Below are 72089 nucleotides of genomic sequence, written 5' to 3' on the forward strand. Positions count from 1 at the left end.
AAGAACAATTACGAGATCATCTTGGGAAGACCATTCATGAGACAATTAAAGATGGTCCAGGATTGGGGTTACGACCACATATACCTCAGACATGGTGAGACTACAACCAAAATACACCTAAAAAACCATAGTTAGAAAGATGTTAACCAGACACCACTGGAAGAGTTTGATTCAGCTACATTGGCATGGTCCGAACTGCCAGCATGGTTAGGGCAAAAAAAGAGCTATGGATGTGCGGAGCTTCACATTGTGGGAGCTTAAAAAGAGAGGAATGCGTCTTAGAAAGAGCTATTGAGGACAAGGATTACATTCCGGAACCTTTTCCCGAAGATGCCTTAGAACCTTTGGAATGGGAACACATACTAGCAACATTGGATGTCTGTGCCATTACAGATAGCCCAACGACAAAATTTTGCGATAAGGACGGCTATGATGTGCTACCCTTTTACATGGTAAGCCTTATACCAGCAGGGGATGAGAATGTAGAACCACCAGAACAAGAATAATTTTATAACTCCTTTGAGCATCTGGAGGTAAATAACGATGCAGATAACGAGTGTTCAGATAGCTCAAGCGAACGTGGGGAGAAAACAACGAATATCAAGTTTTATGATTTTGCTAATCAACACCCCAGACGCCAGGAACGCTATAGGAAAAAACGAGCAGAAAACAAAATGAGAGAGAATTTGATGCCCTCTCAAAAGTTCGAAGTGAAATACAACAAGTACAGAAGCTAAAACAGAAACAAAATCAACAAAATCTCAAAAATCAAAACAAGAAAAAACAAAACAACCAGAGTGGACCAAAGTGGAGCGTAAAAAGAAATACCAAGAACTAAAACGGTTGTTACAAGAGGTATAGACTACGGAGGGAGAAAGTGATGGGAAGGAGGAGTCAGAAAAAGGAAACATGAATGTACCATCCCACTATCAAAAATTTACCATCGAGGACAGAAAAATCATAATGACACCACCAATCAAGGAAAGAATAAACCAGGAATCTTACGATGGGCCGGAAAATGCAAAACGGATAGACCTCGCTGAACCAGGCGAAAAGCCTCATCCTATCTATATCGCAACTGATTTAGAGCCTAAAGAAGAAGAACTGCTAACACAACTTCTCAAGAAGTATACAGATGTGTTTGCATGGTCCTATAAATACCTCAAAGGAGTTGATCCATCGATATGCCAACATACAATACCATTGAATCAGATGCCAAACCTAGCAAACAACGTCCTTATACATATAATGACACATTTTCTAAACGAATCAAAGAGAAAATTGACAAGCTGATGGATGTTGAATTCATCTATGAAATCAAACATACATATTGGGTATCACCCATTGTGGTTGTCCCCAAAAAGAATGGAAAGTTGCGTGTGTGTGTGTGTGTGTGTGTGTGTGTGTGTGTGTGTGTGTGTGTGTGTGTGTGTGTGTGTGTGTGTGTGTGTGTGTGTGAACCTCAAAAAGGTAAATGCAGCCACCATAAGGGATAATTATCCCTTGATAATCACAGAACATGTACTTGAGAAGGTGGCTGGGAAACGGACTTATTCCTTTCTGGATGGGTTTTCAGGGTATAACCAATTGGAAATTGCAATAGAGGATTAACACAAAACAGCATTTGCCACAGAATGGGGAATATATGCGTATAGAGTTATGCCTTTTGGCTTAACCAATGCCCCAACTACCTTTCAAAGGTTAATGACTCATGCATTCAAAGAATACCTGAGAATATTCTTAGAAATATATATAGATGATCTTTGTGTACACTTTCTTTTACGAGAGGAACATATTGACCATTTACAAAAGGTATTCGAGAAGTGCAGAACATATCGAATATGTCTTAACCAGGAAAAGTGCATTTTTATGGTTAGGCAAGGCCGCATCTTAGGACATATTGTCTCAAGAAATGGCATAACTAGTGACCTAGACAAAATCAAAGTCATAGTAGACTTACCCAGGCCTACTAATGCGAAACAAGTGCAGTCCTTCATGGGACACTGCGGATATTATCGAAGATTCATATATATGTATGCAGTCATTGCACAACCTCTGTATCGCTTATTAGTCAGTTTCGACTGGACTGAGTGTGAAACTTCATTCCAAAAGCTTAAGGAAAACCTTGTATCAGCACCTGTACTTAAAGCACTAGATTGGGAAAAGATATTCCATGTTCACATTGATGCATGTGCATATGCAATTGGGAGTATTCTGGCTCAACCTAGAGACGGAACAATGGATTTCCCAGTTTGTTATGCAAGCCGACAGCTAAATAGCGCAGAAAAGAACTACACAACCACTGAAAGAGAGGGGTTAGGAATGATTTATGCTGTAAAAAAATTGCGACACTATTTGCTCGCAAACAAATTTGTGTTCTTCACAGATCATCAAGCTCTTTTGTATCTGGTAAATAAACCATGCAATACTGGGAGAATTGTATGCTGGTTTATTATATTGCTAGAGTTTGACTTCACAGTGGTGGTCAAAAAGGGTAAAACTCATCTACGGGCGGATCATCTTTCAAGGCTGCACAACGGGGAAGCTCCTGAAGGAGTAGACGATGACATACCTGATGCTTATCTTTTCAATATTGAAATGATACCCAAATGGTCTTAGGAAATTGTTAGCATTATTTCCTTTGGAAGTAGATTTGATAACAGGAAAAACATACCCAAACAACAAACAATTCGACAAACAAAAAACTTCCAGTTGATTGCAGGACGACTGTATCATCTAGGCTCAGACCAGATTCTACGATTATGTATAAATCCAAAGGAATTTGAGTGTTATCTTGAAGAAGCACACATCCAGGATTGTGCATTTCATTGTTCAACAATGAAAACACACCAGAGACTGAAACAATTAGGGTTCTAACCGCTCTAATCTATCCTTTGTGTGTTTTAACTCCTCGGATAGAGCCATTTGCTCTCGTTCTCTCTTGGCTCTCATACGCGCCTTTCTAGCTTTCAAGTGCTTCTCTGACTTTTCATTTCTAAACTTGGGGCATCGGTTTTTGGCTCTTCAATTATGGATTCATTCATCATTCTTTGAGCTTGGGCTCGTGTCACTGTCTGAATAGGTATTACTGTCTCGTTTCCTGACCCTCCACTGGAAGGCACTGCTTCTAGCATGTTCAAGGTAGTTTTTGCCCCTTTGCTCGGGTTCTTAGGGCAATCAGGAATCAAATGAGTAATTCCACACTCGGCGCAATATGCGTTGACTCTAATGATTTCATCATGAGGACAGTCTCTTAGCCAATGGTCTCCACCACACTTGTAGCAGGGTCCCTTAGGCTGTTGAGGTGCTCCTTGAGCTCCTCTTTGTTGGTATGCATGTCTCTACCCGCCCATGCCTCCATTGGCTATGAACAACGATGTTCATTCATCCAAGCTATATCTTCCTTCTCATGCTGCCTGTGTAGTTGTTGGTGGTCCTGCACTTCCTATCATGCTCCAAGGTTCTGGCGTTGGAGGTTCTTCCGGTGGATAATAGACAGGATTTGCAGCGTATTCATGGGGATCTTTGTAATATGCATGCATAGGCACCAAAGCCTTCTCTTCTGGTTCGGTTACTATTGGTGTGTATCTTATGCCAACTGGTTGTAATCCTGGTAGGGGTGGTTGCTGCCCCAACACTAGTTGTGGTCTTTCTACACCTACCGGTCCTGGTAGGTTGCCTGCTTGATACCTAGGCATCGGTGGAAGTTGAGGAGATGCTACCTGAGCCTAGGGAGCATAAGGTCTCTCTCTCACATATCCCTTGTTATAATAACATTCCTCCGTCACATGGTTTGTCCATTTTTGTTCAATAGCACACCACTTTGGCTGTTTAGCCTGAGGTTTGGCGTACAGGTTAATATTTTTTAGCACTTCCTCTACAAGCTGCTCTTGGCTTACAGCTACTTCTCATTTCGGTGCTATCTTAGCGGACCGCCATTGCCTTTGCATTTTCTACGCTCTTCCCCTTGGCCACCTCTCGTGATCCTGCGTTGAGAGTCAGACGCCGATCGCCCTTGCAGTCGCATCTCCGTGTCCAAGTAGAACAAACAGATCGCCATTGCCTTTGCATTTTCTGCGCTCTTCCCCTTGGCCACCTCTCGTGATTCTGCCTTGAGCGACCTCCACTGGGTCGAGTCCTTTGCTGCCGCATCGCCATCGCCATCGCCATCACCTTGTGGTTCTTTCTGTCGGCGGCCTGCGACATTACCATCCAACTCTGCGCCATTGGATATTGTAGAGACAGGTTCTTTCTCCCTGCCTCTCTCCCCTTCCTGTGTGATGTTAATTGTGTGAACACCGAAGCCACTGCGTTAGGGTAAAATTAAAAGTCTCAAACCGCATGGTTGGAATAATTACTCCTTATGTGATCGTGCCTGAGTTTGGGCATAGTGAGTGAGTAGGCCTATAAATCTATCGTTGATAACATTAAATGCTATGTTCTTATCCACCTGTTTCGAATGCTTGGGTCACAAAACAGAACCAAGCGAATAGGGCCCTTCGGAGATTCTTGGGCCCCTATTAGCTTGGTTCTGACTCAAGTGAAGTCACCTTTTATGACATTAGCACACGGGATAGAACCAAGCGAATAGGGGCCTTCAGAGATTCTTGGGCCCTTATTCGCTTGGTTCTAACTCAAGAGACCTCACCTTTTATGACATTAGCGCACGGGACAGAACCAAGCGAATAGGGGCCTTCAAAGATTCTTGGGGCCCTATTCGCTTGGTTCTGACTCAAGTGACGTAACCTTTTATGACATTAGCGCATGGGACAGAACCAAGCGAATAGGGCCCTTCGGAGATTCTTGGGGCCCCTACTCACTTGGTTCTGACTCAATTGACATCACCTCTTATGACATTAGCGCATAGGACAGAACCAAGCGATAGAGACCTTGAGGGGTACTCAAGGCTCAATATTCGCTTGGTTATGACAATAAATATTTTTGGCTTGCTTTTTCTTTCAGTCATGGGGATCATAGTCCTGGAGACAGACGTGAGCAAGGATACATGTGAAGAAAAACTATTCACGTTCTTATACAACGTCCGTGCTCATCACCGTGCACCAAAACTATCAGGAATGTTTAATGTAGAGTTTTCTATACAGAGGATTATAGATTGCTCATTTGAGTACCTACAAACCCATTTGCAACAGTATGAGGCAGTCACTTGTGACAATTCCATGACAGTTGATGGCATGAGATATGTGCACTCAGCCGACCTTGACCCTGACAAGAGTGCTTCAAGGAGACTGAATCGCTGTCTAGAAAAGTGTCCCTCCAATGCACTGCTTGTACAAGACAGGTGTATGAAGCCACTTCAAAAAGTGTCGCTTAGTGGAATTCTACCACGGGTTTGTCTGTTACTTATACTTGTAGACGGATGGTGAGTCAGAGACTTCCCAGTCAACAACTTTCGGTAGTTGTCCATTGGTGCCGGAGGAAGAGGTAGAGGATGTGGAGGTGCAGTTCGACCCACAAGAGGAGCGGGTAGAGGTACTAAAGGAAACATTTGATGTGGGCTTAACTCTTGTTTCTCTTGCGGATGCAGCAATAGGGTGCAAGCAAGAAATTCCAAGTAAGGAAGTGACTTTGCCTCTGAATTGTGCTCCCAGCTTTGCTATGACGGGCGACACTCACTATGTTCTGCTCACAGATATCATGCATGAGCTCAATATATGGGAGGACTACTGCCTAGCTGCAATTGCAGTTTTTTGTGAGGCAGACATGGGGTTTGTGGATGGTAATGGAGTGGACCAACATCTTATTGCTGACACAGTTGTCCACGACTCACAGTTCACTTCAGGGTGGCAACTGATCAAAGATACATTCAATGAAGCAAAGTCCGGAGAGGCCAATTTGCCAACAGATGAGCAGTTTGAATCGACAACAAAACAACTTGGCTTGGAAAACATGGGTAGGCCCGTGGCACCCAGAGATCAGGTAATGAATAGTCAGTCTATTCACTTGTGGGGGAGGTCGATGCTATAAATGGACGAGAATCAGATGATAACTTTTGTCAGGCATTCAGATGGTATTGGAGATGGCCCAGTGATAAAATATCATGATCATTTTTTTTGTTGATGGGTGCTAGTGTATGACGATAGTTTCCTTAGAAGAGCGGGAGGCTCATAGCAAGGGCTTGTCACTGGAGTCCAAGGCAAGGATGCGGCGTTGTCTCACTACATCGGGCATTTCAACCATAAAAAGGTTTTTAGAAACAATTCAAGTACTTGGAAATTGTACTCATCCCACTTACGGCCCATAAATTTATTACAATTTTTATGTAGATCATAATATACCACAAGGAATACTCCGATGACAATGCAAAGTTCCCACTGTTTGCAATGAAAGTTATTACAAGATTGTGTGGTGGGCACCCCCTCCCACTAAACGCAGAAAGACTAATTCTGATTGAGAAACAGTTTGTTCTACGTGTATTTGGCATTGGGTATGGGTGCCAAGCACTCAGAGCCCCCTATTTCATGTCCTACACAGCTCAGGCTCTGGCTGCAGGGGTTGAAGACCCGAAAAGCTTAGATCCATACAACAAGCGGTTGTTTCTGAGGGAAAGAAGATGCCTGATGCCCGTGGGGATGCTGCCATCAACAGAGGAACGAGCTCGTCTACAGAGCTTGCACATCGAAGAGGTACAAAGTGAGGAAGAAGGAGGTGCATCGAAGAGGATAAAAACGACGGGCTCAAGTCCATCTTCTCCCGCTCCTGACTCGTGGCAATCGCCACCTCGCATGGCGCTCCGCCGCATTTAAAGCTCCCCAAGCCATCTGTTTCTTCTCTTTGCAGATGTGTTGTAAAGACCGTGTAATTTATGAACTCTTAAGAAGTTCCTTCTGCCTTGCTCTATGAATTAGTCGTCTATAAGTCCATTGGTGTAACTCTAATAGGCTATTGGCCTTATCTTTTCCTCCCCCATGTCTAGTGTGCTTAAAATAACCTGTTCTTGCCATGTAGTGGGTTTTTTCCATGCCTTGTGTGGACCATATTGATAGTGAGTCATATGTCTTGGCAAAATATGGACCATGGTTGAACAGTATGTGCTGCATTGAAATAAAACAAAATGGTCAATAGAGTACAATTTGAAATTTTGTTTTGTATACATAGAATGCCAACCCACCATGTAATGTGTGATATGTTCCCACCCCACCCTATAAGGTAAGCCTTTTTCCAATCCAGTAAGGCTGCTTGAAATGATGTGAGCTTACAGTGGTCCCAAGAATGCTGCTCAACGTAGTGGAAAATTTTATCTAGTGATTTCCACACGTTCGCCTTGTGATTCTGGATTGCCCCACCACCAGCATTGTCTTTAACCACTTTATGTAACTGTTTCCATTTTTTGAACAGGTTTCTCCTTTCTTCTCTATCTGAATCTTTGAGGCTAAACCCAAGAAACCTTCTTGCCTTCACTCCGCCTATTGATGCTTTCCTCGGTACCTTGTACCGACTTTGAGACATCTTAGGGTCCTCTTCGATTTTGACATTGCCTCCATGCAAACCAATGTGTGAGAGCACTCCCTCTAATGCTTTGATCACTCTTTTCGACTCACTCTCTGGCTTTAATGTCCATGCAAAACATATGTACAAATGAACCACCTTTTCAATTATTCGACAGAGTGCATGAAGTGTACAGACATGAACTCTACTCAGAGGAATATCAAGCATTGGTTTAAAAGTCTTATCTTGAAGATGTATGTTGGGAGCTCTATTCCATTGCACACTCTCAAGAGATTGTGCATCAGCCATGCAATATAAGCATGGTGGAATTGGAGCTGATCTCTTGAGACAACTAATTCCAGTGTTAGAAGATTTCAGCTACTAGTGTTAGAAGATTTCAGACAGTAGACTGGACAGAAATCAGAAACAGGACTGGAATTTGGATACTAGAATAAGAATCAGACTATGTACTGAATAATATTCAGATTCAGAATACTGGACACAAAGTAAGTGTAACTGGAATATCTGCCATGATTGGGATTACAGATAAAAGATTACAGTGAGTATGATATGATTTACAAAGAGAGAGTACAGCCAACAACAATTGCCAATGATTCTCAAGTACAAGTGTAGCCAAAGTGCTAACCCAAATGATAAAAATTGCCAACTGCCAACCCGATTACAATGTAATGGGCCCTATTTATACACTTTGGGTTTATTGTAGTAATTACCATAGTAATTACTAAGTAATTCGGTGCCCATTTCATAAGAGAATGTTCCCACTTAGTGAAACTATCCAGCCGTCTACATCCTTCCCTTCTTTCTTGAATTTTGGCAAGATTTCAAAATTTTTGAAAAATTCCCCTGTTGGATTCTGATGTGAGACTGAAAAATCCACCGTCTGGTTCTGATGTTGGGGATCGGACTTGACCACTGATAGAGTGGCCATACAAAGATTGCGAGAGGCATCTGAAAAGGCCAAGGTATTGCAAGAGGCAGCTGAAAAGGCCAAGGTAGAGCTCTCATCGTCTACCTTCCAGTTGAGGAAGAAAAGTCGCCACTGAATTCTGAGATGGAACTACCCAGTATCCTTCCATTGAACCGTCTTCCGTTTGCCCTTTGACCTGGATGGTGCCTGAGAAGTCCCAGTACCAGCATTCTCCTTCTGAAAATCAGTCGGTAAATGGCCTCCTGTTCTAGCTGATCCCGCCTTTCTGTGGTCATCTCTACTTCATAAGGCGTGAGGGAATGATAGGTGTTGGTGTCAGGATCATAGAGTGTACACCTGTCCTTGGTGATCCTGTTTTTGGCCAGTTTATGACAATGCGAAGCAGTATGGATCCATCCTTCTGGAAGAGGCTGATTAGTTTTGACCTGAGCTTCGAAAAGAATCTCAGCCATCTCCCTATACTGTGGTGCCAGGCCCGCCTTAGCTGCAATATCCTTTTCAGGCAATTTAGAAGATTCGACAGTAAGTTGCAGCAGCTGATTAGTAATCTTGGTCAGGCCTCTGATCTGAATCTTCCACTGACCCATACACATCCGGATCCTATGCATCTCCTATTTCAGTGCCTGAATATCATTGAGTTGGAGAGCATCATTGAACAGAGTTTGTCAAGTCTTCCATTCTACAGTCGATTGCTCATACCAATCCTGAAGCTCATCAATAATCTTGAAGTATGTAAGGCGATCAACTGGTTCTGGATGTTGAGGATAAAATGCTGGAAAGAATCTTGGCAGCTCCGTCTCTCTTTCTGGAAAGGCATACAAGAGAACTGGAGAATCAAGCACGAATTCTAAAAAGTTGAGAACAGCCTGGTTCTCTTGCTGCATCATCTTTTTGGTGATTCTCACTAGCTGGAATAATTCGCGGAGAGCAGTTGCCTGTGCTCTGACTGACATTCTAGTCTGAGGTCCTTTACTAGTGGCTGTCTGATCCTCGAGAATGGCCCTTACTCTCTGATCCAAGACTCCTCTGGTAGTTTGCATCTACACCAGAACCTGCTTTAATTGTTCCCTAACATCCTTCATGCATTTGTAAGTTGGTTTGTTTCCCAGTAGAAGTTCTAATTCAAGGACAAGAGAGCGACAATCTGCAGTAGACTGTCTTTGCAAGTGTGGGTTGGTCACTCTCTCTTCAGCAATGATTATCCATTCAGGAACCCTTTCCAGCAAGGACTATGTTGGGATGCGCAGGCAAACGGCAGGTTTCTTGATCATGAAAAGCCGCTAATTTCCAATGCTCCACCATTTCCTTGGCACCAACATACAGCCTCTGAAACCGTTCCAAGTCAGACAGGAGATCATCATCCTCCAGATATTGTCTGGTTATGGAGGCCTGCTGATGTCTCAATTGCCTGTTCAGGATAATAAGCTGCAAGGAATGCTAATGATCAGCAGTTGATCCCTCATCCTGCACTTTGCTTTTCCCTTTAGCCTCCCTACTGAGCTGGGACTGATCAGCTGGCTGATTCCCAATGTGACTGGGCTACTGTTCTTCAGACTGCTGATTACCCAACTGGTGTCCTTCATTCTTGCCTTACTGTTGGCCCTCATTCTAGCCTGGCTGGTCTGGCTGTGACTGGCCTCCTTCAGTTGGCCCTGTACCACTAGTACCAGATCCTGGAGGTGGAGATGGCGGTGGGGCACCATCATCATCATTTGTATGCCCTGCCTCTTGGTCATCCTTCTCCTTATCAGCTCCTTCGTCCTTATCTTCTTCTTCCTTGTCATCTTCTACTTCATCCGGGGGATTCTGTTGCTCATATAATCCAGTATTGCTTGATTCATCAGAGCATTATTATACTCAGTGACTTTGTCCTACAAATCACTCTGCATACTTTCCATCAAAGACTTCAAATTTTCTAAATCAAGAACAGCATTGCCTGCTGGATTTAAAATTTCAGCCAGGTTGTTATAAATGTATCTGTCAGTGAGGGAAGCCTTGAGAGCCGTATGGCGAATAAGAAAGGATTTCAATTCAACTCTCTTCATTTTTAGCATTGTTTCAGCCCGTTCTGCAGCTCTCGGTGCTTCATTCCTTTGATTCTTGATGATCATTATTTCTGATTTAGCCTTAGCAATCTTCTTGTTTAATAGCTCAATAACCCTCTCGGAATGAGCTTCAAGTACCCTATGTTGTATATTCTGCTCGTCTCGTGCTTTCTTGAGCTTCTGAATCTAGTCTTCAGCTTCCTTCAAGTCATCTTTAGCCTTTTTCACTTCATCTTCTGACCCTGCAGCATCCATCATTTGTCCCATACAGTTGACAATAGTATTCCAAGAAGACTGTATGAGGACTGAACATTTGTCCTTTACTGTAGCTGGGTCAGAATCAGTAGGCTCATATACTGTCACTGGAGCCATGTAAGGTAGAGCTGCATAATCAGCTTTTCGTAGAAGAAGATGCCCTTTCAGTGGATGGGTCTGCATTTGCTGTAACCTGTCCTGTTTTACCAGGTGCAAAATTTGTTCCGTGTTTGGAATAGAGACACCACCCGGCAGAGTTGAAGAAGCTGGGCCTTTGCCTTTGTCCACTTGGCCTTTGCCTTTGTGTGCCGACTGCTCTACTACCTTCTCAGAAGTTGCTGCCTTGGCCTGATCTTTGCCAGAACCAGTAGCGACTGCACTATGTCCTACTGGTTGGTCAGTATTCTAAGCAGGTTGCTTCTCGGTTTGGCTCACTATAGCTTTTTCAGTATTCACAGTCTTGACTTGGCTCTCTATTTGTCTCAAAAACGCATTGTTCTTCGTCAGTGTAGTCTTTGGCTTCTTCGAACTGCCAGCCTGTTCTTCAGTGGCTTTCCTTTTCAGATCCGTTGAAGTAGTTTGATTGTCCGTTGCTTCGTCGTCTGAGGATAGATCAATGTTCTTGGGCTCCGAAACCGGCTTCTGACTCCAAGCCTTTTTTACCTTCTCATGAGCATCTGCAGCAGTGGCCCAATACAAAAATTGCCAAACATACCAAGCTTTAAAAACATTCTGGGATTTTAACTTGGCAGTTTGCTGGAGCACATTGTGTGACAGGATTTGACAAAGGTTAATAGAAACCTTTGGATCCAATGTCTTGGCCAACAGCATAGCAAAGAGTTTCTCAGATACATACATTGGATTGTTCTTAAGGATTACTGCTTCAGCCACAAACCTATAAGCAGTAGAAGCTTCCAGTCCTGCTACTAGAACACCTTGACCACTTGCCTTGCACTTACGCTTAGCCACTTCATCCTCCTTCAGGGCTATACTTATCTATTGTGGAGTTGCCACATATGGTTTGGGCTCATTGGGCATCTGGAATGCAAAAGCTATGGTCTCTGATGTAACCGACACCTTTTTACCATTCACCATGGCACTGCCATCTTCAGCGTCGAAGGAATCAAGAACCTACTTTATGATGTCTGCGTCAAAAGCAATTCTTGTGGCTTGCAGAACAACTCGGAGATCCCATAGTTGCAGCAAAGCCATTGCTTGATCGGTGAATACATAGCATTGAATTTTACTGTACGGTATGATGGGAAGGCTTGCCTTTGCAACAGTAACTATGGCTTGGGTTTCCTCAAGAGACTCCTGCATCTTGTCTGAACGTTTCCTTCTACCCATACACTGTGAAGACGATGAAACAGGCGAAGGAGAAGAAGACTTACTTGATGCGTCAAAGCCAGACCCTGGTGTTGCTGGCAAAGCTAGCTGACGGTCAAATGTCTCTTCAGAGGATGAGGTCCGCGGCTGGCAAAGAAACCTCGCAGCTTGGATGGCGAATGAATAACAGGAGGAAAACGTCGCGCAGGGGATTTGTGAGGAAAAATGCCGACTCTCCTGACTGTTATACGTGTTCGTGCCATAAAAGCTCCACCACTCGCCGCTCCTAGACTTGTGTGCGTCGCTGCTATCGTGGCAAACATGCATTGGACAAGACTGCTACCCATCCTTGAAATGATTACTACTGGTGTGCCATCTTACCATTGGGCGCTTAAAAATTGAAAGTGTGTTCCCACTGATAGTGGACTGGTTTCCAGTCTGGTTTGATCATACTGGTACTGATTCTAAGATCAGTCTGGTCTGGTTCTACTGGTACTGGTTCTGAAATTGGAATTGGTTGCATATGAAAAAGCCCAAAAATATCCGATTCTAGTATCTCTTGATCTGCAGTTCCCAATTCCCTAGTACCTTGTTCTTGCCCATTCTCTCTAGCTTCTGAAAGTAAAGCTTGATCTTTGCACCATTGTATACTCATGGAAACAATAATCCAGATAAATCTTTCAGTCTGATTTACCATTGGAGAAGACCCAATCTACCTCAAATGGTCCTGCCCAGGCAATCTTCACGTTTGGCTTCTTCGGACCCAGTTTAGACTGATAGAGAAGCACCAAATCTCCTTTCTGAAATTCCCGAACCTTAATTCGGCGATCATGCCAGTGCTTCTTTCGTTGTTAAACAATTTCTTGTTCCAGCATAGCCCGTTGCCTGAGTTCATCTAAGTGCATCAGTTCATCTAGGCGTTTTTTCATATTGCGGTTGAAGTATAAGCCATACTTCACAGCCATTCTCAGACTTGGGATAACAAACTCCATAGGAACCACAGCTTCAGTGCCATACACCATTCTAAATGGTGTCATCTCAGTAGTGACCTTGTAAGCTGTCCTATATGCCCATAGAGCAGTCTGGAGTTTCAAATCCCACTGGTCTGGTTTCTTTTGCACCACCTTAGTGAGAATAGTCTTGATTGTCTTGTTGCTACTTTCAGTCTGTCCATTGCATCTGGGATAGTAAGGAGTAGATTTCCGATCGGCAGACAATATTCTCAAATAGAAACCTTGCAGTGGACTTGGCTGTGTTGTCAGGAAGAGCCTTAGCTTCAACCCACTTAGTTACCTAACAAGTAGCCATTACTATGTACTTGTTCTTCCTGGGGGTAATCTTCTTAAAAGGTCCCATAAAATCTAATCCCATTTCATGAACACGCCCAGTGGTTGTACTGGCGTCAAAGGAGTCATATCTGCAGCTGTTGGTCGACCGATTCTTTGGCATATGTCACAAGTTTTACAAAAACTTCTGACATCAGCAATCAGCGTTTGCCACCACAGACTAGCTTGTAGAATCTTCTTGTAGGTTACTTCGTTGGAAAAGTGTCCACCAGATTCACCATTATGTGCTTCTGAAATCACTTGCGTTCTTCCTTCCATAGGCACACAACATCGAAGTATACCATCAACACCCAGTCAATAGAGTAATCCTCCGATGATAGTAAATTTCAAGCTTTTTATGATCAAAGCTTTCTTCTGATTCTGCTTCCAATCCTCTGGAAAAGCACCTTGGGAAAGAAACTGATAAACATCGTACCATTCAGGATCAATAGATTCTCTTGCCTCTAGCTGAAATAAGTCAGTGTCCACTGGCTCATCCCTCAAGGGTGATTATGAATAACCTTCCGTACTTCTTGAGAGAAAATCAGCTCCACAATGATTCTTGCCAGGCTTATGAAAAATTCTGAATTCAAACTCCATTAAGAATATCATCCATCTTATCAGCCTGCCTTGAATAATGACTTTATTAATCAAAAACAGAAGAGCCTGATGGTCCACATAAAAATGGAACAACTTTCCCAACAGGTAATGCCTGAACTTTGTAGCGTTGAAAACCATTCCAAGGGCTTCTCTCTCAGTAATTGTATATCTTTATTCAGCCTGACTGAATATGCGATTGGCAAAATAAACCGGAGAGTCAGTCCTTCCGTCTGGCTGAGCCAATATCACCCCCATTGCCAATCCCGAAGCATCTACATGTACATGGAAAATAATATCCCAGTTTGGCTGCCTAAGGACTGGTTTACTGATAATGGCCTTTTTCAGATTTTGGAAGCTCTCCTCACATTCAGCAGTCCAGTTGAACTTACTGGTCTTCTTTGTAAGCTCATATAATGGTACTGCTTGAGAAGCAAACTTATGTACAAACCTTCTATAGAAATTAACATAACCCAGGAAAGAGCTCAACTCTGAAGAATTTCTGGGTGCTTTAGCTTGCTGAACACACTGAATTTTGTCGTTGGCCATCTCTATTCCGTTTCGGGAAACCACATGTCCCAGTAGCTGTCCCTTCCAGACTAGGAAAACAGATTTGAATGGATTCAAACAAATCCGCTTCTCCTGACAGCGTTTGAAAACCATTTCTAGGAATAGTAGGTGTTGTTCCTCATCTGAATAGACAGTAAATTCATCCATAAAAATGGTGAGGAACCGATGAAGGAATTCATTAAACATCTCCATCATACACCATTGAAAGGTAGCTGGTGCATTGCACAGGCCGAAAGCATCACTAGATACATGAAAGTTCCCCACTCGGTGACGAAAGTGGTCTTCGCTCTATCTTCAGGAGCGATCTGTAACTGGTTATAGCCACTGTAACCATCCATAAAGCTATACATTTCATATCCTGCGATCTCATCAAGCAACATGTCAGTAAAAGGCAATGGAAATGGATCTTTGATAGTTTGGGCGTTGAGTTTCCTATAGTCGACACAAACTCTCAATTTCCCATTCTTCTTGGGAACGACGACTATGGGAAATAGCCAATCACTACTAGCCACCTTTGTGATGAACCCGGCCTTGAGAAGATTATCAATCTCCTCTTTGACCTTCTTTGCATAGTTGGGGTTCATTCGGTATCTTTGCAGTCGTACTGGCCTAGCATCTCGCTTTAACGGTATTCGGTGCTGACATACTTCAGGATCCACTCCCTTCAGGTCTGTGTGTCCCCAGGCAAATACATCTTTGTAGTTCTGGAACATCCTGCATGCCTTTTCCTTCATTGCCGAGTTGAGATGCTTGTTGACCTTGATCATCCTAGGACTATCCTCTGATCCTAGGTTCCATTCTTCCACTTCTTGGTCGTCTGGAAGCAACCAATTAGGTCCGCCTCCTTTTCGTTTGGTCGACTCTTCAGCATAATCCCAGGATGGTCCATTCAGTCCTGAATCAGCATTCTGATCCACTGTGTGTTCTTCAAAACGTACTGGCCCCTCTACCATACCAGTATCAGTTGATTCCACCAACCTTCCAGTTAGCTGACCTGTTCTTTTCCCTGTGTTGATATCAATAAACTGATCGGGGAATTGCCTTTTCTGCTTGTCAGCCTGCTCTTTATTTAGTAAGACTGCATTCAAGTCGATCTCTGCTAAAGGGAATATGTTCATGGACGCTAATATTCGCTCGATCTTCTTGGATGTGTACTTCTGACATAACTCCTTCGGCCTCAGTTCTTTTCTCCATCTCCTAGTATTGTTTGTCTGGATTTGAATTCTGCCGCCGCTGGCCCCTTCTATGGTTAATGTTTGGTTTGCATAGTCATCAACAGCATGTGTTGTTCTCAACCATGGGCGCCCTAGCAGCATCCCATATGCCCCTTGCACATCCAGAACTGAGAAACTGGTTTTAAATTTTTCCCTCCAAACTCTTATCTCATATTTTCAATCATACACGTCGCTTGTACCACTCTGTGATCTGCCATTCGCACTTTAAAGGGTGCTGGCTTGAGATTCGTGATACCCATTCTCTGTTGGAGATGAACTCCCATTATGTTGACTCCTGCTCCTCCATCCAAGATAACACTTGAGAGAGGTTCCCACTGCTTCCTAACCTTGTAGTCCACTTGAATGAGTGGAACTTAATCATATCGGACGGCCGTCAGGTCCACTGTTCTGGCCTCCGCCTCAGCTTTCCTGCGCTGTCTGATAAAGTTAGCCACTTCAGGCAAGGTTTTTATGATATCCTCCAGCTCTACAATCAACTTCTGAATTCTAACACAAATTTTCACATGAATTTCTCTCTCTCTTGGTCAGACTGATTGTCAGAGCTCGAAGAACTGGTATCTTCACACTGCCACTCCTCTTTTGTAGTGCTTCCAATCCTCTCAGTTCATCAGCCATTCCTTGTACCGCTGCCAGCATAGTCTCAGGTATGGCCGGTATTGACTTATCCTTATCAGTTGATTGGGCTGGTATCCTTTGAATGACTCGAGCTTCAGAACTTTCTGGCTGCTCTAGCAACTTCTTGGCCAAATCCTCCGTGATTTTAGCCGCTAGTTCCCTCTGCTCTTGCCATTCATCTACCACCTTCTCTTTACCTTTGTCCTTCCAAATTTCTCTTTGTTGAGCCCACTTGTTGCTCGTAGTATTGACAGGTGTTTCTGAAGTATCTGGAATTTCTTCAATCACTACACCCTTGCTTCTTTTGACTACCCGTACTGGGACTGGCTCTGGTGCCTTAGCCTCAGTAGTAGTAGTTGCAGGTGCGTCTGGGCATTGGGCTGCAAAATGGCCATACTTCCCACAAGTGTAGCAATTCATGCTCCTATTCTGGAAGTTGCCACGTCCTCTACCTCGGCCCATACCCGTTTGGAATCGGCCACGTCCCTGACTAGTACCACTGGTACCTGGTCTCTCCTCTTGAGCTGCTTTGGCGGGTTCTACCTTCACTAGTTCAGTATAGGCGACCACTGATAGATCTTTGCCCTTCTTAAAGTGATGAATCCTGATGCCACAATTGTTCCATAGATGACCAAAATCCTTACAGTAGGTACATTGTGGACATTCGTTGGAGATATAGTCCTTGGATTTGCATTTCGAACACCAAGTCTCCATCTTCCGAACTGGCTGTCTTGTGTGGCTAATTTTGGCAATCTGTCTAGCCATTCTTCAATTTTCTTGGTCCAAGATGCCTTCTTTGACTTCTCCTTGGATCGTTCATTAGAGCTGCTTTCAGAGCTGCTGGACACCTCACTGGAATCAGAACTCTCAGTAGCATAGCTACTGCTACTGGACCTTCTCTTTTTGTGACTCTTTTCCTTCTTGGCCTGTTGTTCAGTTCCCTTTGGACCAGATCATTGAATTTCTTGGTAGGAGCTGGTACCTCCTACTCCCTAAGCTTTTTGCTTCTGAAACCATTCAGAAACCATGCCCTCAACCTCTTCTCAGATGGCGGTTCCTGTAACTGCCTGGTTAGCTCCTTGATCTTTTCCACATAACTTCGGACTAAGAGATTCCATTGTTTGATCTTATCTAGTTCACACAGGATATCTTCATCCCCTCGGTTGTCAGAATATTCCAACCTGAAGGCTTTAAGCAATTTGTTGTATGATCTGAGCTGGCAGGCGAGGTAATGGTAATACCATTTCCTCGCTGCCTCCTCAAGGTTTGCGGGAAATATTCCCCCCAATCATCTTCATCAATATTTTTCAGTTTAGCATACTGCTCAAAAGCCTGTATGTGAACGTCTGGATCATCCTTCTTACCTCCCTTGAATATTGGAAAAGAAATTTTTAGGGAAGCTGTGTAATCATTCCGATTACCACTGATCTTTCCACTTCTCTTTTTGGATTCAGAATGACGCTTGGAAGGCTTCTTGCAATTGTTAGTGTCAGCATCCCAATCAATCTCTGTCTCTGTCTCGGTGTCAGTGTCTTCTTTGGTCTGTCTGCTAGAAGTGCGGTGACTGCCTTTACTTCCCTTGGTACCTTCATCCCCCTGCCGGGATCGAGAACTCTTGGCTTTCCGTGCTTCCTGTTTTGCCTGTCGGCGTTGAGAATGATTGGATTGCTGTGAGTCTTGCGCCTCATCAGCCTGGCTACACTCTTCCTGAGCCTCAGTGTCAGTCATCTTCTCTTGCTTAGGATCAGACTCTCTTCCTGACTCCTCGGGAATAGGATCAACACGAATGGTGGATTTCCGGCCACGACTGGATTTAGGTGCCATTACTGAAAACTTTCAACTGGGAGAAGAGTCTTTCAGTCAACAAGCTTGAGCTTCAGCTCGAGCCACCATGATCGCCAAAATGGAATTGGAGTTGATCTCTTGAGACAGCTAACTCCAGTGTTAGAAGATTTCAGCTACTAGTGTTAGAAGATTTCAGACAGTAGACTGGACAGAAATCAGAAACAGGACTGGAATTTGGATACTAAAATAAGAATTAGACTATGTACTGAATGATATTCAGATTCAGAGTACTGGACACAAAGTAAGTGTAACTGGAATATCTGCCATGATTGGGATTACAGATAAAAAATTACAGTGAGTATGATATGATTTACGAAGAGAGAGTACAGCCAATAACAACTGCCAATGATTCTCAAGTACAAGTGTAGCCAAAGTGCTAACCCAAATGATAACAATTGCCAACTGCCAACCCGATTACAATGTAATGGGTCCTATTTATACACTTTGGGTTCACTATAGGAATTACCATAGTAATTACTAAGTAATTCGCTGCCCGTCTCATAAGAGAACGTTCCCACTTAGTGAAACTATCCAGCCGTCTACACATGGATTTGCCACAACTGCTCTGTGTGTTATGTTGTACATACACTTAAGAGTCCTTTAGTGTATGTTGTACATACACTTAAGAGTCTTTAAGTCACCTGCCATGTGCCATTCCACTGTGTAGTCACCAAATCCTTCCACTGAAAGAACGGCTCCGTTTCTTTGTTCACTGATGATAGAAGGAATTTGGGTTTGACTTAAAATCCAATCGAAGATTTCAAAATTTTCCTTATCAACCTGCAGTGAAAAACGAAAACACAAAATCAACAACCAAATAATCAATATTTTTGTTATCATAGAGTGAACGAAGTATACCTGAAATGATCCTAGAGTTAGAATGTTGTTTTCAGATTGCACGCTGAAGTATCTGGATCCTCTTTCGTTATTGATGGATCCAGAGCTTTGTTCATGAGGGTAATGGTGACTCTCTCCAGCTTCTTGTTCTTCAGGACCTCGCACTCATCGAGCTTCAAAACAAACTTGAGAACCTCACCGCACTTCTCTCGACTGATGTCAAAGAAGTGAATTGCATACCTTTGCAATGCTTCAAGATCAACGAAGAGGTTGTTGTGCTCGTTAAACTGTACCTCTCTGCCGCCCTTGCCTAAAAACGTTTCTTCAATATGGAATGGTGACCCAAGTTTCTCAAACACCTCATTGTTTACGTGCCGGCGAGCAGTCTTTACATGTGATGGATTTGGTAGCAATGATCCTCTCTGTAGTTTATTTTGAGACTTTTTAGCTAATGTTTTGAAGAGTGCCATGTATCCCATCTGCTAGATGCCACTCTCATCAAGTATTGCTTGCACTTCCATTGGTTCCAGTTGATTCTCGTTCATGAATGAAATAAGTAGCCTCCCTTTCAACTTAAGAAATTTTTTCTGAGTTATCATCTCTTCAACTACTTCTTTTGGAACTAGACGGCTGTAGTGCACTCCGGCATTGAAGCCTGCACTGTTCGAGTAAAGACCTGCCAAAAAAGCACCATGCGTTATGATCATGTATAGGAAAGTGTATCCATTTCTTAATGAAGCACATTGAAGAAACAAACTTCGAGTTACCTTAAAGCTCGTATTTGTTTTTTCAAGCCACCACTACCAACTTGCATGTTCTCAATGCTGCACAGATCTCATTTTCTGTTCCGACTACCAAGCATGGTGTCTTTCTCTCACAAACTTGTGATGTTCTTCTCAAGGCCTTGGATTGTCTCTCTGTTTGATGAAATCTTTTGAGAGCATGCTTCATTCAGTTTCTTCAGCTGCATGTTCTCCATCGCTAGGAATTTTCTTCGCCTTTCCGCATTCAATCCTCTCATTTCCAAATGTTCGGTGTATCCCAATAGCCCATCCTTGCCATCGCCTGTGAAATGTAAGAGGTTAGTGATATTAGCAAAGGGAGGTGGCGCATTTTTCGTAGGATCCTTTGGATAAATAGACCCATCGGTCCACAAATCCAAATGATGTTCCTTGTTTGTCCTTCTAAGTTCTTTCTCCCGTTGAGATAAGAAAGATTCCCTCCGACATTTCTGCAACGGTGCGTACTCTTGCAATACATCAACATGAAGATGATGTGTGTTCTTTCTTTGGGTAAGTGTTAAAGATGAAGGGGCTGAGGATTTTCATCAGAAAAAGAAGCGTTCTCCATTCCTAGAGTTGATAGAGAAGAAGACGGAGACTCGAAACTCATGAAATATCTCAGGTTTTGGGAGGGAAGGCCATATTGTCAAGTTTAGAGTTGATAGAGTTCGTATGGCTTATGTTTCTGGAGGGAATGCTTGTAAGTTGGCATTTTAGATCATTAGTCATATGGTTAGTTGGATTCCTGACAAGAGAACGAAGGATAAGAATGATAAAGACGGGGGCTACCTACCTACCAAAGAATGTCATTTTGGCTTTTTGTTGCGCAGAAAAGTATCACATAAAATGCACAATTTAACATTTTCATTTTCTCTCTCTAAGCCGACGTGGCACTTCTTACAGGGCCCAAAAGTGAGTCCAACTTTCTTCTAATGTATGTGTTTTTTATTTCAAATATATTGTTTTTCCCTGTTTTGCGGGATCTCTCGTGAAAACTCGCTTGGGGTTTGGGATCCTTGGACAAGAGGCAACAAGGTATCAAGAATGTCTTTTGAGCTTACACTTGTCTCTTTAGTATATGAAAAAAGGGATCAACTACATCTTCCACAAAAATAACATCTCGAGAAGCCAAGATATGTTTTGAATGTAGATGATATAACATGTAACTCTTGCTTCTAGCAATTTAGCAAACAAAGATTCATTTAACAGCCTAATCATCAGATTTCTTGTGTTGTTGCAACACTAGAGCGCAATCCAAGCAGCCAAAAACACGCAAACGACCAATAGCTAGCTTCTTATCATGCCATGCCTCATATGGAGTTATAGACTGCAAAGCTTTGGTGAGAAACTTGTTAAGTATGTAGACAACACACATGATAGCCTCTAGTTAAAAATCATGTGCCAAAGCTTGGCTTTTGACCATACATCATGTCATCTTTGTAAATGACATGTTCTTTCTCTTAGCAACACCATGTTTTGGAGGTGTATAAAGCATTGTACATTGGTGTTTTATCCCATGACAAGCTAGAAATTCATGAAATTCTTTTGACATATACTCTCCTACATTTTTTATTAAAAACAAAAACTATTTTAAGAAGATAAACACTAACATGTTTGAAGTCAAGTCTACATGATGTTGGAGATCCTGTAAATGTTACTCTCTACCAAACAATTGTTGGTTGCCTCATTCATGTATAGATTACAAGGCCAGATATTTAGTTTACAGTCTCACAAGTGAGAAGATTTATACATAGCCCACGGTCTAAGCATTGAAGGGTAGTTAAGAGGAACTTTTGCTACTTGAGTAGCACTCTATATCGAGTTGTTTTATCCCAAGGAAGGCGCATTGCCACCACATTTACATGCTTTTTTTTTTTACTCGATTGGGTTGGTTTCTATGACACATGAGTGTCCACGAGTAGTTTTTGTTGTGTGCTCGGCAAATCATGCATGTTGAGTAAGGAGCAACCGACTATGTCCACCTCTAGTTGTGAGGCTATGTACAGGGAAACTTCCACAACTACGGTTGAGTGTGTATGTCTCAGATGCCTTATGGATGATTTGGAAGTTGAGGGCACTCTCATCTACACTGACAATCACTGCGCATTGGTAGTTGTGAGGAACCCAATCTTTCATGCTCGCACAAAGCATATTGACATGAATTATTGTAAAGACTCTTAGGTAGAGATATCATCTTAGCTTATGTGCTGACACAAGGCAACCTTACAGATCTATTCACAAAGGCATTGCGTCATGAAATGTTTAAATCTTTTCACAAAGTTTCGGGCTTGCTTCCCTTTGTGCATTTATCATGTCCATAGGATATCGCACTTCCCTATGTGCTCGAATGCGAGAGAGAGAGAGAGAGAGAGAGAGAGAGAGAGAGAGAGAGAGAGAGAGAGAGAGAGAGAACCCTTAGAATTTCTTATTTGATAGTTGTTGTAGTAGGACTACTCCCTTTGTCGAGGTACTTGTCGAAGTTCTTCTCTCTTGCTAGGAGAAATTGCTTGGTGCTTGAAGGGGCTTGGAAAATAAGCATGGGAAACCCATCTATCAGACCTAATTGAGAAAGGTAAATTTTAGATTCCCTCGCATCTGAATGAGAGTGCCTGTCCAAAATTTTGTTCTATGTATGAACATGTGTTTATGAGCCTTCCATCCCAATAAGCCTAAATGAATTCCATCTTTGGATCCACCCATGGTGCCCACTAAGAATAGTAAATTTCACTTGAGCACACAACATAGCCTCGCAAAGCTTAGGATATTCACCGTAGACCATGTTGATGAGCGAAACAATAGGCACATTGCAAAACATGGAAGGGTAATGATGAATGAGACAAAAACTTTTCATTGTTATTGGTTTGAGATAGTCCCCATAGAGCTGTCCACATTATGAACATGATTCCCACTATTGATGTGCATAAAGGCTGAGAAGTTTACGTACAAAAAGCATGATTTTTCACACCTCAAAGTATTTGGATGTATCGCTTATGTGGATGTGCTAGATGAGCTATGAACTAAGTTGGCTGCAAAAGCTTTAAGATGTGTGTGGATTGGTTATTCCCTTGAGAAAAAACTAGATAAATATTACAAATCATATCACGTGTCGAATGAGGGTGAGCAAGGATGTGGTGCTTGATCAAATGAGAAGTTGGAATGATGATGAAAAACATGATCTTGGGGCTGATGTAAAAAAGAATGCAAGAAAATGTAGGTGCTCAAATACAGGTTTTGAGTGGACCACAAGGATCACTTAATTCAATTCATGCCATAAATTCATGGCGTGGCAAGTTGTGTGATAAAGTTAATCCTCCTAATTCAACAAATGTATCGAGGAAAGAGAAAGAAAAGGTTGATGATGCCTCAAGGATGCCAAACTTGACTGTAGGTATGAGGATGGTGAGTCGAGTGGCCAAGAAAAGCCTTCATGAGGAGTTTGGTATACTCTTTGTGAAGACTCTAGGTACAAGAAGGATGCGAGAAAAAATATAGGGTGCTTGATAATGATTTTGGACCACGTACATCTGTGAGAGTAAGAAATCATGTATAGCATTTGACAATGATAGTTATGTAGTTCTCTTTGTAATATATGGTGAAAATTTTACAAGATGTAGAACCTGCTTGTTTTGACAATACTAATGGAAATACAATGTGGGAGCAAGCTATAGATGAGGAGACCGTTGCCCTTGGTGCAAATGAGATATGGGACTTAGTTTCATTGCCACAAGGCAAAGATGTGATTGGCTCCAAGTGGATCTGTAAGGTGAACCAAAATGTAGATGACACAAGAAGCCGATGCAAGGCTAGATTGGCAACAAAATTCTATGCACATACTTGCTACATTGATTATGAGAAAACATTCATTCCCATGACGAAGATGCCTACCATTAGAGCTATTATTGCAATCGCGGTGTCATAGGGTTGAATTTTGCATCACTCGATATGAAAAATCTGCTTGACCAAGCACTTAGAGCTTGGTATGAAAGGATCACAGCCTACTTGATTCTATTAATTTTTTTATGGCTAAATCGGGTCACTCTTTGTATGTGTGGGAAAATGAGTAGGTATTGTGATTGTGTGCATCTATGTAGATTATTTCATTGTTTGAGTCAATCATGAGGTTAAAGTTGAGGATGTAAAGAGCCTCTTAAAGTAGCAGATTGCCAGGAAAGATTAGGTGAGTTGAGATGCTTTTTGGACATTAGGAATATATGCACGAAAGAGTGCATTGTCACAAAGACAATATACAGTGGATATGCTATCAAAGTATAATATGGCTGATCGTATTGCTATGTGATTGATTAGATAAGAATTTGAAAAATAGAGCTAATGCGGGTGAAGTTCCTAAGAATGCCTCCATGACAAGATGATTGTGGGTAGTTTGATCTACTTGAAAATCTCACAATCAAATTTGAGTTACGCAGTTGGAGTGGAGAGTGATTTATGTAGCTTACCGATTGATGCATGCATTGACTTGGGAGTGCGTCTATCACATATAGCATCAAGAAGCATCCCATAGTTTCATTGTCCAATGAAAAGGCCAACTATAGGATAACTGCGGCGGCGGCATGTGAAGGAACATTCATATGCTATTTGAAGAGGTGGGCATACATGTACAGAGGCCAGTTTTCAGCTACTATGACACCTTCATAGCATATAATTGATGCAGAAACCAATGTTCCATGCGAGGATGAAGCACATTGAAGTGCACTACCACTGCATCAAAGGTAGGGTCTTAGCTAGTGACATCAACCTTAAGTACATGAGGAGAGATGAGAAGATTGTGCATATCTTTAGGAAAGTGGGGGGGATGCAGAGAAGCTGCGAGGATTTAAAGTGATGCAAGCTTGGAGTATGAGAGATGGCATTCAGCTTGACAAGGAGTGTTAATATACCAATCTCAACACGAGCTTCCCCTAGATGACTTCTCGCCTATAGTTATCACTAGCACCAGGAAGCAGCACAAGGATCTTTGCAAGTGGTGTTACAACTAGATTTCACTAACATGGTCCACCTATCGAGAGCAAGTGATTACCCTTCTCTTGCCAGGTCGCTCATTAGTGATTTCACATTGACCATTGTCCTTGGTCATTTCATCATGTCGTGTTTTCCTACTTTTTTTTTATAACCTTTGAAGAAGAAGAAGAATCTTTCAACTTCCATCTCCTTTGTGTGCTCACTTGGTTGTGTGTGCATGCTTACAAGAGCTCAGCTCAAGCTCTTGTCTTCTGTATCTCTCTACTAATGCACACAATTTGTAAGATGATGTGTTCTTAAGGGTTGAGTACGAGCTAAGGCATACATGCTTGGGGTTCGCGACATCTATAAGAGTAAAGTCGTACGGGATAAAAACTCATTAAGGAGTGTGAGAGGAGGGCATACATGCTTAGAGTTCATGACGCTTGTAAAACCCTAAGGATAAAAACCCTTACTCTTATTAAGGAGGTGTACATGAGAGGTCTACGGAAGTAAGGTTGGGTGATGCCGTGAATTCCCAACCAAAACCTAGGGTGGCTATTGGCAAGCATAGCTAACAGCCAAGTCCCCCAGGAAGCAGTGCCAAGGGAAGAATCATGCTCTAGCTTCTTAGTTGAAGGCAAACAAGAGCTGCAAGTCCCAACTACTCTAGAAAAATTGAGTGTGCATTTAATTAAGTTAGTCGAAGCACATTTTATATCGGGAAGAAAGATATTCAATTGCAGCACAAGCTCTCCCCTCTTTCAAGAACAATTTATGAATGTTGCTCTCTATATGGGTGTTCAGATCCAAAAGCTTTGAATCTTAGTGTATTTGCAATTGGTCGTGATACGACTAGTGGGAGTATGTATGCACATTGTGCTCATGGATTTTAGTACTAGCATATGGACAACTTTGATAGGGCTAGCATGCAAGGAGACCTTATAATTGAGAAGAAACCCGTTTAACCACATCAGAACTATTGCATAATATGATCGCTCTAAGCAACCAAGTCGACTCCAAGTGAAGTGAAAATTATTCAGCCAAATTTTTGGGTCACTAAATTGTTACTTTCAAAACAGTGTCTTGAGCTCAAGGACTCTAACCTTTCTCAAACACAAGGCAGGTAAAACTGTCAGGTCTACTCTGTGAAAGAAGACAAATGCTTTTATGACTCGCATACAAAGTTGATAAAAAAGGGTGGTTGTCATTTTGCTAAAAGAAAAGATCAAACCATACCACAGGAGATGTTTGATGTTCTCTACCAGAATCAGCAACTTTGCAGCCTCACCAAAACAATACGATAACACTGCCGTAGGAGACAACAGTCTGTCACCCTAATGCCAAGCCCACTGCTAGCCTACCAATGTCCCTTAACTCAAAAAATGTTAATAAGACAGAAATACAGTACACAGAAAACCCACCTCCAGGGGGTACAATTGCTGCGCCGACAGGGGCCGGTGTGAAAGCGGGGCGAGGTGGAACATAAGGAAGAGTGGTAGAAGTAGGGAGGGCTAGCCCAGGCCTTGCTGCTGGTACCGCTCCAGGAGAGACTGCAGGTATTTGAATCTGCCCTTGTAACCCTGTGATCGAAGGGGTAACAGCCTGGGCAACTGGCCTTGCCTGTGTCCCAGCAACTTGTAAACTGCTGGGCAGGGTTGCAGACAGGGCTTCTGCTGTTCCTGTCGGCAATGATGACGACTGCGTTGAAGTTTCCTCAGGTGTGGCAGTGGATCCTGGTAAACCTGCTTGAGATCCTAGCGGATTCGCAACCTGTAAGGGAGGAGGAACAACAGCTTGGGTGGGTAGGGATACAGAAACCGGCATTCCTGCAGGAGGGAAAGGTCTCACACCAACTGCTGGACTACCAGCTTGCGGAGTAGCCATACCCACCACGTTTCCTGCTGCACCTTGGAAAGTAAAGCCCGGCTGCACCGAGAACGGGGGCGCTGGGGATGCTGATGGAGGCACAGCAGATGGTGGAACCGGAGCCGGTGCATTTGGATATGTAAATCGAGGAGGAGCACCTGCGTAAGAAAAGCCACCTGGAGTGGAGGGCGGCCGCGATGGAGGCAATACGTTCCCAGAGGGTCCCTGGAATGTGAAGCTTGCAGAAAAGGGAGCAGCAACCGGTGGCAAAGGTGTGGATGCAATGCTTGGGGTTGACGACGCAGGAGGCGGGTCTACCCCGCCCACATCTCCTGTCGCTGGAGGTGCTGCTTGCACTCCGAATGACATATTCATCGCCCAAAACCAAGATTTTGCGATGACGCAGCACCCAACCCGAAATCTGCTCTCTACAGAAAGAAATCGCAGTGAGCAAGATACCTAAAGCCGACGCAATAAATCCTTGACGCCACTGCACATAGACCCTAATCCCCTGTGGCCACAAGAAAACACTGCGATCAGGCAATATCTGTGTCTAGAATTAGGGTACTCCATTAAGAATTTCCTTCGGGAGTCGGGTGACCTTAGCTTTATTGGCCATGGGGTCAAGGCATGGGATCCAATGATCCCAATGCAAAGGCGGCCTCATCGCTTAATCGGGATCATTGATCTTATTCTAATGAGGATGAATGGTGAGTCAAGAGAGCGTCGACCATCTTGAGATTAGTGTTGGGTTTCCAAGCCCTGGTTCAGTAAGTGTCAACCCGTGGGAACATATCCATGTAGCATGCAGCTCTACAGCCTCACGAGGAGTTTCTTGCATGACAAGTTTTCCCATTATATATTGTAAAGGCTTTGAATAATTATAATACAAGTGTGTTATTGTCTTTCTATCAGATCCTCTCTCTCTCTCTCTCTCTCTCTCTCTCTCTCTCTCTACTTTGCACGCCATCACCTCGCCATGGATCCTCTTCGTTACTATCCCCCGTAGCCGACACCTAACACGTAGTATCAGAGCCCAGGAGGGCGTTGACGCTGTTAGAGCTCAGGCGGCATCTCAATACGCTATGTTTTGTGGCGTTGACAAGACCTAGACGCAGTTGCAGGTGGTCGGCTAGGTTGCAGGCGTTTCAGAACATTGTCCAACAACAGCTTGGCGATGGCATATCAAAATGCACTAAGCATAAGCGGCGATGCTCTCTCTGCATTAAGTGTTCCAAAACGTTGCTATCTTTGGCACGTCCTACAGGGAAATTACTTGAACTTGGTAGTACTTGAGCATCTCAAAATGTTGTCCACAACGGGCAGAGCTAGTCGATGTGCAGCATATTGAAACGCCCTTAGCAAAGGTTGCAATTTGGATAGTTGGCACACGTAGTACTTGCCAACGGTTGGAGTATTTTTGGCTATCATGTGTGTATCAGAATGGCTGCTCCATATGGCACGGGTGAGCAAGATATGTGAGCTTTCAAGTACAAGCTTTTGCAGTCACAAGAAGATGGTCAATCAACATATGCAGATCGATTCGAGGTATTTATGACTGATTGAAGGTGATAACTTGAAGGATCAACATGCTTTAAATGTCATGGGTATTTTTCATATCAATTTAAACACAACACCTCTCTCGGATACGTATGCATATACGTCAATTTAGTGGCTTTTCTTGTTAATCAAATATAGCTAGCAATGAAGCTAGTGAAGACTCTTCCAACGGTTTGCTTCAAGCACTTAGCACATCAACACAGAGTTCAAGAACTATTGCAAGAACTATTTGACAATCTTGATACATGGCTTGATTCTTTGGCACATGTTGTCCACAGCTTGCTGAAGAGTTACGAAAGTAATCGAGGTAGTCCAATCAACAGGAGAAGAAGTTACTAGTAGTTGAATATGCATATATGAGGCAAAGATTATCATTGGCAATTTTGTGCAAACTTTGTTTCAATCATCCTTTAAATAAAACAACAAAATTTGCAAGGTTTTCCGTAAATATATTATAAAGATTCTTGAGTAATGTGACCATCCATAGCTGGTTTCATGTGTACCAAGCTTCGCCAAACTCTCTCTACATAAAAAGAATGGCTTCTTTTCTGGTATGCAGTAAAACAATTAGATAGTTAATGTCGATTTGTAACCAGGTTTCTAGCAGTACCCAACACAATTCTCCCGGCACCCGCTAAAAATTCTGAAAACATGGAAACAAAAGAAACTGACCTCCTTTCCAATAAGAGAGACTGCAACTTGAGAGAGCCTAGCACCAAATCTCCTACCACATTCCATGTGTTATCAGGGGCTAGTCATAATGCATGTCAGCAGGTCAGAAAAAAAGCACCGTCTATTCTTGGCTCTAAGAAGTCCGGAGAACCCATCTTACGTATAGAGACTTGATGATCATGAACAGTCAAGGAGGCATGGCTAGGGGAATAACAAAAGATACCAGGGCCCAAATGTCAAGGATTCAAAAGCAGAAAAAACAACGACAGTTGGCCCATTATCACAAAAAAAATTTCTTTCCATGAACAATCTGCGCAAATAAACAAATATGACACATTATGTAAACAAGACGACACAAGCACCCATCTTGGCTCTCATATCTTAGGGAAGATGTTTCCAAAAGAAAAAAACCGCACTTTACATCAGAACAGGATATTGTGACAGTCTTGAACCAAGGACCTTACATGTCAGAGTTCTCAAAGCTGTTCTGTCATGCCTCTATTCCCCACTTTTCTCCGAGGTAATGACGAGGCAGATGACCTTCACTCATCAGAAGACTTCGACAACATGAATGGTATAAGAAAATTGAGTCAGCCACCACAAACTATGGCCACTGGCTTGAATATAACAAAGGACAATAAATATATGCTCTGCTAGCCTCTGGGCTTCGCTGACAAACCAGTCTCAATTTTCTTCACTTCAAAAATAAGCATTCTCCACAACTTCATCACAAACATCTCTGCTTCATCATCAAGAATGGTTGTTAAAAGAGCAAGCATTTCGGCAGCACCAGTATGTTTCCTCGTATTTGAGACAATGAACTCAACAAGCGTCTCTTCTTCCTCACCAAGAAACTCCAAAATCTTTTTCTGAATCCAGGGTTTCATCCTGTCGTGCAATTGATGCTGAGAAAGTCAAAAAACCAAGAATCAGCTCTACTCGAAAATTATGTATGTGAAGCTTTCTCAGCGACGTAAGTTTTGACCAGTAAAACTTTTCAGCTAGCTATATACGTCTATCTATCTATATATATGTACATAGTTATCTATGTATACAATGTGTGTTTGTGTGTGTGTGTGTGTGTGATCTATATATACGTGTGTGTGTATGTGTGTGTGTGTGTGTGTGTGTGTGTGTGTGTGTGTGTGTGTGTGTGATCTGTCTTTTTTTTTTTTTAAACAAAGCAAATTTGTGTTTATTTATTTAATGTTTAGTTCTTAAAAATAATTTCAGAATTTTGTATTTAGAGCCACACACCAGGCCTAAAGTTTGCTAAAGCTCAAATAGTGAATAAAGCTCAAGCCAATTCCAAGTAGAGCTATTATTTTGTGTCAATACTGAGCTTTTGAAGAATTAACTTCCAAGAACAGGGGTCAATCACTACAAAGTCAACCAAATCTAAATGAGTGGTTTGATTCAAGACGCAAAACATTTATACAAATATGTAGACGCAAAAAAAGCCAAAATGAGAGATCAAGACAGGCTCATCATTACATGTTTTTCCAAAGTAGTACCAAACCAGCAAGTAACCCATCTAAAGAATGGAATCCCGACAGTCCTTACCAAATGCTTTCTAAAAAGACATTATGACCAGTAAGAACACAGATTTCTAGTGTTCCGAGAGAGTAGACACAACAAAAAGTTGGTGTGTGGAAGAGGGGCCCCCCATGACTACCAGAACGGAAGACCCTGTCTATACAATCAGATGTGTCTATGACTGTGTGCACCCCTCTAGCCCCATACCATATATAGGTGACAAAGAGGAGGTAGGGCAATGCAGAGAAAATCCCCACGACCCAGCAAGAAAAAATAAGGATGAGTAGCGAGCCTCCACAAAAGAGAGACGGCCGGCCCAGAAACGGGCGGCCAGACAATGCAGCCTATCAAAGGGTGGCCAGCCGGGAGGCACATTAGCCGTACAAGCATGCCCTAGACATGTGAAGCAACAGAGTGGTGTAAATCTAACACCCCCTCTCAGCACCTGATGTTGAACAACCCGCGTAAAGCCAAAGATGTGAGGCAAATGATGAAGTATCAGTTGTGATGTCTGCAACAGTGTGGGGTGTCCCAACCTCCGAGAGATCTCCATGGTAAAGTGCCGTCACGAGCAGTATAGCAAACTGTTGTCCTCAGTTGATACAGGGTGAAGATACTGCATGAAGGTCCCGAACTGAGTGTGAAAACAACTCCTTGTCGTAAAAGAAGTACTAATAGGCCTACAAGTGTCCTGCCCAATAGGATCTGTGGTGTCTGTAGTCAAACCAATCTCGAGAAAATGGAGAAGCCCAGGAGAAGCCTGTCAATGCATGAACTTGTAACCCACGGTGGCCAGGTGGCTAAGCTGTGAAAAACTCCGGGAAGGCAAGATGTAGCAATCTGCATTGTAAACTCCTCCGAAACAAGGAAAGCCAAACTAAACAGTCTGCACAGTAGAAGCTATCATAAGCTGCAGCAGTCATCGATAGACCGCACGGACCACCCACCAGATGGTGTCCTGACAGCGGGTAGGGTAATCCAAGATGGGGGGAAAACTAGACTCAAAGTCTACGCTGTAAAGGGCCTCTGAGAAGAGGTGTGGTCAGACCAAGCTGTCTGCACCGAAATCATCCTGTGTGAAGAAGGGAAGCCAGACTTAGCAGTCAACGCTGTGAAGATCCTCTGAGAAGAGGAAAGGCCAGACCAATCTGTCTGCGCCATCTTGACTGTATCTCCTGCCTCCAATCCTGACTTAGCAGTCAACGCTGTGAAGATCCTTTGAGAAGAGGAAAGGCCAGACCAATTTGTCTGCGCCGTCTTGACTGTATCTCTTGCCTCCAATCCTCCGGTGTCAACCAAAACAAAATCCGTGTCAACAACGCCACCAAACCGCATCTCAATGTGGCTCTCAATGTGAATGAGCTGGGAGTGGCCTACTGTCCAAGTTGGGGGATAAGTCTGCTGTAAGATTATTGAGGGTGAGTGTAAATAACTCTGAAGGTAGCAATCCAAATGATCAGGAGTATAGAAGAGCAATTGCACTACCAACCAAGCCACGTTTCGTGTGACTCCGGATGTAGTCGCGTGATGCTTGATCTCCCGCATCTTGCGAGTAAACTCTCCAAGAGAGCCTAAGGCACTGAAGTCCCACTCCAGTTTGTAGATCCAAGCAATGAACCTGTCCAAGAAGAAATCCAAGATCTCTCCCTAAGTCCATGTAGATGCTCCTGTGCAAGCAAGTGATCTAAGGAATCAAGGTCAAGTAATAAGTGTCTGTCCACCCAAGATGGTGGTGTCCTCTCTAAGAATGTCGGAATCCCATATGCCATGAGCATAGCCATATCTCGTGTGAACTCCTCTGATGAGTGCATAGGTGTGTCCATAGCAAACCAAAAGTCACCACCCCCTCTCGAGTGCGCAACCGCGAATGATGGCTGGAATGAATGGATCTCCCAAGGATCGTACCCCCGTGTATGATCAAGCAGATGTAGTCACTGAGAGACCGCATGGACCACCATCGGATGGTGTCCCAGCAGGAGGTAACCTCATCCTCTGTAAAAAACACAAGCCAAGAGGCTGTTGTCCACCCAAAAACACAATTGCGAGGTGATGAAATCACTGCTGTCCAGAGAATTTCAGCGCGCTCGTACCCTCCCGGCATGGTCCGGAGCGGTGCAGGGGGTCTGGGGAGGGTGGTTAATCGATGTCAAAACCTCTGATAGGCTGAAAACAGAGAAAACAGCAATGGGGAATCGCTATAATCTGATGTAAATGAAGAGGAATGTCGCCAGCAAAGCACCAGATGCTAAACCGGGAAGGAAGGCAAGATCCATGATGGGTGTGAAGCTCAGTGCTCCCCCTCTTAACCTGAAAACGCAAGAGCCTACTGGCCAAAAAACGCAGGTGTCCTGCTTTCCTGTGCAGAGGGATGGAAGGGGTTTTCCACCACGGAAAAGACCTGTGATCGCCATGTGGAAGAGAAAAAAACGCAGGTTGAGAAGGGTTTCTCCGCGATAGAAAAGCTCCATATTCCTTCGCTTGCCTAGCTATTGCACAATCGCTGGCTGATCTGGCTGTTGGGAGAAGAACCTCATGCGGGAAGGTGATGCACCCAGACCATGAAGAGTTCAGCTCTGATACCATGTGAGAGTGCGCGTGCGGAAGAGAGAGAGAGATGAAATGAAATGAAATGTTATATTAACGTCTTCAAAAGGCCATAATGACCTATGAGACCCGAAAGTTACAAAGTGGTGGATCTGATACAAAGTCAGAGTAACAAAATAACCTAACAACAGTACAAAACAAAGATATATACTATGGGGTCCTAAGTTGATCGATGTGAACCAAGCAAAAGACTAAGCAAAAAATGGGCGGCTTGTTGGGATAGCTGAATCACAAGAGATCTAGCATCAGTCGTTGGCGAATCTCATCAATTTCCTCCATGGTCAGTAGTCTGACCGGGCGTCGTGCATGCCTGGCCAGCGTGCTCCGAATTTTCTATCGTAGCCTCCGTCGATGCTGTGTAGTTCTTTGCAGTCGCGGGCGCCTGGATTTCCCCAGTTCAATCGCTCGGTCAATCAGTGTGCCTCTGGTGTGAGACGAGGGGGAGCTCTGCTATGGGAGCGGCCCTTGCAGCTATCCCGTGTCTGCTCTAAAGAAGTCTGTGATCCGTCGTTGAGACTGGCTAGCCTCGCCATTCATCAGGCTATCTCTGTGTCTGCGCAGCTCAAGCAAGAACAAACCCAGACATCTCTGATCTTCGTATCCCATGACTCTTGAGAGTGGTCCAAAACCTTCTCTGAACAAGCAATGGAAGCAGCCTCGTATCTCGTAGTAGACGGGGCAATGACATGTATAGTGTAGCTCTGTCTCAGGTTCCATGTTACACAAAGGGGCATGTCCTGTCCTCTGCTGGTACTCTGCTGTATCTCCCAGTCTCAATCCGCAACTGGTGAGAAGATGTGCGTAACTGGCCAATAGCACATCGTATCCCATGAGACAAGTGGGTATCCATGTATCTGGGTCTCGCCACAAAACCATCTTCCGTAAGCTGGAGAAGGTGGTCTTTGTAGAAAGCCATCTTCGTGCCCAATTCCTGTGCTAGTTGTATCCATGTCCTTCTGGTGTCTAGCTGGGTCGGGTCTTGGCGTATGAGCTTGGTGATCTCTGATTGTGTGAGAGATGGTGCATCCAATGAGTAATGGAATGGTGGCAACCGGTCTATGCTGAACCCATGTGCCTGAAACCATGATGTCATCTCCCCATACCAGCATGTTGTATCTCCTTGTATTGCTAACTGTCGAGAGGATTCAAGTGCTATGAGAGAGAGAGAGAGAGAGAGAGAGATGAAATGAAATGTTATATTAACGTCAAAAGGCCAAAATGACCAATGAGACCAGAGCGTTACAATGTGGTGGATCTGATACAAAGTCAGAGAGAGAGAGAGAGAGAGAGAGAGAGAGAGAGAGAGAGAGAGAGAGACAACAAAACACTGGTGTGTGGAAGAGGGGGCCATCAGCCCCCCATGACTACCAGAACAGAAGACCCTGTCTATACAATCAAATGTGTCTATGCCCCTAGCCCCATATATAGGTGCCCAAGGGCAATGTAGAGAAAATACCTGAATTGAAAGTGCGGCTGCCTTCCCTATCAAAATAAATATGCCCCACAGTAAACTGTTAATAATGCCAAGATCAACAACAGTACAACTCTGTGGTATGTATGCCCATCAAACAGCCAGTGATGTTTTTCTAAAAATTACGACAATCAAAAACCAACTAGCTGGCATTTACTATGAAAAGTATAACCAGTGAATATAGGAACCTGAGACCAACAAGCTGGCATTTACTATGAAAAGTATAACCTTATAGGAACCTGAGCAAGGAAGAGTTGTCGGCAAATTCCGTAGCTACAGCAAACTGATATCACCACAACAAAACCCACCTCTCCAATTCAGATTCTCCCAGTATTGTTGAGACGGCATTTGGACCATCACTCTTCACCATGATGCAGGATTTAATCAGAAAAGAACTCGGTGACCACACTCTCTTTCACAGTTTTAAATGAAAATAGACAAAATCATCAAGGCTAAGTGAGGGTATAAGCAAACCGTCACCTGTGTAAATGGTAGCATCCTCAAGATGGAATCCAAATTGGGTGCCACAACATCCCTCGAGATTTGTAAAGAGATAAGTCAAAGCAAAGCTACAAGATCTCCACATAATTCAAGACTGCAAGAGCGGGAGTCTTCAGCCTTCAAAGGGCAGCCATATATGTAAGGCATCAAGACGGCACAAGGGGAAGAGAGAGGAGATGTCACGAGGAGGTGGCAACTGCTAACCTTAGTTGTTGGTTTCTTTCCAATGATTTTGTTTAATTTTTGAGACCCTCTTTTTGAAGTTGCAAATGGTCGGACATTGTATGGCCAATGTGAACGGTACTTTCACCCGCAGACGGAAAGTTGGTCGGCACTGGAACTCGTGAAGTAAAAGGATGTCTAGGCTCAGTTCAAGATCATGTAGGTCCCTTCGTCGCACTTAGCAAGTTGGTGGATACTAGGAAGTGAACTCAATAAAGGCATAAAGTCAAGGTGGGATCACCAACAAAAAGTACCGACAGTTGGGCCACATTGCACTTTTGGATGCGGTCCGAATGAGGATAGATGGTCAGATGACCAGTGGGAGCCCAACGGAAACATCTCCTAAAAATTAGGGAACTGCTATTTTGGGCCGTGAAATGTGTTCGCGTCATTACCTTCAGTATGACCAGCGGAACATTTTATTACTCTGCTGAAAAGTCAACTGATGCACAAGTTGAGAGATTTTTAAGCAGGAAGCCCAATGCGGAGAAATTGCATGTATGAGTGCCAAGTGGCACTTTTTGGTCAATTTACCAAGTCTGGGAGAACAGAACCCGTAACTGACTTTCTGGAGCAGTTTTGGAGGCTGATAACTGTCATTTTCAGCCATTTCTCTCCATTTTTGAGCTTCCCATGACTTTACCTTGGACCAAGGAGCTCATTTTCAGCATCGGAAGGCATCAGATGTGTGTTTACAGGGCTGTTTTGCTGCGTTTTCAGCGATACACAAGCCTCGTGGCAAAGCAACGCATGCCGGTTGCCGGTCGAATGTAGTCGTTAGGTGACCATTGACCAAAAAGTCAATACGCGGAGCTCACGTGCAGTCTCGAACCCTCGACCTCGCATCCCAAATGCATTGCCTTAACCACTACACTACGTGCGTGCATGTGCACACGATGTGGCGCATTCTCTACATAGCTTTAAAATGTTTGCTGCCCCCCCAAAAAGCGACGTGACCGACTGGGCCAGTCACGCTCACCTACACGCGGCCTAGCAAGCCGATATTTAACCAGAGGTTTGGCAGCCATGGAAATCTTCCCCTTTTTGCATCTATTTGTTCACAGATGCATTACAGGTCAAGGGCAGAAGAGGGGGCGCATTCTCTACATAGCTTTAAAATGTTTGCTGCCCCCCCAAAAAGCGACGTGACCGGCTGGCCAGTCACGCTCACCTACACGCGGCCTAGCAAGCCGATATTTAACCAGAGTTTTGGCAGCCATGGAAATCTTCCCCTTTTTGCATCTATTTGTTCACAGATGCATTATAGGTCAAGGGCAGAAGAGGGGGCGCTCGATTTATGCTAGGGGGATGCTTCATTGAGAACCTGTCACAGGTTAAGAGCTATGGAGTGCTTTCTTTCCCTCCCATGTACAGTGTGGTGCCAGGAGTGATGCCCTGCACGCTACACACTGCTCTCTCTCCCCCCTACGTACAGTTATGTGATGCCCCACAAGAGGGCTCTTCATTTGACTGATGTACAGCTGTGTGGGTTCATGCTTTTGTGCTGAGGCAAGAGCCTCCTTGAGCAGGAACAGGGGTAGCTAACTGCTACTCCAAAGCAGGCACCGGTGAGGGTCATAACCTCACTGTACAGGTGCGTTTTCAACGCTGTGTATACGCTGTAAATTGACTGTTTTTCAGCCATACGGACGCCAGAACCATTGGGAATAGTGCCCCATTGGCAGAGGACAGTTAGGGGACTGTTTGGGGCTGAAAACAGGGCAAAAACCAGTAAATACAGCGTGTTGAATTTACTGTTTTTGGGCAGGAATCAAAGGGTTTATGCCAACGGAAGTGAGTTCCAACAGGGGAATTGGTTTCGCGCAAGTTTTGGGGCTGTTATGCTGCCGAAATTTGGCCAAATCAAGTGGTATCTAGTTGGATATAGACAAAGGATTCCCAGGACTCTACTTTGTAAATTTACCCTCTCAAAGTATAAAGAAATACCGAAAGGGGCGCCAATTTTGGGGCCTACAGGTTTTCGGCGTCTGATCGGAGCATTCTAGCTTCCGAGCCGTGTGTGTGATCAAGTGTTAATTCCCGTCTGCGGGTTCTTTTTGCAAAGTGCTCTGGGTGTGTGTCTAAAGTAAAGAATTTCGGGTGAAAGCCAAAGCTTACCGTCCCACGGGCCGGTTTCAGGAGAGGAGAGTGAAGACCTATGGCAAGACAGGTGACGCAATCAAAGCCACAGTGTAGAAGCACTCGGAGAAAAACTAGTGCTAGGGAGGAGTAATAACTCACTACGCTTATTAGAAAAGTTAGGTGGAAAGGAAAATCCCACCATACTTAGTGTAGGACTTTTAGCTAAGAGGTAGAGCCTGAAACTTGACAGCTAGGGTCAACTAAGAATATTCAACATAATGTATATTTAAAATAGACACGGCTTTCGACAGCCGTGTCAACCAATTGAGCAAAAAATGCTTAAAAGCCCGCATAGGTTTCCAAGAGAAATTTAACAGGGAAGCTATTAGGGGGTATTAGTGACAACAGCAAGGCACACCATCATCAGATTATGTTTCCAAACAGTATATCCATGGTGTTGATCCACAAAACTCAAGGGAAGCATAGATAAGAGCACTATGGGAAGTCATATCTCGACACATCATTAGGCCAGGCTAAGTATAGTGGCAAAGTGTGTGTGTGAGTGTGTGAGTGTGTGAGTGTGTGTAGAGAGAAAAATGAAACGAAATGAAAGAGAGAGAGAGAGAGAGATGCGTATGTACTATGTACAAATGTATGTTTTTTTAAGGTCCAGTTTTCAGATGATGTAGGCAAACACTCGATCACAAGCTCTACTTCCAAGATCTTGAGTGGGAGAGCTATAGAAATGGTAGAAAGGTACACACAACAAAGGCACTATTGCATGCAACGGAGATTAGAGAGAGAAATGAAATGAAATGTTATATTATCGTCTTCAAAAGGCCAAAATGACCTATGAGACCAAAAAGTTACAACTGGTGAATCTGATACCATGTCTGAGTACGGAAATTACAAAGTTACAAAGAACTAACACTAAAACACTAAGAGGAAAGGATTTTTTTTTATTTTTATTTTTTTTTGGGGGGGGGGGGAATGTTTGGTGTGTTCAGATGAAATCTCTCATAGGTCGTTGTCGGATCTCATCGACCTCCTCCATGGTCAGTACTCTGGTTGGGCGTCTTGCATGTTGAGCTAGAGTAATCTGTATCGACCCCCCGAGGTCGTGGGCGTATGGATCTGCCAAGCTCAGTGGCTCGGTCAAGCAAAGTACCTCTAGTATGAGTAGGCTCTAAGATCTGCTATAATGACAGCTCCGTTGGCTCTCCACTGGCTGATATAAAGAAATATGTGATTCATCTCTGAGACTGTCTTTCCCCTGATGTCCTCAGCAAACTCTTCCTAAGTCTGCGCAACTCTAGCAGAAACAATCCAAGACATCTCGATTCTCTGATCCTTGTATCTCATGACTCTAGAAAAAGGTCTACAACCTTCTCTGAACAGGCACTGAAAGCGGCCACGTATCTCATAGTATGCCTGGCAATGACGTGTAGTGCAGCTCTGTCTCTGACTCTAAGTTACATAGGTGACATATCCTGGCCCCTGTTTGCACCCCTCGAAATCCGCCAATCTCGATCTAGAGCTTATGTGAGGATGTGCGTATCTGCCCAATAACGCATCTTATCCCATGAGATAAGTGCTTATCCATGTATGCAGGCCTAGTCACAAAGCCATCCTCCATGAGTTGGAGAAGATGCTCTTTGTAGAAGGCCATCTTCGTGCCCAGCTCCTATGTCGACTGTATCCATGTGCTCCTGATATCTAGCTGAATCAGATCCTAGCGTGAGTCTCGTGATCTCTGTCCGTGTGAGAGACGAGGAGGGTGCATCCAAGGAGTATTGAAACGGAGGTAATCTATCTATGTTGTCACAAAGTGATGACGTGGAGGATAGCAGAAAGCCCTAATTTCTGCCAAAAACCCTAAAATTCTTGCAAACCCTAATTTTTGCCAAAAACCCTAATTTTTTGGAAATCGCAGAGGTGTAAAAAAAAATTTGGATATTTTTGTGCGACGCAAATCTCAGCTTTTGCTCTCAGTGAGAGAGAGAGAGAGAGAGAGAGAGAGAGAGAGAGAGAGAGAGAGAGAGAGAGAGAGAGAGAGAATTTGCTTTTGCTTTTAGAAGCTCTCTGTGAGAGAGGGAAAAGAGCTTTTGCTTGCAAGCTTTTGGGGCTCTGCTTTTGGCATCCCTTGTAAACCTTTAAATAAGTGACTTGGGCCCTCCTCACTTCTCAGAGCATCTAGACGCAAAGTCGGAGAGTGAATCCCGAGCCACTCTCTTGTACTTTGAAGATTGATTAATACAAAAAGAAATACCAAAAGAGGCGTCAGTCTTTGGGGCCAACATCTCTAGGCACGGAACTCCGCCGGGCGAGTGTAAATCTATTGTGATCTGTGAATTGAATTGTTTTGAAGTGGTTATTTGGTGCTATCGCGATTGATTCTTGACTTGGAGCGTCCAAGTCTGTTACATATGTTGAGACCATGCAACTGAAACCATGCTATCATCTGTCCATACCAACATGCTGGATCGCCTTGTAGAGCTAGTTGTCGAGATGACTCCAGGGCAAGCCGAGCGTATCTGTCCCTGGGGAGATCCCATAGACCGTGCATAAAGGATACTTATCTAGTCAATGCCTCCACCACAAGAAGGGGGGGACTAGCTCGGCTTGGATAATCTCATGTGGCACTCGGGCCTTAGCCCGAATCATCCGAGCGATCATAGAGACCAGAGGCCTCTCCATACATCTTCATCGATCTGTGTTGCCAGATCTCCCATGGTGGTCTACTCAGGGTCCCCATACCTGAACTCCATAGAGCATAGCTGGAGTCACTAGAGTGTCAAAAAGCCAGAGAGCTTTGTTCGCGAATCCTGAAACTGGACCTGCGAACACATCCTCCCGAAGCTGCATATGCTCTCGTCGGTCTAGTCTCTTATGCTCTCCTTAGTGAAAACATCGGTTCACCGAAGACTACCCCAAGATAAGTATATGCATCTGTGTACTCAACAGTCTCCTGGCCATACGTAAATGTGGGTGCCGACCTCCTGACCCACTGCGGTGTGGTGTTGAACACCATAACCTTTGGTTTTCCCCAATCCATTAGAGAGAGAGAGAGAGAGAGAGAGAGAGAGCACGCGCTTTGAGCTTGTGGTAAAAATTGGAACCTAAATATACCAAGATGAATCAAGGATAAAGCCCAGATTCACCCTTAACAGAAAGTGCAAGGTATAGACTCATAGTAGTCACCCACAAGACAATATAAACATCAGCTCCATCATGCGTAGTATTGACTAAATACTACGACACTCCCCCTAACGTCGTTAGTGCCCAATAGTGGGTGTAGAACAAGGTACCAATATATGCTCCCCCCCCCCACACACACACACACAAGCATACATCAATACAAAGATGTACGTAAGTTTCTGTCATAACTCTAGAGAGGCAGACTCAGCCATAATGAAGCCTAGCACCAAAAGAAGCATTAAATAGGAAAAATTAGCACAAAATTGAGGTGATTGGCAGGCCACACATACCACAGAAGATAGAAAGAATTACCACAAAATCAATTGGTCATAACTCGGACAAAAACTTCACAATGTGAAGCTTGCATGTCCGCTATACGACTAAAAACTATACCGAGATGAATCCAAGATAAGCCCAGATTCACCCTTAACAGAAGCAGCAAGGTTTAGACTCGTGTTGGTCACCCACAAGACAATATAAACATCAGCGCCCTCATGCATAGTATTGACTAAATACTACGACATCCCACTACAGACGTTAGTGCCCAATAGTGGCTGTAGAACTAGGTACCAATATATGCTCCCACACCCACGACACACACACACACACACACACAGACATACATCAATACAAAGTCTGCGTACTGAGTTTCTGTCATAAGGGCAGACTCAGCCATAAATAATGAAGCTTAGCACTAGAAGAAGCATTAAATAGGAAAAATTAGTACAAAAATAAGGTAGTTGACAGGGCATACGCACCACAGAAGATGGAAAGAATTAACACAAAAAATGGAACTAGAGGCTAGTCCAGTCTCAGCAGACCAAATTGAACCCAGTTTCCTCCAACAAGTCATTACACGTCACTAAGGCTCATCCGCATTGAACTATTACACCACCCGTAACGTCCCTGTTCTAATTCATAATATGCTAGAACTTTATATTACTAGCCCCTTTGCTTTTTACAGTAACGTGTGCACACTCATGCATGCAAGCGAGCACAGACATCTTTCTGCTTCATGACTGTTAATTGAGCTTACTCTATCAAGCCCGTGAAACAGAGACACCAAGGGTGCACGCTGCCACAGACAGTAACATAATTCATATGCTTACCTGATCATAAATCTTCCAGTCAATCTTGTAGGCAAAAAGCTCATCCTTTGTTTTTGGAATTGTATCAATCAGCTGCTTTGTATCAAGCTTGGCAACCGTCTCACGATTACCTTCCCCTTGCCTGTGCTTATCTTTTTCTCTGTCTCGAGACCTGTCGTTATCATCTCTAGTATTGCCCTTACTTTTAGATTTGTCACTGTGTCGTCTTCCCCTGTCATGGTCAGAGTCCTGCTCTTCCCTAGAAGAGCCGTGTCCCAAGTTTGAAAGGCTTTTTGCATAATCTGCTGCAGCAGCCAGGTTTGGAGCAGCAGTTGCTATGGTGGTGTGTGGCTTCCATGAAGAAACTACCTGCATTTCTTCTGCACTATAATCAATGGGTACCAGCTCTCTCAAAGCACGTTCTTTGGGTGCTTCTTCTTCATCTTCCTGATGGAAGACCGAGGGCACAACCGCCCTCTTCCCAGATCCAATAAGACCAAAACCCAATTTCTTTTGAGGGGGGCTGCAGGACCGATTCTCATCTACATCCATGTTTGCTGGTCCAGCCCCATCACTCATATCCATATCCTTAAAAACTTCATCTTCTGTACCTGCAGAAACATTAGGGTCTTAACATTAGGAAAGCTTACAGAGTCACTTAAAAAGAATGAAGCTTGCATGTATGTGGAACACATTACACACCACTTCTGCAAGTTACATACCATTAGCAACCTGTGAGTGACCTGGTCCATCCTTTCCAGAGCCAACAACACTTGGCTCAACTTCAGGTTCCTTGGCACCATCACCATCAGCAGATCGTAAGGCCTGTGCCGCTGCTTTAGCTGCTGCTTCTTTTTCTGCAATTTCAGCAAGCCTTTTCCTTACCTGTTCCTCGTATTCCTCTTGCAACTTCCGTTGCTTCGCCTCTGCTATCTCCTCTTGCTCTTTCAAACGATCATACTCATCATCCTCTTTCTCTTTTTGCCTCCTTTTATGCTCGTCATATTCCCCTCTGCGCTTCGTCTTTTTACGCGCCTCATCGTCAGTACAATCTTCCTGTTCCTTGATCAACCGTTTCCTCAGCTTCTCCCGCTCTTTTTCCTTCTCCCTGTCCACATTCCTCCTGCGCTCTTTTTCCTTTTCATCCCTCTCCCATTCTCTTTCCCGGTTTTCAAACTGGCGCTCAGCTTGCCGAGACCTCATATCTCTGTCTTTCTCCCGACGAGCTCGTTTCTTTTCTCTTTCCCTTTCCGATTGTTCGTCCTCTCTCTCCTCCTTCTCCTGCCTTTCTCTCTCTCTCTCCCTCTCCCTATCCCTGCCAACCCTATCCCTCCCTCTATCTATCTCCCTATCTCGCTCCCTCTCTCTGTCTCTACTTCTATCTCTGTGGTAATCTAATCGCCTCCCTTGATCAGAAGAGCCTGTATCAAGCTTCTCAAGCTCTGAGCTTCCCTTGTCCTTGATGCTTTCCTCTTCATTGTTCCCTTCCTGCCCACCTATGAAAAAAGAAATAACTCGTTACTTATGCAACAAAAATTGGCAGTTACACAGTAAAATATACAATATTGACAACTATAATCACCACTTTTCCCTCCATCAGCAATCGAATCCCCTTCCCTGGATTTAGCAGGAGTGTCCGAGACAGAATTCGACTTGCATGGTGCATCTGCTGCACTGGGTAAAGGAGGGGGAGGGGGCAATGGCATCTTCTTAGCCCTGCAAAATGTTCATTAGCCAGTATAATTTCATCGATCAGACCAATATTCTAGCAAAGATTACTTGCTGTACCTCTCTTCCAGCAAGCTTGCAAGTTTCTTCTGAGCCTCCTCGTCTTTTTCCTTGTCTTCGTCACTGACAAGGCCAAATTTCTTAGGATCTGTCTCCTGTTTTTCGGTCATGTCAAAAGGCTTTTCAACCTCTGGTGCAGGCTTTTTCACAGGTTCAGGAGCTTCCACACCTGGTGCAGTCTCAACCTCTGCCTCCGCAGCCTGACTAGCCTCGAGCTTCACTTGAAGTTCTTTCTCTTTCTTCTTTTGTACAAAGCGTTCCAAATACTCCTTTGTTGTTGGATTCAAATTAATCTGTCACAGAGTCCACATTAAACAAGATCATTGAAAAAAATAAACTAAGCACACCCTATCCCCAAGAATCTGGTCTCCTACCAACAGTTCTTGTCCTTCCAAACTGAAACCATTTAAAAGACGCAAGGCCCGCAAGACTCCATCAGGCAATTCGAACTCGCAAAAGCCAAAGCCCTTTGGCGTCCCTGTTGTTGGCTCCTGGGCTCGCTTCCAGCTCTTTATTGGTCCACAGAGCTAACATGAGTACCCAAACAACAACACATCAACAGATCAGGTATCAAATCCAATGATACAATCTTCATCCTTTACGAATCAAATAACTTCAGTACCTCCAGTATAGACCTTATAAATTCATCATCAACTGTTGAGGCTATTTTCCCAACATAAACAAGTGTCTGTGGTTTCTCTAGCAGCAAATATGCACCTGCAGCCTTTGATAAATCAGGTCGAAGGAGAGCACCAGGCCGTAACAAGGCGCCAGGTGGTGGTCTGACCAGCGGGGCTCCAACTCGCGGAGGAAAAGGAGGGCGAACCAAAGCAACAAAAGGAGGAGAAGGGAATCGAGGTGCCATTCCTGCAGGGGCAGAGCCAAGAACTGGGAAATAACTTAGTTAGATGAATTAACTAAAAGAAAGCCATAACTGAGAATAGCAGATGACGAAATCCACCTTATGAGTTCATATTAACCCAAACAACAGGAAATTCTTGGAAAAAATATATGACAAGACAATCAGACGTACAAGGCAACTTGGCAATAACAAAACAATTACTGACCTTTAGCACCAGATGTGTTGAGTAATGAATGGGAAACGAAAACCGATTAACAAGTCTGGTGTGACAATACCCTCTTTATCACAAGACCTTATCATTAACACACAAAACAAACCAAAAAGCCAAACAACTGCACACAGAAAGTGCTTTGAGATTGGTTACCCATACTAGAACAGGGGCCAAAGACTAGGCTCTCCTCTGCTTGCCTGGTAGTAACACATGCTGATTCTCAAATCTGAAATCCAGAAAAATGTTAAATATAAGGGTCGAGACTCAGCCTGCAGCCCGCAACTTTAATTGTCTAAACCTCGGGTCCAACTAACGGGTCATCCTCACTATTCAGGCCCCCACATGTAAGCCTCGAGTCAAATTCAAGAGTCGGACTTTCAAGTACCGAAAATATTCCCTACAACTTATTTAAAGACGACATACAAAGGAAATTCCAACTGTCAACATGCCACATGTAAGATACATGAAAGTTGAAACCATGAACCAATCAGCCCGGATATACTAGCAGGATAGGTTATCACAGTATATACAGGCAAAACAAACCATGCCACGCAAAACACTAATCACTGAGTGGTTCACTATATTCGAGTTCTCTTCAGCTTAAGATAGACTAGGTGGTCCACAAAATCCATCTTGCCATCCGTTTAAGATGTCTATCAAAATGGCTAGTCACAGACTTTGATATTATCAGTAGCAACCAGCTAAATATTTTATTCGTAAATGAATACAGGATAAGCCCATACTCTCTGAAATACTTGTCCCTGAGACAGCCTCAAAATGCAAGAGACCATGTCCTTGATCTATGCACAACACATACCCAATAATGGTAACAAAGACAAGTATTGAAAATGAAATAAGTACGCAATACCATATATCAGAAGAACACTACCGTGGACCACAACAAGCGACTGTCCAAAAGCTCCACGTGTCAACACTTGGAAACTAATAGAGAATATTTCAAGGAAAACAACATGGAAGCTTAAAGAGTGGGACCTTCATACAAAAGGCCCTGAGCCTGTGCAATGCCATCCCCATAGCTTTCCTCGTTTCTCTAAGGATATCTGCATAACATGTCATGCAACCGCAAGACATTGATAACCATACTCGTGCTTCACTTTTATGTAATATAATTAATGATCGTGAACGCTACAAGAGGAAGATTCCGCAAAGGCGATTCCAGACTAAAGTGGCAAGTAAAGCCAAATGCTAAGGTCAAAACATTCGCATTAAAGCCACAGATGAAGGATAACCTCGAGCTAGTAAACCACCAGGCCAGAAGGCTAAAATGGCAATAAGCAACATCTTGTAGAGCTAACCGCCATAAAGCAATTTTATTATAAGGGAATAAGATAGCTATATGAAAAAGTCCATATGCCAAAGAAACAGTTTCCAAAAAGAATTCTTCAACAGAGGCTATATTACACACACAACACACTTCATGAATCTACTCCACCACCTGAAATTACAATGCTGCCTGGCTAACGGATGCAAATGCCAAAAAACTTACCGAGCCAAATGATCCTCTAGATCAAGGATACTGGGGAGTTTCCAAAGCATAAGTTCTAAAGGATTGAGCAATTAAATGACCTGACCAGTGACAAGTATCATACAAGTTAAAGAACAGAGCATAATATGATCGCTCTAAGCAACCAAGTCGACTCCAAGTGAAGTGAAAATTATTCAGCCAAATTTTTGGGTCACTAAATTGTTACTTTCAAAACAGTGTCTTGAGCTCAAGGACTCTAACCTTTCTCAAACACAAGGCAGGTAAAACTGTCAGGTCTACTCTGTGAAAGAAGACAAATGCTTTTATGACTCGCATACAAAGTTGATAAAAAAGGGTGGTTGTCATTTTGCTAAAAGAAAAGATCAAACCATACCACAGGAGATGTTTGATGTTCTCTACCAGAATCAGCAACTTTGCAGCCTCACCAAAACAATACGATAACACTGCCGTAGGAGACAACAGTCTGTCACCCTAATGCCAAGCCCACTGCTAGCCTACCAATGTCCCTTAACTCAAAAAATGTTAATAAGACAGAAATACAGTACACAGAAAACCCACCTCCAGGGGGTACAATTGCTGCGCCGACAGGGGCCGGTGTGAAAGCGGGGCGAGGTGGAACATAAGGAAGAGTGGTAGAAGTAGGGAGGGCTAGCCCAGGCCTTGCTGCTGGTACCGCTCCAGGAGAGACTGCAGGTATTTGAATCTGCCCTTGTAACCCTGTGATCGAAGGGGTAACAGCCTGGGCAACTGGCCTTGCCTGTGTCCCAGCAACTTGTAAACTGCTGGGCAGGGTTGCAGACAGGGCTTCTGCTGTTCCTGTCGGCAATGATGACGACTGCGTTGAAGTTTCCTCAGGTGTGGCAGTGGATCCTGGTAAACCTGCTTGAGATCCTAGCGGATTCGCAACCTGTAAGGGAGGAGGAACAACAGCTTGGGTGGGTAGGGATACAGAAACCGGCATTCCTGCAGGAGGGAAAGGTCTCACACCAACTGCTGGACTACCAGCTTGCGGAGTAGCCATACCCACCACGTTTCCTGCTGCACCTTGGAAAGTAAAGCCCGGCTGCACCGAGAACGGGGGCGCTGGGGATGCTGATGGAGGCACAGCAGATGGTGGAACCGGAGCCGGTGCATTTGGATATGTAAATCGAGGAGGAGCACCTGCGTAAGAAAAGCCACCTGGAGTGGAGGGCGGCCGCGATGGAGGCAATACGTTCCCAGAGGGTCCCTGGAATGTGAAGCTTGCAGAAAAGGGAGCAGCAACCGGTGGCAAAGGTGTGGATGCAATGCTTGGGGTTGACGACGCAGGAGGCGGGTCTACCCCGCCCACATCTCCTGTCGCTGGAGGTGCTGCTTGCACTCCGAATGACATATTCATCGCCCAAAACCAAGATTTTGCGATGACGCAGCACCCAACCCGAAATCTGCTCTCTACAGAAAGAAATCGCAGTGAGCAAGATACCTAAAGCCGACGCAATAAATCCTTGACGCCACTGCACATAGACCCTAATCCCCTGTGGCCACAAGAAAACACTGCGATCAGGCAATATCTGTGTCTAGAATTAGGGTACTCCATTAAGAATTTCCTTCGGGAGTCGGGTGACCTTAGCTTTATTGGCCATGGGGTCAAGGCATGGGATCCAATGATCCCAATGCAAAGGCGGCCTCATCGCTTAATCGGGATCATTGATCTTATTCTAATGAGGATGAATGGTGAGTCAAGAGAGCGTCGACCATCTTGAGATTAGTGTTGGGTTTCCAAGCCCTGGTTCAGTAAGTGTCAACCCGTGGGAACATATCCATGTAGCATGCAGCTCTACAGCCTCACGAGGAGTTTCTTGCATGACAAGTTTTCCCATTATATATTGTAAAGGCTTTGAATAATTATAATACAAGTGTGTTATTGTCTTTCTATCAGATCCTCTCTCTCTCTCTCTCTCTCTCTCTCTCTCTCTCTCTCTCTCTCTACTTTGCACGCCATCACCTCGCCATGGATCCTCTTCGTTACTATCCCCCGTAGCCGACACCTAACACGTAGTATCAGAGCCCAGGAGGGCGTTGACGCTGTTAGAGCTCAGGCGGCATCTCAATACGCTATGTTTTGTGGCGTTGACAAGACCTAGACGCAGTTGCAGGTGGTCGGCTAGGTTGCAGGCGTTTCAGAACATTGTCCAACAACAGCTTGGCGATGGCATATCAAAATGCACTAAGCATAAGCGGCGATGCTCTCTCTGCATTAAGTGTTCCAAAACGTTGCTATCTTTGGCACGTCCTACAGGGAAATTACTTGAACTTGGTAGTACTTGAGCATCTCAAAATGTTGTCCACAACGGGCAGAGCTAGTCGATGTGCAGCATATTGAAACGCCCTTAGCAAAGGTTGCAATTTGGATAGTTGGCACACGTAGTACTTGCCAACGGTTGGAGTATTTTTGGCTATCATGTGTGTATCAGAATGGCTGCTCCATATGGCACGGGTGAGCAAGATATGTGAGCTTTCAAGTACAAGCTTTTGCAGTCACAAGAAGATGGTCAATCAACATATGCAGATCGATTCGAGGTATTTATGACTGATTGAAGGTGATAACTCGAAGGATCAACATGCTTTAAATGTCATGGGTATTTTTCATATCAATTTAAACACAGCACCTCTCTCGGATACATATGCATATACGTCAATTTAGTGGCTTTTCTTGTTAATCAAATATAGCTAGCAATGAAGCTAGTGAAGACTCTTCCAACTGTTTGCTTCAAGCACTTAGCACATCAACACAGAGTTCAAGAACTATTTTCCCAGTTAAGTGTCATAGATTTGTTTTGTCTATTGTCAACACAATCATATACTTTTTAGTCAAAGCCTTCTTTTTGCTTATCAGTTGTCACTTCATGCCATGTCAAAAATTTGTACAAGTATAGATACTGCCACACATGAGTGGTAAGACCTCCCAAAAATATATGTTTTGCTTCAAGTCCTATTTTTTGTAAACCATCTCTCATTAGGTTATTGGGTACACCTTAAACCCAAGGTTCGAAAGTAAACCTAAAACTCCATATGTCGGTAGCTATCATAGCACCAAATCATAGGTGTATCAAAACCCTTGGTTGTGAGAGAACCTAAAACTCACGGTTTATTTACACCTATTATTAGAAGAGTTAACATGCAGCTACTCAATGTCCTCAAAACAAGGTAGCATGTTTTTTACACTTTGAAAGATTTGAAGTCATGGACAATCGTCAAGTGCACACTATGTTGACTACCAATGCCAAAAGTTTTCATGCAAACAACCAAGATTGGCAAGGTAGCTCATATGATCAAGATAACATAGGTACTCCTACTTTTCAGTTACATAAATTTTTAAGTATGCAAGTCAAGATTGGTGATGCTACTTTTTAGTTATTGCATGACACGAGGACCGATGATTTCGTTTGAGCATTGTATTCCAAAAAAAATTATGTAGTTGCCTAGCTAACCAAAAACCATTTTCTATCACGTTAGCTAAACCTCTTGTAATTTGCTTCATTAATTGAATGAAAATCCCATCAAGTCCAATATTTTTATACCAAGGTCATTCATTTGGATGTGTACAATATGTAATGGGCCAAAGAGCTTTCATCTTCTTGTAGTTACATTTCGATCATGTGCAGTCATTAGCTTACCCAGAGTTTGAATCAGAAATCTTCATTTTTAAACCTTGGCTAAGGTATTAAAGCCACTTTTGTAAAAAATAAATCTAAGTTTTGGTTAATGGAAGTGAGTGTACATCGATTCTGTCTACAAAGTCTTCTCTATTGCTTCTCGTGCTCATATCTCCCTCATACGGTGTGACATTTTTGTTTTGAGACTTGTTATGCATTCACTCACAGGTGAAATCTCTTCTATTTGATGTAAGTTTCTTGCAATAACTCTATGGTTTTAAGTGTGTCTATCCACGAGTTGTTTATGATCATACTCCACAAAATACATGCACAACTATAAAAGGGGATAGAGCATGCCTGTGGGAAGCTATCAAGTGCTTCTGACCTCCAAATTGACTTGCTAAAAATAGGTTGTTGCTATTAGGCATGGTGCAATTTTTATTGAAGTGTTAAAATTGAGATTTGACGTCATAAGAACACCTAATATGGCTTGGCCTATTTGTGTAGTAAGCTTGATTGCATTGTCAAAAAGTTCACAAGCAATCTTGAATCAATGTGCCAAGTATTAGGTGCGCCTAGTGGTGACTTTGCAAAGTTTGATTCTTCATATAATTTTAGCACAAATGAAATTTTGACACTTTTTCACATATCTTACTCCTATTAAAAATGAGAAATAACACAAAACGAAGATGAAATCACAATTTCTCTAAAATTTACCTTTTTAACTCGGTGATATCCTTACGGACTCAATACAAATCTTAAGGACCATCCTCCAACCCCTTTCTATCTAGCCTAAAGCTACCAAGGTCCCTAGTAAGTTTCCCCACCCCCATATACCCTACACAGTTGGTAAGTTGCCTCCCAACTGGGTTTTTCTCTAGTCTAGGTTGCCTCAATCCCCGATAATGACAAAGTCAAAATGTCGTCCGGTTGCCAAGCCTCACCATATCAATTGTAGCAAAACAAACACCACACACAAATATGTCAATCAATAGGACATAACTCACCTGACTAGGGCGAAGGCTACAAGAGACTACTATCCTTTCAAAGAACCCCACTCTACCTTGTCAACCTAAAGTATAAATCTCATGTGTGTGTCAAACGCCAAAAGCTAGTCTACTTTTCCACAAGCATCAAGTGAGAATTTGGAATAGCTACAAGACTCTTTTTTTCCTCTTTTGGAGTAGTTTCAACATCAGCTGCAATCACTCACCATCGATAACAACAACACAAATGTTTTCAAGATGTTTGTTTTGATGAGGACAAATCGGATGGGATAACCAGTCAATGCATGCTTGCATGATAACACATGTTCTTGTGTTGAAGGACATCTGGAGTTTTGGGTAGGGCATTTGCCCTCTCTAGATATAGGTTCTATTGAGGATGTTGTAGGTTCTAGCAAGTATGCTCTTGCTAGAGTTGTTTTGCCTACGTTGAGTTATCTCTCACACATGTTTTGTTCCAGTGTGTCCACCAACAGCAATCACGTGATGCAACCTTCTCCACAATATCCACAGGTTAGCAATCACTCTTGTCTCTATCCAATCCAATTTCACGGTTTTTTCTTTCTCTATCTTTCCCCCAATTGAATCGAAGAAGTTTAAGGACAAGTAAAACAGAGGAAAATTTAGATTGAAATGATATGATCTCTCAAAACACCCTTAGAACCCTATCGTTATATTTAGGAGAACACAAAGGAAAATTAGTGGTATGCAAGACTACGAGACTACTGTACAATGAAAGAACGTTGGACATGAACAACATACATTTTATTATGTCCACACCCATCAAACATACAATCATAATGGGGGCATTTTTGGAGAATTCTTGAGAATTACACCACTTTTATGAAGCGTTTAAACAATTTTGAGGGAATGGGAGTAAAAGGGTTGAGTAATGAGCATATCCAACACTTAAAACAGGAAAACAAGCCTAAAAAAAAATTCAAACCTATACTTGTAAATAGAATGGATATTAATGTGAAGGGAAAGAAGGTAATACCACACTGCTTAGCGAATATGTTGGAGTTAAATCTTTTGCCATATTGAACAATGGAGTGAGGAGTATCATTGCTACTAAATAGACTTAGGAACTCTGGGTAAAACTAACAATTAGAAGGACAAAATTGCAACTTGCAAATGGACCCGATGAGAGACATCTAGGATTTTTCAAGGCAGTGATAGTGACCTCTTCTGGGCCTGACTATAAATACACATTTTCCATCATGAATTTTGGGGCAAAATCAAATTATGAAATCATATTAGGGAGACCATTTATGATAAAACTCCAAATGTTTCAAAATTGGGGCTATAATGCTATATATCTCGAGCATTTGAGGCAATAACAAAAGTGAATCTGGTGAATCATTCATGTCCGAATATACATAGGACTCCAATGGAGGATTTGGTACTAAATCATTAATTTTTTGTATGTGGTATTCAACACTAATATTGGTTCTTTTAATGGGTCCTTGAGCTCTAGTTTGTGCTTGTGACTGAGATCCAGCTCTACTTGCTCCTGGTCTGGTAGGATTATCGGTGCTGGTGGAGCAGGGATCACATCCTTTTTTCATCCTCTCTCTTATTTCTCCCTAGAAGCTAGGGAGCTCACGAGTTCGCTATTGTCGTGAGAGCAAGCACATTTCACATTTGTCTATACAAACATCCTACTAATAATTGTTATGTAGCAATTTGTCCTATTAATCTAGTTGTGATACAAAGAGGGACATCTAAATCCATTTGAGTATTGGTCATTAGGCTTACTATCTATTCTAACCATCTAGATATCAGTTCTATAGAAAATAGATAAGTATGTGGTAAATCATCATCTATTCTTGTTGTTTTTTCTCCCTTTATAACTCTGGATAAATGGTCAGTCCTCACATGATTTGTCCCTTTTTCTACAATGATAGTAAATTCAAACTCAAGCAAGATGACAAACCATCAAATAGTTTGGTCCTTATTACAAGGCTTATTTACAAAAAATAAAGGGTTGGTGGTCCACAAAAAAATGCGAATTTGTTCGCTAGAAGATAATGCCAAAACTTCTTCACATCATATATAATGTCTAATCCTTCTGTCTCTATGCTGTGTAAATGTCTCAATAGTATTGAGATGTTTACTAGAATAATAGATCATGTATGCATCTGATAACAATATTTGATCTTTGGAAAGCAACTCAGGCATTGGTCAATCCAAATGGCATGACTCAATAAGCAAAAAATCCCCCACAAAGGCACTTTTGTGTTTATCTTTAGGGTGTATAGCCAATAAATTATGTCCTGAGAATCCATCCAAAAAAACTATGTGCCTCTATCCTCGCTGATGTTTCCCATACATGTTCAGATGTAGGTAAGGGAAAGTTGTCTCTTATGGTAGCTGCATTCATCTTTTTGAAATTGACACGCACTTTTAATTTTCCATTTTTCTTGGGTACTACCGTAATTGGAGAAACCCAATCAACGTGTTCAATTTCGTGTATGAACTCTGCCTCTTCAATCTTCTTTGCAAAGGTCTCATTGATGTGTATGGTCTTTGTCTTGTAGGTTTAGTGCCTTCACGCATTGAAATTATGTGATGGAAAAAGTCTGGATTTACCCCTTTTAAATCCTCATCCAACCTGACAAACACGTCTGGTGATGGTATCTCTATGGAAAAGTTTGGTGTAAAGGATCATTCGTCACGAATTCAAGAGGGAATCCAAGAACTCGAAAAATCTCACCTCACGACCAGGCTAGTATCGTTGAACAAAGTCAACAATTATTGTGAAGGAGAATCTATGGAAACATGACTCTTCTTGTTGAATTTCAAGGTGTCACCACCGTGGAAATTTTTGACAATGGAGATGGGGTTGTCATTGCTACAAAAGAAACATGGAAAAAATTGGGAAAACAGGCTTTAAAAGCAACAAGAATGAAAATGTAGCTTGTAGATGGGTATATGGAGAAACCTCTAGGGCTTCTACAGAAAGTAATTGTCATCTCTTGTAGAATTGAATACGCACATACATTTTTTATTGTCGATTTTGGCGAGAAGAAAAACTATAATATCATACTTGGAAGACCATTTATTAGACATTTAAAAATGGTCCAAGATTGGGTGTATGACCATATATATTTGAGAAACATGGAAACAACAACCATGATAAACCTAAAAGACCATAGTTATAAAGATGTAACCAGAACACCAATTGAGGAGTTTGATTCAGCTACATTAGCAGGATCTGAACTCCCAACATGGTTCGATAAGTCCAAGCAACTATCGATATGCAAAGCTTCAGAGCGTGGAAGCTTTAAGCAAGAAGAGTGCATCTTAGATAGGGTTTTAGAGGACAAAGACTACATCTCAAAGCCCTTTCCAAAAGAATAAGTAGAGCCTTTAGGATGGAACACATTTTGGAAACATTAGATGTGTGTGCAGTGGCTGATCGTCCCACAATAAAGTTCTACGACAAGCTTGGCTATGACATGATCCCCTATTATATGGTCAATATAGTTGCGGAAGAGGGTGAGGGTCAAGCCTTGAATGAACCCAAAATAGGAAGACAAGACGGATAGAGAGGAAGAGTCCTGTAGAAATAAGTTGTTCTTTGGTATCCTTTATACCAGCAAGGAAAGTGTCCATGTCATCTTCCTCATGCATAATCTTTGACTCTAGCTCTTTACGCAGCAATGCAATTTTTGCCTCATTGCGACTTGCATATAGACCAGCCAAAATATCCCAAGCCTGTTTTGCAGACTTTGTTGAAGGAATGTGGGGAGTAATAGTGCACTTCACAGACAAAGCAATCAATGCACGAGCCTGCACATCTTTTACATCCCAACGAGCTTGCTCAGTCGTAGGCAAAACAACTCTAACAGCAACAATCCTTACAGTAAGACTTGCAACATCCTTAGCATTTCCTGTATCCTCAGAACAAAGATGTACATTTATGCCCTACATAATGTTCCAAACTCCATAGGTTAAGTGTCCCCATCCAATCTGTCCTCAGTAGCAGCAGCAAACATCTTGAACACATCCGCGTTGTTGTCAGCCGTGATAAATGATGCACCTAATATGAAAACTACCCAAAAAGAGGAGAAAGAAAGCAAGAACAACACGTGCTATATTGCACAAAGTGTAGAAGACTGTAAGGAACTTGTTATGCAAAAAACAGCACCGACAAAAAATTTGCACAAAATGACAAAATAGCCTACGCAGTACTATCTGTAGTGGAAATGGAGGCCGAAATGAGCCCGAATCAAAAATCCGAGCAAACTAAGCTCATTGAGCTCTCCCATAATATTTGCCAACTTGCAAACACTCGCCAAAGCTCAGAGAAATTGAAGAAAGTGAGCAGGGGTGTGCTACAGCTGTTGGCGACTAAGCCCGAGAGGACGCAACCTTCTCTGATACCAATTGTTGGAATCAGGGTTGCAAAAGAAAACACGCACAACTTGGAGAAGATGAAGGAAGCTCAAGGCACACAAAATGGAAACATAGATAGCCCTAGAACGATGGGCATATATACAATGCATGGGGAAAAAAACCTCCTGGCAGTCCTAAGTGTGTTCAGACACATCACTACCACATTTATATGGTAACACAAAGAAGTAATTAAGTGAAAAATTCCTAAGTCTCCCGTGTGGTCTAACTAATACTCAAATGGTTGTCGAGGGGTCAAATGAACTCCAAATGACATGAAACTTGAGATTAGGGGTCTCTAGGCTATAGACAATAGGTTTCCGACACCAAGACCTACAAAAGTCACAGTTGGGTAGGTGAACAACCACAATTGTTGCCACCTCTCAACTTCACAAAAAATGAAGAATGAGGGTTATTTTGGCTCCTCCTAAGGCCTACTTACCTCGGTCCATGCCTAGTTTTAGTTAAAACACCATTAACAACACAAAACGAGCACTTAAACACACTAGGAAACCTAGAGCTAAAACCGCTCATTGCGTTGACACACACACACAAACATAGCACATTGAGCATGTACATGATGCCAAGAGCATGAGGAAGCAACACATGAAGTTCCATTAGCAATGTTTACCCATACAAAGAGTAGTGAGTGCCCAAGCATAGGTGTACTCTTCACTACATGAGCTCTAAAGTAAAAACAGATGCTATATATAATTACAAATTTTGGCTTATATACATAAGTTAGAAAGTGGGCTTTTTGGCTAGAAAGGGTAGTTACTTCAAAAATGTGATGGGCTCTGGCATCTAGCCTCTTCATTAAGTACAAATTGGTTTGGAAATAATCAGACTCTTTCAAGTTCAAGATTTACAACGCCGGCTTAAGCGAAAAATAAATGAGTGTGGGAAAAAGGTTTTGCTGGCCCATCCGAATTATCATGATTGGGTTTCTTGTGTAATGGAAATGGCCTATGAACTTTGAGAATTGCGGAATTAAGAGAATTAGGGTTAGCATTTTTGTGAGATTACTTTGAGAACATAGAGGGTGAACTTAGTTGATGGTAGCAACATGAACATAGTACTTAATTAACTTGGCATGAACAATACTTTTGCAAGAGAGAGAGTATTAGAGAACATGACAATAGTTGAGGACCGGATTTACTTGGAGCTGGCGGTCCCCCCTCCAAAAGGTGTTTGTATTATAGATGCTCCCATCAAGAAAGACTTGTTACAATACAATCTTTGTGTTCCTTGTGACCTTAGTGATGCTATGAAGATGGAAAACTTCATGCATCACGAGTTTAACATAAACTTTGCAAGAAGCATTAACTATCCCAAGTCTCAGTCCCAAGGCCTCAAACACCTTCGAAGGTGGAGAGAGCTAGCGGGGAATGAGGGTAGGGAAGAGGAAGAAGAATCATCCATAGGAGAAAGAAATAGTTCCTCACTTATAATCACTCTTCTTGCTTAGCATATCATACTAGCATAGTAATGAAGATGAAGAAGATGGAAAGCTTAAGCATTGAAGCATGGCTCTTGGTTGGATTTACATTCCATAGCCAAGAGTGTTGGTGTAGGCTCTCCGCTTCTCAACAAGCTTGGAGAAGGAGATGGAGCTCTTGCACTTTGCACTCCACACAAAATGAGAGAATGTGTGTGTGTGGGAGAGTATCTCTCCCTCTCTCTCTTATTATTTTATTATTTCATTTGGACGTGTGTCCTCTTTTTCCTCTTTGAGAGAAAGAACTTAATTATTTATTTTTATGTATGTAAATTCTCATTGGATCCCTTTAAAACCTATCCAATAGCATTCAAGCACATCATGAGGGCCACATGTGAAGGATCATTTGAACATGTGTCTTTTATGCTTATTAAGTCATTTGGTTGAATTGAATACTTCAAGGACCTAGTCACTCAAGCATGGAAACTTTTATGCCTCTTGACAATTATTTTTGAATTGTACTTCAAGAACTTTAGTCATTTAAGCATGTCAAAAACACCTCAAGCTTTTGGGTAAGGTTTCCACTAACACTTAGCAATCCAACAAGCACCTCATGCTTGGGTAGAATTCCTACCTCAAGGTCAACCCTAGCTTGCCTAAGGTCAAAGGACTTTTGAACACACTAACTTTTGGAGGTCTTTAATGAAGCTAACCCTATGGTCTTTAAGCTCCATTAGGTAGCATTTCTCTTTAACGTACCATCTCTCATTTGGACCCCTTTTAACCTTGGCCCCGTGTTGAGACAGATCCATAAGCACATGTCTATATTCTAACCCTTGTTCTCATTTATTTTCCCACATTCAATGATCAGTTTAATATGAGAAAATCATTTGGGTTGATTAGATATTATATTTTTATGACATTACCTCTCTCTTGAAATCATAATCATCCTCGACTATGAGGTAGAAGAGATAAAGTCTTAGTCATTAGTCTACATTTCTTAGTGGTGGGTAGAGGATCCCTTTTCACCCTGTGACATCATTCTAGAATGGATGACTAGTACATTTGGTGCTTGGAAGACGTAGCTGCCGCAAGCATGTCTGTTCTTTAGTCCATATCATATTCCCAAAGTAAAGTGACAAATTCTACTTGGTGTTTGAGTGACGTCATCATCACAAGCATGATTCTAAGCATGCATACTATTTAATTTTGTGCACAAAAGAGGATTAGTCTTATAAGACAAAAACATTGTTCATTTAGAAAGCATTTACATTTGCTTACTCTAGTGCAGCATTGACAAAGTTCATACTATCCTTCAGTTGTATTCCTTGCATCCATCTAGCATCTTCAAATGGATAATTTTTGAACTTAATAAGATACCATCGGATAATCTTACCATGTCCTAGTACCTTGTCTTCATGCCGAAGGATAGCTTCGGGTTGTAGCACCTCTTCTTGGTCTTTGATTTTTGGAGGGTCTTCAATAATTGGTTCTATTGGTGGCTCTCCTTTGTAGGGCTTAAGTAGGCTCACATGAACAACATTGTGTATGAGCCAATGGTTGGGCAACTTGAATTGATAAGCCATGCCATTGATTGGCTTCAAGATTTGAAAAGGACCATAGTACCTTTTTACTAATTTAGCATTATAACTTTGATGGCCCGTAGGATTTTTGCCCGCATTTGCCTCAGTCGAGCCTTGGGAAACTTAAGTAAGACCCAATCGTTTTGTTTGAACGTTAAGGCCCTTTTGTGCTTGCCAGCAATAGCTTTTTGCCTTTGTTGAGACATGGATATAGCCTCCTTAACCTTTTGAAAAGATTCTTGTAGGTGACGGCTATATTCATCAACAACGAAGATCTTCCCATGTACTTTAAGTAGCAAGGGACTTTTAGGTCTTCCCTCTATGATCTCAAAAGGTGGTTTTCCTATAGTAGTATGGACAATATTATCGTACTCATACTCTATAAGGGGTAAGTATTCTCCCATTGTGATCGTTGATCTACTTCTATAACATAAGTCTTTAGTAGATTGAGTATCGTAAGATTGGCTATCTCATTTTGGCCATCCGTTTGTGGATGGTAGGCCGAAGAGAAATTCAATCTTGTATGTAGATATTCAAAGAGATCTTTTCAAAAATTACTGGTCATTCTAGGATCTCTATTTGACATGAGGGATGTTGGTAATACATGGTGTTTGAAAATCTGAGATATAAAGATGGTTGTCATTTGGTGCACCTTAATAGTCTTTTTGACAGGATTAAAGTGTGCTTGCTTGCTAAACCTGTCGACTATTGTCCATATTCCTGTATTCCCATGGAAGATTTGGGTAATCCAAAGATAAAATCCATGGATATACTCTTCCATGGTGAATTAGGGATTGGCAATGGCTGGAGTAATCCAGGTTTCTTCCCTCTATCATACTTAGTCTTTTGGCATACCACACATTTTGAAACATACTCTTGTATGTCCACCTTCATGGTAGGCCAATAGAAGTATGTCTCTCTACTTCTCGAAGAGTAGGTTGAATGCCTCTATGCTCCATATAGGGAGGAGCATGGGATTCATACATGACTTTCTCACGAAGGGAGTGGGTAACACATAGCCTATTTCCATCGAGAAGATAACCATCCTACAAGGTGAATGGTTCCTCTTTCTTACCCAAAGCAAGGGCTGACATTACATCTTTGAAGTTAGGGTCAATAGCATACTCATCTATCATGGAAGATAGATCATTGTGAGTTTCTATAGACACCACATTGACTTTTGCTTGTCGTGAAAGTGCATCGGCCACTTGATTGTGCTTACTAGCAATGTGAGCAATATGAAAATAAAGTTGCGAAAAAAATTTACCCACCTCATTCGTTTGTCGGAAAGCTTGGTTTGCGTCATGAAGTACTTGAGACTTTGGTGGTCTGTTCATAAAATGAATGGAGTCCCCAATAAATAGTGCTTCCATGTGTCTAGGGCATACAAAACAACTAAAAGCTCTTTCTCATAAATGCCCAAGACTTGTTCATCTGTATTGAGCCTTCGTTTCTTATATGCTATGGTATGCCCTTCTTGAAGCAAGACTGCTCCAAGACAATCACCACAAGCATCACATTGGACCTCAAATGGCTTTGAGAGATTCGGAAGCATGAGGACTGGTTGAGAGGTAAGCTTCTCTTTGAGCGTGTCAAAAGCTTTTTGCTCCTTAGCAATCCATGAATACTTAATGTTCTTCTTTGTTAAGTCATGTAATGGTCTTGCTATTTGAGAAATTTTTTCTATGAAGCGTCTATAGTATGCACACATACCAATAAAGCTTCTTAGCTCATGTAGATTCCTTGGATTAGGCCATGATTTTATTACCTCTAACTTTGATGGATCCATAAAGATACCATCTTGAGAGATAATATGACCTAAGTATTGAATCTCTTGAAGGAAAAATTAGCTTTTCTTTTGGTTGAGAAAAAGCTTGTTCTCCCTCAATGCTTGAAAAATCACTTGGAGATGTTGCTTGTGCTCCTCCGAGGACTTGGAGTAGATGATGATATCATCAAAGAACACTTCACTGAACTTGCGGTAGGGTCAGAATATTTTCTCCAGCAAACAATTGAATGTGGTTGGTGCATTGGTCAAGCCAAAAGGCATGACTAGATATTCATAAAGACCAAACATTGTACAGAACACGGTCTTTAGGATATCTTCATCCACTATCCTTATTTCATGATAGCCACTTTTAAGGTCATCCTACTGAAGTACGTAGTGCCTTGTAGATTATCAAATAGATCTTCTATCCAAGGCACAGGAAATCTATTTTTGATAGTGATATGGTTTAGTGCTTGATAGTCCACACACATACGGTATGTACCATCTTTCTTTTGCACTAAAAGGATTGGAGAACAAAAGGGAGAGGAGCTTGGCCTCACCATCCCTTTTTCTACCTATTCTTGTACTTGCCTCATGATCTCCTCGTGTTGAGCTTGGGAAACTCTATAAGGAGGCTTGTTAGGCGGTGAGCTTCCTAGTAAGAGCTCATTTTGATGGTCATCATCCCCTCGTTTTGGAGGTGAGTCCATAGGGATATCATCGATGAAAACATCTTGGAATCCATTTAGAAAAGTAGACAAGTCTAACTCTTCTTGATTCCTACCATTTTCATTTAATAAACCATTAGCGTCATTAGTGGATTCTTTGACAAAAATCATGTACGTAGAAATCGAGCTTTTCATTGACTTATCAAAAGCTGGTGAATTTACAAGTGGTATAGTATGACTAGACTCATTAGCATCTATATACATGTTCTTTCCCCTGTAGGTGAAGTAGATTCTCCTTTCAGGGAACTTCATGTTGGCAGCCATGCAATCAAACCATGGTGCCCCTAGGATAGCATCCTCATGTTGGAGAGGAGAGATGAAACAGTATTCTTTGTCGACATAGCTTTGGACATGAAGCCTCAACTTCCCAATCAAGGGAGTAACAGAGGCTTGATGTCCCTTGAAAGCTATGTCAACCGTTACAATATCTCCCATCTCAAAATCTTGAATGCCCAACTTGGTGGCCAACTCCATTGATATGATTTGTGAGTAGATCCAGGGTCAAACAAGATGAAGGCATCATGCTCCCTTACATTTCCCCAATCATAGGAGAGAGATGATCCTTTGCAATGAGCATCCTCTTTGGGAGCTTCGATGATGGGAGCCCTAGGAGTCTCATTGCGAGCATTTTTCTTGGGGCAAGAATGGTAGCCATGTCCTTGCTCCCCACACTTAAAACACTTATGGTCCTTGTGAGAAGCTTCAAGCTCTTCATGAGAGAGTTTGTTTTTACCTTTGTAAACTCCCTTCTCGTTGGACCTATTGTTGTTGTTGGTAGGAAGTGCCTTGGGAAGAATTTTGGGCATTGGTTTTCCCCTTTGCATCATTTTTATCTTTGTTTTCCATGGGTTTGACATTTCATCTATCCCCTTGTTGGAAATTGATGCGGGAAGCAACCATGGTGTGGTGGATTACTTCGATGATAGAACCAGGCCGTTAGGAGTTGACATACTCGGCCATTTCTTCAGGTAATCCCACACAGAATTGTTGCTTTTGCTCGGGAAGTATATCTTTTGGAAGACATTAGCCTTGAGATGTAAATCCCAAAAATTGTCCACATATTTGTGAATAGACTCATGTGAGAGAAGCTTCAAACTGCGCCATTCGGTAAGTACTTTGTCCTTTGCATCGCTTGCAAGGAATTTCTTCATGATGGAAACTTGTAGAGTTTTCCATGTCTTTGGGGCTTCACTATTGCCATGAAGGCTAGCCCACCATTGACGAGCCGGTTTCTGGAAGTGCATAGCTACATGGCGTAGCTTGGAGGACTCCATGAAGCCCTCGTCTCCAAAGGCCGCATCAAATTGTTGGATGAAGGCCAATACTTTGTTGGTGGCATCAAAGGTGCCATCATAGGTGAGAAAAGAGATACTCTTTCCTCCCTTTTTGAACTTCTTGAGCTTTTGTGATCTTCGCCATGCAGGGTATGATTTGCAATGTCCTCCCCTCTTGTATTCTCTACGAGAATAGCCATGGCTTTTTTCGGGAAAGGAGGAAGGTAAAGAAGACGGAGAAGAGGGTGACCTCTTTCTTGACCTTTTCTTCCTTTGTTTCCTCTCTTCCCTTTTGGAGTGATGAGGAGAAGGAATGTGTGTTTACCATTTCCTCATGGGAGGAGTTGGCGATTGTCTAGACCGCCGTCTTTGTGGAACCACATCTTCAGAGGAACTTAGGGATTCATTACTTTCTTGTTCTTTGGATTCTTCCTCTTGTATGGGAGAGAGTCTTCTTTTGGGGGTCTCATCAAGAGGCCTCGTAAGCTCTCTCTCCTCTTGCAGAGGAAGGTAAATCCCATAATCACGAAGTTGTTGAGTAACTTAGGCTTGCAAAGTAGGGTTGCCCATAGCTTGATGCAACCTAGTAACAAGATAATTGATAAACATGGGGGCATCATCATTAGCACCTTCATGTGCAAAATCAAATTTATCAATGTTTATTCTACTCTCTTGGTTATTTTCAGCCATGCTAATTATACTTATATGTTTACTTAGTGTATTCTTTGGCAACTCAAAACCTTAGTTGCTATTCCTCTTAGCCTTTAAAAATAAGCACTTAAGTATCTACACCCACGGCTCAAATTGGTTAATTATAGAGAGTAGTGGGGTGGGTCTAGCATAGCAGAATTGCCGAGAGATAGCTCCTTTCGGACTTCTTATGGATCAATAATGGTAAATCCGTAGGAAAGTCCAAAAACACCCCATTATTAAGACCAAAGCTCCTGAGGTGTGCACCATATCCCACATAGTGGGCTCAACAAAATTGATAATAGATCCCAGTCCCACTTACTCTAGTATAATTAACAAAATTAATCATTAATAGACTACTTAAGGACCTCTCTTCTTAAGCAAGAAAAGAGAAACCAAACGCTCTGATACCAATGTAATGGAAATGGCCTATGAACTCTGAGAATAGTGGAATTAATAGAATTAGAGTGAGCATTTTTGTGAGATTACTTTGAGAACATAGAGGGTGAACTTAGTTGATGGTAGCAACATGAACATAGTACATAATTAACTTGGCATGAACAATACTTTTGCAAGAGAGAGAGTATTAGAGAACATGACAATAGTTGAGGACCGGATTTACTTGGAGCCAGTACCCCCTCCAAAAGGTGTTTGTATTATAGATGCTCCCATCAAGAAAGACTTGTTACAATACAATCTTTGTGTTCCTTGTGACCTTAGTGATGCTATGAAGATGGAAAACTTCATGCATCACGAGTTTAACATAAACTTTGCAAGAAGCATTAACTATCCCAAGTCTCAGTCCCAAGGCCTCAAACACCTTCGAAGGTGGAGAGAGCTAGCGGGGAATGAGGGTAGGGAAGAGGAAGAAGAATCATCCATAGGAGAAAGAAATAGTTCCTCACTTATAATCACTCTTCTTGCTTAGCATATAATACTAGCATAGTAATGAAGATGAAGAAGATGGAAAGCTTAAGCATTGAAGCATGGCTCTTGGTTGGATTTACATTCCATAGCCAAGAGTGTTGGTGTAGGCTCTCCGCTTCTCAACAAGCTTGGAGAAGGAGATGGAACTCTTGCACTTTGCACTCCACACAAAATGAGAGATTGTGTGTGTGTGTGTATGTGGGGGAGAGTATACCCCCTCTCATGCTTGGTCCACCTCTCTCTCTCTCTCTCTCTCTCTCTCTCTCTTATTACTTTATTATTTCATTTGGACGTGTGTCCTCTTTTTCCTCTTTGAGAGAAAGAACTTAATTATTTATTTTTATGTATGTAAATTCTCATTGGATCCCTTTAAAACCTATCCAATAGCATTCAAGCACATCATGAGGGCCACATGTGAAGGATCATTTGAACATGTGTCTTTTATGCTTATTAAGTCATTTGGTTGAATTGAATACTTCAAGGACCTAGTCAATCAAGCATGGAAACTTTTATGCCTCTTGACAATTATTTTTGAATTGAATTCTTCAAGAACTTTAGTCATTTAAGCATGTCAGAAACACCTCAAGCTTTTGGGTAAGGTTCCCACTAACACTTAGCAAGCCAACAAGCACCTCATGCTTGGGTAGTAATTCCCACCTCAAGGTCAGCCCTAGCTTGCCTAAGGTCCTAAGGTCAAAGGACTTTTGAACACTAACTTTTGGAGGTCTTTAATGAAGCTAACCCTATGGTCTTTAAGCTCCATTAGGTAGCATTTCTCTTTGACGTACCATCTCTCATTTGGACCCCTTTTAACCCTGGCCCCGTGTTGAGACAGATCCGTAAGCACATGTCTATATTCTAACCCTTGTTCTCATTTATTCTCCCACATTAAAGATCAGTTTAATATGAGAAAATCATTTGGATTGGGTAGATATTAGACTTTATGACATCTTGCTTCAACAAACCCCAATCTAGAGAACCAAACCTAGTGAAACTTGACAAATGAGTGTAACTGCACTAGGACAACCCAAATGAATAAAAAATTATGGGAAAAGATTCCTCTGGTAGATCCAATAAAAAATATGCGTACCTTTTTTGGGTAGGACAAAAAAAAAGTAAAAACTTTAGCTCCTAGTAGGAAAATGGTTTTAGTCTAAAGTAAAAAGTGCCCGCTGAAATTTTGTGGAATCACATTCTGCTTTAAGTGCTATTTGCAAGAGTTGAAGAAATTGGCAAAAGCAACCCACTTGTGATTACTGTGTCAAGGAAGATTCTTCAAACTAGAGGAATTGGTCATAGGTTTGGTGTTAAGTAAATAGTCATTTATCAAGTTGAGATCTAACTGAGTGTTAGGAAATAAATAAATACTAATCTTTATTTTTTCCCTTGAGTTCTTCATCTTCTCCAAGATGTGTGTGTTTCCTTGCAACCCTATTTCCAACAATTTGTATCAGAGCAGGTTGCATCCTCTCGGGCATAGTCGTCAGCATTGTCAACACCACTTTGCTCATTTTCTCCGATTTGGATGAGCTTTGGTGAGATTCAATAGGTCAACAAACGCTTTAGGTAAGCTTGTAGAGCTTGGTCTTCTCAAAATTTCCATTCGGGCTCGTTTTGGCCTTCGTTTCCACTACAAGTAGTATTATGTAAGCAATTTCGTCCTTTCGTATAGAATTTTTGTCAGTGCAATTTTTTGCAAAACACGTCCGTATCCTACTTCATTTTATATCTTTTTGGGAAGTTTTGACATTAGGTGTAGTCACCCGTAGTCACTCATCATGGGTGACAACAACATAGATTTGTTTAAGATGTTTGTTGTTGAGGATAAATTGGATGGGGACAATTACCCAATGTGGGCTTACATGATGTAGCATGTTCTTGTGTCAAAGGGAGTTTGGAATGTTGTGTAGGGCATTATTGTACGTCTAGATTCTATGGATATAGGCTCTGTTGAGGATGCTGCAAGTTTTGGTGGCAAGATTGTTGCTGCTACAACTGTTTTGCCTACGGTTGAGTAGTCTTGTTGGAATGTTAGAGATGCATAGGCTCATGCATTAATTTCATTATCTGTGAAGTGCACTATTACTCCTCACATTCACTCGACTAAATCAACTAAACAGGCTTGGGATATTCTACCTGATCTTTATGCAAATTTCAATGAGGCTAAAATTTCATTGCTGCTTAAAGAACTCGTCAAAGATTATGCATGAGGAAGGTGACATGATGGACACCTTCCTTACTGGTGTCAAGGATATCAATGAGCAACTCATTTTTTAATATTCATTTTTGACGCATTACCAGATTCTTATCATACTTTTGCTAGTACTTGGAGACTTATGACCCAAGGAAATCCTGATGTTGTCAAGTTTGATGCATTATGCACATTGCTATTGCAAGAGTCACTCTCAAGAAGGAACATGGCTAAACAACATGCAATTGGATAGGCTTCTATTGCTGCTCAAAGAAAAGGTAGTAATAGCAATGTAGCCACTTGTCATGGTTCTTCAGCGAGTGGAAAATCACATATTCCTAATGCTACTACTGGCAGCACCTCATCTGGGAATTCTGGTGAAAAGTGCAAGAAGAATATGCATTGCCACTATTGCAAGGCTAATGAGTCACTTGATTAAGTAGTGTCCTAATTAAATTAAAGGCAAAAGAGGCCAAGAAGAAAGAGGTCGGTTCCACTATAAGGGCAGCTATTGTAGAATCTTTTGTGAAAGGAGATTGTGATGTTGATGTAGATGCAGAATGGGCATTTAGTGTAGAGTGCACTTATGATCCTTCTATCTATGATGCATGTATGTCAATTGTTGTTGATAGTGGTGCTACAAATAACATCGCTTCTCATTGTGAGTTTTTTACATCTCTCAAGTTTGTCCTTCATGGGAAAACAATTACTCGTGCCAACAATGCCTCTTATCTGGTCAAGGGAGTTGGAAAGATTGCTCACTATTGAAAATGGCAGTTATTTCACACTTGTTGATGCACTTATGTACTTGGGATAAAAAATATGTTTTTGGCTATATCTGCACTTACTAGACTTTTCTTTTTGTGAAATTTGTGGATGACAGATGTACAATTGATGATCTCAATATGGTGATGAAATTGTTGCATCTTACATTTTGTGTCGTGGGATGTATAATCTCACTTTGTATGACAAGTGTGAGCAAAGTTTCGCAAATGCAATTGTGAATTCAAAGGCTGTTTCAGATGCAAAACTTTTGCATGCACGTTTTGGGCATTTGAATTTTACCAATTTGCTGCGTTTTCAAAAATCTAATATGGTTGCTTCTTTGCCGCCTCCTGAACCACTTGTGCATGATGTTTGTGAAGGCTGTATTTTGGGTAAGATGCAATGCTCAAAGTTTCCAAAGGATGGTTCAATAAGGGTTATAGGGAGATTGCAACTTGTGCATACTGATGTTTGTGGGCCTAAGCAAACATCATCCTTATGCAATTACCTATATTTTGTGACTTTCATTGACGATTACTTTGTGAATTTCAAAGGATGGTTTAGTAAGGGCTATAAGGAGATTGACAATTGTGCATAGAGATGTTTGTGGGCCTATGAAAACTCCATCCTTAGGCAATTACCTATACTTTGTGACTCTTGTTGATGATTACTATATGCATGCATGGGTATATCCCCTCAAAGCTAAGTCCGAAGTGTTCATGTGCTTCAAGAAATTTATGGGCTATGGATGAGAATGTCTCTAAATGTATTATGGGCACCCTCCATTTAGATTGAGGGGAGGAGTATATATCTCATGAGTTTAATGCATTTCTGACTAGTCATGGGATAAAACACCAATTTACAGTGCCGTATACACCTCAACAAAATGGTGCTACTGAAAGGAAAAATGGGTTGCTTATGAAGATGGAATGATGTATGGTCAAGAGTCAAGCTTTTCTATATTCGTTTTGGCTTGAGGCCATCATGTGTACTACTTATGTACACAACACGTATCCTACAAAAGATTTGCATTCTATGGCTCCTTATGAAGCATGGCATGATAAGAAGCCATCTATTGATCACATGTGCATTTTTGGTTGTTTCGCTTATGCTTTGATGCCACAAACATAGTGCAAAAAATTGGATGATAAGGTTGTTAAATGTATTTTTTAATTACAGTATTGAAAACAAAGGTTACAAGTTGTACCATTTGCAAACTAAACATCTCTTGGTTTCACGAGATATTGTGTTTGTGGAAGATTATGTTCATGTTGTCATGACGTAGAGATTGTTGTAAGCTCACTAGACATTTATGACAATTTTGTTGCCTCTTTTTACTAGTGAATATAATTTCCAATGAGGAAAATGTACAGCCTATGGGGGTTTCTAAGAATGCTATGGATCAGCCTTTTACTGATGCAGATGTACATGATTTAGTTGATGTGGAAAGGTTTGAGAATGAGCAGGCTAGAGGTATGCCAAGATGATTGGTGTATACTTTGCGTGACAATAAATTGGATGCACCTATGTCTATTTGTACTCGTACAGGTTCTTGCCAATGTGCATCTTATGCATCAAATTGTTATGCTTTGGGTGTCTCTAGTTTATGTGATGTGGAGTAACTTCTATCTTTTGATGAAGCACATAATTTAAAAAATGAGATGGCTCCCATGTAATCAAAATATGATGTACTTATGGAAAATGACACATGGAATTTATGTGATTTTCCTCATGGTAAGGTTTACAAGTTGAACATAATCCAAATGGTGAGATTGTTTACTATAAGGCTTGGCTTGTTGCAAAAGGTTATGCACAACAGAAAGGTATAGATTATGAAGAGACTTTTGCTCCCACTTGTCGTATGACTAGTTTGTTTTTTATGTGCATTGGTAGCTCATTTTGGATGGGATGTACATCAATTAGAAGTTGTTACTTCTTTCTTGAATGGTGATATATTTGAGAAAGTTTACATAATGCAACCTTGCGTTTTGTCAATAAATGACAGGAAGATAAAGTGTGAGAATGTAAAAAAGCTTTGTATGGGTTGAAACAATTTCCTTGTGCTTGGTATGTGAAGCTGACACTCATTTGGTTAAATGATGCTTTCATAACAGTCCAGAAAGAACTCTGTATGTAAAGCATGAGGGTGATGTATTTCTCATCATTGTTCTATATGTTGATGATTTTCTATTACTAGTCTAAATGAGATACATATTGCTAAATTTAAATTTGATTTGAATGAAACATTATTATGCAAGTTTGGACTTAAGGACTGCAAACCTATTCCTACTCTCATGGAAACAGGTTTGAAATTGACTCTTCATGATGTTGGTGATCTTGGCGATGTCACTCTTTATCAGACTACTATTGTATGCCTTATTTGTGTATGCAATACGAGGCCCATTATTTAGTTTGTAGTCTCACAAGTCATCAGATTTATGCATAGCCTAGGGTATAAGCATTGGCGGGATGTCAAGAGGAATTTTTTCTACTTGAGTGGAAATTTATATGTTGGCTTGTTTTATCCCAAGGGGGGATCATTGCCGCCAAATTTACATGTTTTTTTGGACTCAAATTGGGCTGGTTGTTATGACACGTGAGTGTCCATGAGTGGTTTTTGTTTCATGCTCGATAGTTCATGCATGTCATGGTTGAGAAAGAAGCAACCTACTATGAACTCTTCCAGTTGTGAGGTTGAGTACAAGGAAGTCTTCACAACTATGGCTGAGTGTGTATAGCTTAGACACCATATGGCTGATTTGGGTGTTGGACAGGACACTGCCAACATTGTCTACACTGACAACCAAAGCACATTGGTAGCTGCAAGGAATCCAATTTTTCATGCTCGCATGAAGCACATTGAGGTGCATTATCACTATGTTAGAGATGGACTCTCAACATGAGAGATTAGCTTGGCTTATGTGCCGACATAGGACAACCTTGCATATCTTTTCACAAAGGCATTTTCTTGTGAGAAGCTCAAAGCTTTCAACAAAGCTTTGGGCTTACTCCCCTTTTTGGATTGATGATGTCCTCAAGGAATGGCACTCCCGTATAAACTATGTGCTAGCTCTCATTCACTGGATCACTTGTAGGGGGAATTTGTTACCATACATATGTGGTAGTGATTTGTGTGAACACACATAGGACCGCCATGATATTTTTTCCCTCACTGTAGGTTTTTTCCCCCATGCATTTTATATATGTCCATCATTTAGGGCTAACTTATCTTTCCATTGTGCACTAAGTAGTACTACTCTCTATTAGTGCCTTGAGCTTCTTCATCTTCTCCAAGCTATGTTTTTTCCTTGCAACCCTATTTCCAAAACTTCCATTGATAATATGCACAATGAGAGAGGTTCCACTATAAACTGATGAGAGATGATTTAATACTATTAGATTAAGTCAACAATGGAACCCAAGAAACACCCGATGCGAATACAAATGGCGACATCAAAACCAAATGTGGGTTCAATGAGTCACACCGACTAGGTACCATGTTCAACAACCTTGGATCGATTGCATGAATAATGAGAAGAACAAGACCCAAACACCAAAGGCAAGTGAGACTTTTGGATTTCTCAAAATGGATAAAGAAGTACGATGGAAATGGGGATCCTCACAATCACTTGGCTACATTTAAACAATTTCTTAGAGCTGAGAAACCTATGACTACCATGCAGAGTTTGAGGGATTCGGATTAATGCTTGAAGGGAAAGATTTGACTTAGTTTCAAAACATAAAAAATGGGACTATTGTCATGCTAATGCTGGCTAGTAGTCTTGTAGCGACATTTTTGAAAACGAGGATCAAACATGACATTGCTACCCGATTTTATAGCTCTAAGAAAAAAACAACAGGGACTTTATATGGGTATAAAGTCCATTGAACAATACATTGCATGATGTTCTAGGAGAGAATTACTTGGGCAAGAAAGACCAGTATCATTGTTTTTGGAGAGAATATTCAACAAAACTTACATGCATGCATGATATGAAACATGCAACATTGGATGCTTTCATATGTGATGCAATAGATAGAGGGGAAAATTGCAAGATATATTGTGAGAGAAATGAGGGATCTGACACAAGGAGTGAGGGGACAACACACACCTTACCCACACAAGCTGGACCTATTATTAAAACCTCTTCCATTAGTAATTTGAGCTTAGAGGAAGTCCTTAAGGCCATTACAAAAACTCTGGCATAATTACCAAAATAGATGTTGATGAAAGCATAAGGGCAAGGATAACTCCTTGTTCCTCTGCTAGCCACAGTCTATGGTCCCCAAACAAAACAACAAATGATGTGCCATAGGGGAAAAATGGATTAACCATGAAACACATGAGTGCCATTGTAGACCAAATTATGATGGGAATGTGCAGTACATTCCCATGAGACAATAAGGAAAATTTGTCTATATGTATCCACCAAACTAGACACAAGGGTATAGACCCATGGGAGAAATGGAGAGAGCTCATCCAATATTAGGGTGATAGCCTCTACTACCAAGCGGCAATGCTATTCTAGCTAAGATGATACAGACAAAGGGAATAAGAGAAAAGAACACACTTGTGTATACGACTCCTTGCAAAGAAGCAAGTTTTTCAAGAGAGACAGAGGAAGGTTGGTGTGAAGAACCGCAACCAATTTGTATGTATAAGCTAGTGTAATATGCATAACTTGAGAACCAGGGGACTAGACCATAGATGATAAGAGCTTCTTCACCACAAAAAAGGACTAGGGAATGCCATAAATGTGGAGTACATGACCATTGGAAAAATGAGTGTTCATAGGACCAAGAAGGATTGGTGTCTCCACACTCTTAATAACAACAAAAAGTTTCCTACAAATTTGGTGGAAGTAATTCCATTAAGTTCATTGGAGAGTGAACCAAGGATAGCCATCACGGTAGTAAATGAGAGAAAAAGCAAAATTGCAAGAATAAAAGACCAAGAGTCTGGGTGAGAGTATCAAATCTTTATTAAAAACTCAAAAGGTCAGAAGACAAAGGTACATACAAAATAAAAATTGAATGCTCAAGTAGATGTTAAAGCCCAAGAGATTGTGGAAAAACAAAACAAATTTGATTTTGAAAAGATAGTGGAATTGTCAGCCAAATCAACAAGATCTATTTTGGTAGATAAGATCTATGAGCCAATATATAGAACCCTAAAATCATATCAAGTGGGCTTATATGTAGGGAAAAAACATGAAAAAATCAATGGAAAAACTATCCACATCTTAAGGTTGAAGCAGCAAAACTTGGAGACTTTGAGAGATTCATCAATTCACCACCAAATCACCCAAGAACTCATGGGGAATCTCAAAAAAAACTCACAGAGAAATTGGAAAAAAAGGAAATTGTGGAGTCAAAAGGTTAAGGAGATTATTCACTCTGAACCTATCAAATTATTCAAATAGTGCCAGATTTTGAAGAGGAATGGAAGAAATTCATCATGTAGACAAAGATTGGCGAGCATAACTGTAATGGAATTGGCCTATTTAATTTGAGAGTAGCGGAAATTAATGAGAGTACTTTTGAGAAATGACTTTGTGAGCATAGCGGGTGAACATAATTGAAGATAGCAACATAATCATAGCAATTAGTTAACTTGGTATGAACAATACTTTTGCAAGAGAGAGAATTTAGAGAACATGACAACAGTTGAGGACCGGATTTATGTGGAGCCGGTCCCCCCTCCAATAGGCATTTGTATTATGATTTCTCCCAT

General features: G+C 42.1%; 2 protein-coding genes across 6 annotated transcripts; both read right to left on the reverse strand.

Annotated features, from left to right (window-relative positions):
• Positions 1-25799: 25799 nt before the first annotated feature.
• Positions 25800-27346, reverse strand: LOC147421558 (uncharacterized). Of its 4 annotated transcripts, none has more exons than XM_086503651.1 (3): positions 26208-27326; positions 26023-26092; positions 25909-25924 (listed from the first exon to the last, which is right to left on the reverse strand). In XM_086503651.1, coding segments are annotated over exons 1-3 (891 nt in total). In that variant the 5' UTR covers positions 27028-27326; the 3' UTR covers positions 25909-25923. The 4 variants fall into 4 exon arrangements, with proteins under 4 accessions (XP_086359774.1, XP_086359777.1, XP_086359776.1 ...); XM_086503650.1 differs by having other exon boundaries at positions 25911-25929; XM_086503648.1 differs by having other exon boundaries at positions 25800-26092; positions 26208-27346.
• A 1889-nt stretch (positions 27347-29235) lies between these two features.
• Positions 29236-47587, reverse strand: LOC147421559 (splicing factor PWI domain-containing protein / RNA recognition motif (RRM)-containing protein). Of its 2 annotated transcripts, none has more exons than XM_086502926.1 (8): positions 46513-47587; positions 43997-44262; positions 43749-43901; positions 43375-43667; positions 43169-43302; positions 42309-43082; positions 41608-42197; positions 29236-29789 (listed from the first exon to the last, which is right to left on the reverse strand). In XM_086502926.1, the coding sequence occupies exons 1-8, from the start codon at positions 47330-47332 to the stop codon at positions 29538-29540; spliced, it is 3282 nt and encodes a 1093-aa protein (XP_086359052.1). In that variant the 5' UTR covers positions 47333-47587; the 3' UTR covers positions 29236-29537. The 2 variants fall into 2 exon arrangements, with proteins under 2 accessions (XP_086359052.1, XP_086359053.1); XM_086502927.1 differs by having other exon boundaries at positions 43997-44241; positions 46513-47586.
• Positions 47588-72089: the final 24502 nt, after the last annotated feature.

Source organism: Adiantum capillus-veneris, chromosome 27, assembly GCF_014529385.1.
Source record: "Adiantum capillus-veneris isolate H3 chromosome 27, ASM1452938v2, whole genome shotgun sequence".
Classification (NCBI taxonomy): Eukaryota; Viridiplantae; Streptophyta; class Polypodiopsida; order Polypodiales; family Pteridaceae; genus Adiantum; species Adiantum capillus-veneris.

Bases quoted from the DNA above. Each gene is read 5' to 3' on its own strand.
- LOC147421558 (XM_086503648.1), bottom strand. From the start codon at position 27,027: ATGAATATGTCATTCGGAGTGCAAGCAGCACCTCCAGCGACAGGAGAT. The intron at 26,093-26,207 runs GTGGGTTTTCTG...CTCCTACGGCAG, and splicing joins AGCAATTGTACCCCCTGGAG to TGTTATCGTATTGTTTTGGT.
- LOC147421559 (XM_086502926.1), bottom strand. From the start codon at position 47,332: ATGAATATGTCATTCGGAGTGCAAGCAGCACCTCCAGCGACAGGAGAT. The intron at 44,263-46,512 runs GTGGGTTTTCTG...GTTATTTCCCAG, and splicing joins AGCAATTGTACCCCCTGGAG to TTCTTGGCTCTGCCCCTGCA. The intron at 29,790-41,607 runs GTAAGCATATGA...TGACTTTCTCAG, and splicing joins ACTGGAAGATTTATGATCAG to CATCAATTGCACGACAGGAT.